This window comes from Rhipicephalus sanguineus, chromosome 2 (assembly GCF_013339695.2).
Source record: "Rhipicephalus sanguineus isolate Rsan-2018 chromosome 2, BIME_Rsan_1.4, whole genome shotgun sequence".
Classification (NCBI taxonomy): domain Eukaryota; kingdom Metazoa; phylum Arthropoda; class Arachnida; order Ixodida; family Ixodidae; genus Rhipicephalus; species Rhipicephalus sanguineus.
The window spans coordinates 55612362-55684450 of record NC_051177.1 but is presented as its reverse complement, the minus strand read 5'-3'; the positions used below and the strand labels follow the sequence as shown (position 1 = coordinate 55684450).

The window sequence follows — 72089 nt, the reverse complement described above, 5'->3', positions numbered from 1 at the left end:
GGCTGATTTTTGCCGTCGCCGGCCGCCGTCGTTCACCGTATATATATATATATATATATATATATATATAAGCCACAAAGAAAAATAATTCAGAAAAGCTTTCCGACGCGCGGAATCGAACGGGTGACCTCTCGCTTTCCAGCGAGCGGCGTTAAGGCCCGAACACACGTACGCGCTGCAACGCGTACGTGTGTTCGGGCCTTTAGACGGTTATGCCACGAACAGTACCGCCTTTCAGCCTGCTATTTCCTTCAGCATGCTTTCTTCTTCGCCACATAGATGGCGCGATGTGCGCGCGTTGCGGGCTTTAAAGATCATCGCCCCGCTCCTGCGAACGCCGTTGGTCTTCGCCCTACAGGGCGTGCCCGCCTTCGTGCGCTTATCTCGAGGAAAGAAGGGGGTGGCCGGGGGGGGGGGGGTGGAGCGGGCGGTTGTATTGGATGTATGTCTTGTGCTTTCCCCGCGATGTCCGCGCTGAAGCTACAGAGCGTACGAAGGTCACTTCGCAGCGGCCGCGTTTAGCGCGCTGTTCAAACAGAAATAAGTAACAACTGTGACAATTCGCGCTCGTCCTGTGTGTACCTGTTCGTTCGTTTCGTGCGCCCTGCTTTATGTTTGAGCAGTGCGCTTCAAGTGTCGAGCTGTGACACATGATAGATCGCGCTCGTCCTGTGTGCGTTCTTTTCGTGCGTCCTTTGGGCTCGAGCGACGCGCTGGCAATTTCGAGCTGCTTTCCGCTCTTCGCGTTACATTGCTATCGCATTCATTGCTTCGCCGTTGCGGCGAAACTGTGACTTTAAAAAGGGGCGATCGGAGATCTGTTCGTTCCGCTTGTTTGTTCTCCTGGGGAAGAACAAGCGCGCTGATTGGCTGAAGCGGGAGATGCCACTCAAGGCCGGGGGGTGTCGCCATTTCTTCTTTTTGCTTGATCTTTTCTTTTTTGGTGACGTCATATCGCGGCCTAACGAGTGGGGTGATCGGAGATCTCTGTTCTGCGCCGTTCGTTCTGTACCCATTCTGGCGGCGTACGCGATTGGCCGAAGCCACGTCCCTGAGGGGCGTAGCCATTTTTCTTTTTGCTTGATTTGTTATTTTTTTGTGACGTCATACCGCGTCATAACGAGCATGTCGTCTGCTACAAACGAACGGAGCGCGAGACTGTTCGCACGCGTTCTCTCGAGCGAACAAACGGCTTCGCACGGCATGATGCGGCGGTTGCGGCTGCCGCAACAGCTGATTTTGAGAAAATGGCGCTTGCGACGTGTGCTTTTCTTGCGGTTGGAGGTGCGAGATGCGTTTGAAGACATGATCGAGTGCGGCGTCGCTTTCTGTTATCGAAACGAACAGTGCGAACAAAATGAACGGGCCTGCCACTGGGCTGTGGTCTTACGCGCAGGGACTTCTTAGTTCAAAAGCGCTACCAGCTACTGCCACGTGTCGTCCCGGTCCTCCCTCGTGAACGACGGCCCCAGTGGGCACGACGGCGTAGGTATCTGTGGGCGCTTTTTTTATAAAAGCCAGTAGAAGCTACTTTTGACGATTCGACACCCGGGAGCCAAGCCAGACATTCCGGTGGGACGACATCTTGAAAAATTGCGCCAACCGCTACTTTTCTCTTTTTTTTTTCGCGTGCGCGACTTCACATAGCGAGCACGTTAGAAAAACTAACACCAATAAATATCAGCGCTCAAACCTATTGCTGTTTCAGAAACTCTTTGAGTTTGAAAACAAAAACAATATCTTTTCGTATAACAACTGTATTTATTAGAAGACGAGAAACACTTCGTTTTGAGATATACGGTTCCCTTGCCGAGGACAAACGATGCGCGTCTACTTCCGGAAAGCTCGCCGCTCACCGCTTGACGATTGGCTGTCCTCTTCCTCTCGGCGGAAGAGCGCTGCGGACCGCCCACTTTTGTGACGTAACACCGCCAGAACGAACGCGGAACGAACAGAGATCTCCGATCCCGCCCTTTTTTTCCTTCCACATCACGAGTGGGTACAGAAAAGGGCCACTTTGTCGTGCACGTCGCACGGGCAGTTTTCATATTGAAAGAAAATTAGGAGCGTTGTGTGATAGAAAACACGCTCACGCTTTTCCGAGATTTGCTTACCACTCGCGGTACATGGTGTATATAAATTGCTCGCCGTTATCTCGCCAGTGCATACATGGCGTGTTGTGGAGTTGTCTAACGCAGCGCGCTGGGGAGCGAGGGATTGCTGGTTCGAATCCGCGCTCGGGAACTTCAGAATATTTTTCTTCTGCTTTATTTTTCTTTGTGCCTTTTTTATATATATGCATACATACACATATCCGGGGCATGACGGCGACGGCGGCGGCAAAAATCAGCCGAGAGTGTTCATATAATTGCTTTCGCAATAATATCGCAATAAAATGAAAGGAAGACCTGTTTTAAACTCATTTACTGCGTCATCAGCAGCCTTTCGCAGTAGACACCGTAATCCTCTCAAGACCTGCTTTGCTGTTGCGTTAGATGGCGCGGCAGTTACCGCGCCTATAACTCAACAGTATGCTGCCGCACCGAAGTGATTTGGAGTGCCAGTGTTGGCTGGAAAAGCTTCGTTTTAACAGCGAAGTTGTTTAAGCTATCATTGACTTGTGCTTCGTCGTACGAAATTCCACAGTTTGGTATGCGCCACAGGAATTGGACAGGCCCCACTACCGAGTACAGCAAGTGCGAGCGTTAAACGAAAACTCTACTCAGCGAAGTGGAGCACGTGGAACACGTGAAAGAGAGAGAGAGAGAAAAAAGTAGATAAAAAGAAAGAAAAAATAGAGCGAAATGAAGGAAGAAAGACATAAAAAAAAAGAAAGACAGAGCAAGACATAGAATGAGAGAGAAAGGTATAGAAATAAACAGACACGAAAAAGAGATAGAAAAAACAAAGAGCAAGGCAGAAACAGAAAGAAAGAGAGAAATGAAGAGAAACAAACAAAGAGAGAAAGAGAAAGAAATAAATAAAAAAATACAAAGAAAAAGATGTAAAAAAAGATGCAAGAAAGAGAGAAATAGAAAGAAAAAAAGAAAGAAAGAAAAATAAAGAGAAACAAGGAAGGAAATCCAGCTGCGCTCTCCCTTCAGGCTTGGCACCACCCCTAGTGCGAAGCTGCCATGATTTTTTTTCTCTCTTCCATGGTGAAAGTGAGCCTGAGATTGAAGTGTTGGCCTGGTGACATGCAGCGTAAAAGAAAGGACGCTGTATAGAGACTACGGGAACCGCTGATCAGTGGGAACGGGCACCTTCCACTGCGAGAGGACAGCTCAGGATACATTTTTCTTTCTTGAATGGCTTGAAAAAGGAAGAAACATATTTTTTCTCATGGTCCTTTCTTTTTTTTATCTTTTACGTCAGCTGAAACACCGAGGAAACATTGGTGCATCTTGAGAATGACACGATGGCTTGCACTGTGAATTGTACGAAAGGAGGTCCCGAACTTCGGCTTGCCTCATAATAGGATCAGGGCTTTGGCACGTAAAACCCTGCAATTCTGTTTAATCTTAGACAAATAAAAAAAAAGGGGGTGGGGACGGGCTGTTGCTGGCAAAGTGTGCGTTGGTTTTCACGCAGACTTAAAGTGTGCGCGGCGAAAGAGAACGAACGCAGACGTACGTACGCAAACGCATTGCTTACACGTACTTCTTCACTCTCAGATTCTGCATTCGCGCACTTGCACTGTTTGTCTATAGTTCGTAGATGGGAGCACCCTCACGTGGTATGCAACTAAATACGCAAAGGACACGCAAGTCGACGATGCAAGCTCGCGTGTTTACCCTCATCGTGTATGCTGACAGAGCGTGTCTTTCTGCAAGCAGCTGAATTTCCGCGGCCCTTAGACTTCAGTACCCGTTTCCTCCGACGTAAAAGGGGGAGAAAGAAAGGAGCTGAGTTGGTCAAACGAGCAAACCGTGTCTTGCGGTGCTGACCACCTTTCACTTTTTTTTCCCGTTATGATTGTTTAGCATTGCGCTCGGACCCTGCCGAGTATGCGTTTATCTTTCCCGTTCCTTCAAATGAAACAAAAGATTGGTGGAACCGAGTTTCATATGATTCAGTATGGCTGATTTTCAACGCGAGATGCATTCCGGAAGTCGCTTTGAAAAGCGAGCTTTCAACATCACTTGATTTGTAAATAATACAAGTAAAAGTACAGTCTCTCTCTCTCTTTTTTTTTTTGACGAATTGAGAGTAAACATAGGACGTCGTCGTATGGAGGAGACAAGTTATTCTTCACGAATTTGAAAAGAAAAAGAAAAGAAGCCTCACAGGGTCCTTTATGCATTCACCTAAGACGACTCGAAGGCAAAAACCATCTTTCTTTTTTTTTTCTTCTCAGTCAATGTATTGATCCTGCCGAAAGCTTTCTACACCTAGCGGGGTTTTGCACTGCCTCCATGATCGGCCCACCTTTGAGCGAGCTGCGAAGTCATATAATGATAATCTTTTGCATCACTCGATCGTGTTGTCCCCGACGCTGCGAGACGCCCATGGTCAAATTTTACGTTTGATGGGGCATCTAAGGCTTTCGATTTAATAAATATTTTTAGTCTTGAGCTGCGCGTCTCTCATAATCATATCCTGGTTTTGGGACGTTAAACCCCAGATATTATTATTAGTCTTGAGCTGAGGCTCGCTTCTCCGCGTGCCATAAGTTTAAGGGACACTAAAGAGACAAACAATTTCTTCTCGTTTTCCTAAATCGCCCTTTCACCATATCTCTCGTGAAGCGTCACCCTTCGTTCTCTCTCCTTCCTTCCCCATTCCCTTATCCCCAGTGCAGGGTAGCAAACAGGACGTGCGCCTGGTTAACCTCCCTGCCTTTCATTTTCCTCTTCTCTCTCTTTCTCTTGTAGCGAGACGGCGCTTGGTAAGCAAGAAAGCGCGCTAAAAAGAAAACGCATGTGGCGACGCCACATTGAGGTTCTCGCAACAACTCACTGTGATGTCATAGGTTTTGACGGCCTCTGCTAGGACAGTTCTCAGTCGGTACAAACGAGCTACCCTGTCTTCTCAGGGAGCGAGAGGGAGGCTTAACGTACCAAGTTTCAGGAAATTTTGATGAGCCGATGCGACCTTTATATATATATATATATATATATATATATATATATATATATATATATATATATATATATATATATATATATATATATATATATATATATATATATATATATATTCACTTTAGTGTCCCTTGAAGTGTTGTAACGCGTACATTCATACAGACACAAAGTGTTAAAAAATCCACTCGCAAGTCTGCGGTTATAGGAAAGTACTTGATTCGAAGTCGGTTTTGATTAATATATTACATAGACATTTACTTGAACGGCGAGTTTTTAAACCACGTGCAAGGATATTCCGTCTGCGCAGGGAACGGAAACTTATTACGTTGCTTTGATTGGCTTTGTTTGTTTCTTCCCGTTTATTATTAAGGCGAAAGCCTTAGATGCCTCATCAAACGCAAAAAATGACCGTCGGCGATGCAACACGAGCGATGCCAGAAATAAAGTTATTACGTCACCAATGACGTCATCATGACGTCACAGTTCGAAAAGTTGTGATGTCGCTTTGCCGTCACACGATGTCATCCCCACATGGCGTTGTCACTTGGTCAAAGGTGGGCCGGTCACGGAGGCAGTGCAAAACCTCGTTAGGTGCAGAATGCTTTTGGATGGGGGCAGGGGGGGGGGGGCGGGGAGGATCATACATCGACCCTGTGAGTTTTTTTTAACACGCTCGGAAATCTATCTTTCAGTTGCTTCACGACTTCGTTTTTTCCGTTCGGCGGAAAATGTAAGCGCGTAAGAGCATTTCAGCTTCCCCATAACAGACAGCTAAATGAGCGAGACGGGTCGGTGATGGAGAATACGAATTTTAGAGCCTTTAAATGTCTAAATTAGCGCGCCAGCGTACATTCGGCGCATGGAAAGGGTATTTAACGTCAACACGTAACGAGCGGGCTCTGATTTACGACTCCACGCATGTATGTGACTATCCTATCGCTAACTCCAAAGCCACGCGCTTGTTTTCTTCGTTCGGCAGGCGGGGAGAGTTTTCGCGCGAAGTTGCGATCAAAACTGTGGCAGGTACTGTACATATAAAGTATACATAAACGCCCGATAGTGTAGAAGCTGTGGTCATTCCTTATCTTTAATACCTGCGAACATTAAACTTGCGCGCGGCGCAGCCGAACCGAGCCGAATAGCTGGAAGTCCAAAAGCCGGTCAGGGCGTTGGGTGAAAGAGAAGCATGTGGGGATGCTGGGGAAGGAAATGTTAAAAAACAACGCAAACACACTGAAAGTGACGAAGAAAGGGCTAGCGAAGTGGAGTATACTAGCGGTGCCGGTCAGGGGCGGATTAACCGGAAATGTTCCGCACATTTTCTATTGATCTTTCCTTTTCTTTCCCGTTTTCCCCGCACCATTTTCTGAAACGAGCGGCCGAGGTTGGATGGAGAAGTGAGAAGCGGCGGCGGCGAGCGGCGCAGGTTTTCGGCGTCTTCGGGAAAGGGAGCGCTGGGGAAAGGGACGAAAGTCAGGGAAGAAAGGGAGAGTGGGGAAGAGAAGGGGAGAGAGAGAGAGAGAGTAGGGAAAGCGGGAGGGAGGAGAAGGATGCCCGAAGTGAGGCTCGCCGGCTGCCGCTCTGGGGCGTCCCAACAGTGTTGGCTCCTCGAGCGGAGCGTCAAAGTCGAGCGCAACCGTCGACGCGCCACTTTAAGATGGACTTTGAGCCGCCTTGACAGTAGCAAGAGGACGCCGCTGCCACGCTTACCCATTCGAGTGCTGCACCGTCGCGCGTTTGTTATATTGTTTGCTCTTTCGTTACATTTTGGTGCCCTTCGTATACTCATAGTTCTTTATTTTTTGTTTCGTGAAGCCAAGGTGCGTCTTTTGGTTAACGTGTCAGCGCATCGACAGTGCCCGCACGTGCTTTTGTAAAGACACGGTAAGCAGTGTGGAAAGTGAACCCCAAACTGTTGATCGAGAAACTGTGAGGTGTAACTTATTCACGGCTGAAATTTGGCTCCTGTGTGGAACTCTCTCCAGTGCACCCTTCTAACAAAAGCTGCGGGAGTCTGCAAAGTGGTAAGTGGGTGTATCACGATTCCCCGAGTCAAACGTCCTTTCTTGGTCTCGAGTTTTCTCTTCCTTTACGCGATTTATGCGACGTCTCTCGTGCAATCTTTTCTTCCATTGTACGGAGTGATATTGCTGCGATACTTCGAGTGAAAGCTAAGTAATGGTCGCGGCGAAGCTAACGTGCTTACGCCGACGTTATTAAATGTTGCGCCGGTAAAATATCGCTGGATGTTGCGTCACAGAGAAATACGAATACAGGCGCTAGTGTGTTCAGCAACTGCGCCTTCAGCGAGTAAATTAATGCGCGGTATCCAGTGACATCATTGAAAGGTTCTGTGAATTGTAGCGCCGTGCGACGGGGTAATGATTTGCCTGTGGACAAATTTGACATGACGAATGGTGTGGACGAAAATGCGCTAACATTACCAGGACAAAGAAGACCGTTTCAACACGGAGATACAAGCGGCTCATGCTGCATTGCACATCGCTACTGCTCCATGATGACACAAGCCCTCATTACGACTCTAGAAGATTGCACGTTGAAATACATTAAACGCGTTCTTTGTTCTTGTACGTGTCACTTACGTGGTCCTGTCAGTTAGTATGAACACACTGCTAAGAAGTCAGTGACTTATGTTAAATAATGTTACTGATCACAATGTTCTCGCAGTATCTCGACGTAAGTTGACTACAGAAACTGAAATATAGGTATTTCTCTTTTGGAATGCCTTTCGCTTACTACTGACCATAGGAAAAACACGATAGTTAGCTCATCAAACATCTTTGCGTACTATCTATCTATCTATCTATCTATCTATCTATCTATCTATCTATCTATCTATCTATCTATCTATCTATCTATCTATCTATCTATCTATCTATCTATCTATCTATCTATCTATCTATCTATCTATCTATCTATCTATCTATCTATCTATCTATCTATCTATCTATCTATCTATCTATCTATCTATCTATCTATCTATCTATCTATCTATCTATCTATCTATCTATCTATCTATCTATCTATCTATCTATCTATCTATCTATCTATCTATCTATCTATCTATCTATCTATTTACGTCTGGCCGCTCTCCTGGTCGCCTCCATAACTTTTAATATACCAAAATTTGCATGGGAGGGTAAGATGATTTGACGAATATGACTGTCTGATCATGACATGAATAACGTGAGAATCCTGTCGCGTACGTCGTTAAACCCTTTCCTACAGAAACGTGTGGCACATACCCGTTTACCAAGGGCGGCGGTGTACGGGTATGCGCCACAGGTGATTGACAGTTTAAATCTACCCAGGAACGGCGAGAACAGACATTGGTAATTCAAATGCGAGAACATTAAGGAAAGCCGACATCGGCAGAGTTGGAAAGAATAAAAATTAGGGTCCCAGCAAGAATCAAATTCAAGCATTCTGCGTCGCACTCAGGTATTCTACCACAGAGCCACGCCTGGTCTAGAAAGTGATTGATAAAAACACCCTCTGCAGGCGTAATGTCGGTGCAACGTGAATTGTAGTTGTGGCGCTGGCTATCTAATTTTATAACAAAGCAATAAACACTACATATGTACTGCTATGATACACTACATATGTACTCCTTTTATAGCAGTCTAGTAAACAATACATTTGTGTTACTATGATTCAGCAAGCTATATTCAAGCGTTTCTCGACCCCGGAGGAATAGGCTAACGAATGTTACGTATGATATCCACATCGTCACACCATAAAGTGCACTTCGTTTCGATAATACCGACGTATGTGCTCTAACGTGAGTGCTGACGTTACGTCGCACCACAAGTTACCCTTTAAACGCCAGCGTTTTCGACGTACCTGGTAAGCCAACGATGTGCACATAGCTACTACACTTACAAAAACACGTCGATTCACCTCGTAACCCTTGGCTCAAAGCCAAGAAATGCAGCATAGACAATTACTCGCTGACTGCTTCGCACGAAACCGATTCCCTCAAGGCGTGGGATCTGCCGAACTTTATTATTTTTCTTTTCTAACTGCATCTAGTCTGCTAACATTGAAGTGCAACGTGAAACGTGTGCTATTTTTGTAAGGATCCGAAATCTGATTGCTAGATCTGCTATCAGTAAGATATGCAAAAAAGCACCATACGTGCGAACTATTAAACCGTATACATTATGCGGAACGGCTCTAAAAGGTTGCAATGCGATACAAGAGCAATCATTTATAACTCTGTACGTCAAAAACAAAAGTATATAAGAAAATAAGCGATTAACCGGGTGCTAAAATATGGGGGGCATCGCACTCAGTAAAGTGTCGTTGTCTAGCGTATAATGACCCCGTAGGGGGCGCGCAGGTAGTCTCCTCTTCCCCTTGCCCTCAGGCCTTCTTCCGTTTCTCTTTTAATCTACGCGATGGGTTTAATGCCCTGCTTGCTGCATTATTGTGATGCCGTCGACGAGATGCAGAATTTCACTCTCCTACCTTATCGCTTTACAAGGCTTAATTAACGTAGATTTACCCGCCGGTGGATTTACATATCATAAAACTGTAGCGCAGTGATTAATGATTTCCTCTTCCTACTTCCCGTACATTATGCCTCGTCAGTTGCAGAGTTTATACGTTCATTACAAAATTGCGCTTTGACGTTCGGCTCCCTTGCACGCTTCGGTGCCATGCCGCGCTGCACGCTTCGCAGGCAACGTGATTGAAAAAAATAATAATAATAAAAGGTGGAAGGGAGGGTTACAAACGAGCTGAGGGCGAAATTCCGTGAAGCGTGCTGCGAAGAGGGGAACACGTGCGATCGTAGACAAGAGCAAGCCCCTAATTTTAATGAGGAGTATGTAAGACACATGATTCACAGGACAAGGAGCTTTACTGGCGATGTACGTTGCAGGAAACACACGCACAGGCCTGTACAATTTTTTTATTGACATGGTATAAGGAGATGGCGCACAAATAAGGCACTGGCTACTCCTTAGCGCTTAGAGGGGTCGAACGTGAAACATAAAAGGGCGCAAAAATTACATACAAAACAGCGTTCTTCTCGTAACACCAGAACATAACAAATACACAGCACATACAATATACAATTTCAATAACACCATGAAACTTTGATATGACGCCTCGAAAATACAAAAAAATAATGTCCCCTAATATGAACATCTGAAGTCAGCAGGTGGCACATAAATGATGTAAATTAATTTTCACGTACAGACATAACAGTCAAGACAACTCAGTCAGCACTCACATATATAGATATATATACACTGCGATGTAGAAACAAAACAAACATTAAATGCGTTAATAATGTACAAGAATGCCACTATCTTCAAAGAAAATTGTGAATGCTGACAGTGAGGTCCGGAAAGTCCAAGGCTGCGTCACTGCATATTTTACAGCGAAAGCTGTTATGAGATCATTTCACCGGCCGTTTTTGGCGCCGTAGTTGTCCGCCGCCGCCGGTGTCCGTAACCAGTATCGCTCGAAATAAGAAAAAAAAAAACGAAATAAGAAAAAAATTCCAGGATGGAACGAGGTTCGAACCTGGGTCCTCTGCGTGGGAGCCCAGTATTCAACCTCTGAGCCATGCCGGTGCTTGCAACTACTTTGCAAAAAAATCCTATACAGGCTTCATGTCGGGAAGGAACCACATTAGCATATGCAATATAGCGTGGTAGAAGAGTAAAATAAGCACCAAGCGTCGCACAACGCGAATTCTGTAACCAGGCGTCACACAATGCGAATTGCGCAACGAGTAGTTTGTTGAATGCTTCCAACCCATTACAAAGGGCTCTGCCATAATTATTCATCGTCATCAGGCACAGCATCAACAAAGTGCGCATAATGCCTTACATGCGTTTAGCAGGTACCAACACTCTCCGTAGAATGACGAAAAATGGCACAGTGCCTGCTGCCCTACTTCTAAAAAATTACAATGATTTATAGCGTAGTGGGTTCCTCGCAAGTGCACTTGTATTGGTTGCCAAGGGAGCCCATAAGCGCATGATCCATTTCCTCGTGGTCTCAGTAAAATTACAATGATTTATAGCGTAGTGGGTTCCTCGCAAGTGCACTTGTATTGGTTGTAGAGGGTTGCCAGAATGAAGAAAAATTGCATTCGCTGCTTCCCTACTTCACAAAAATTATAATGATTTATAGCGTAGTGGGTTCCTGGCAAGTGCACTTGTACTGGTTGCCAAGGGAGCCCATCAGGGTCCCTTGATCCATTTCCTCAGGCTCTAATTAAATTATTTCCTTCTCTCTCTCGCTCTCCGTTTCTCCGGTTAACGTATGTTATAAAGCGTGGTGGGACAGTTAAATAATGACCGGGCGTCACACAATATGAATTACATAACTAGTGGTTCGTTTAAAGCTTCCAACCCATTACAAAGGGCTCAGCCATAATTCTTCTTCGTCATCAACCACCGCAATAACAAAGTGCACATAATGCCTCACAGATGGTACCTCGCTTCTCCGCAGAATAACGAATAATGTCGTGGTGGGTGCTTCCAAACTTCCCAAAAATTGTGATTTGTGTCGTAGTGGGTACGTTGCTAATGTACTTGTATTAGTAGCCACAAGAGAGTTTATAACGGACTCTAGAAATGCCGCTCTTCCAGCTTTCGCTGTGTCTGTGCTGCGCTTTCCGCGCAGGCCTGGCGTTTTTTAGCTTTTACGTCTTCTTTTTGACGTCCAAAATCTTTCCTCTTTTGTGAAAGCCCACCTTCTGCGGTATGTTGTATGATTTATCAAAACAGCAGCGTAAGTGTAAGAGCCAAAGACGAACACATTGCGCTGCTGTTTTGGCTAGTTTGACGCAGCATTAGGCAAACTAGCCTAAGGCTATGGGTCCACTCAGTGTTTGCAAGCCGCGTGTGTAAAAAAATGAAAGACATAAAATTTATATCGAATTCAAATCAATCATGGGCAACCAACTAACCCACCAGTACCTCTTAAACAAGTTCTAAGATAAACTTTTCGCTGTTCTAAAGGTGGCTATTCTGCTAAACAATCTAAGTTCTATTTGCTATCGAGTACTGAGAATTAGCGCAAATACAGACGGAATCAAAGACGGGTATTCCTACCACAAATACACATGTCGGGATATCAGTGTCACGGGGTTCCTTTCGGATCAAGGTATGAGAGAAGTTTTGAGGTTTAAATGTGCAAAGTCTCCTCGCAACTGCGTGACATTCATCTTTGAGACGAGCAACTAATCAAATTTCCGGACGTTCGCGACTAATTGGCAGGAAAAAATGAGGCCTCTGCCTGCGCTCTCAAACGTGAATGGATGTTGAAAGGCTCGCCATTTCAGGTGAAGCTCCCGACATCGCAAGACTGGGAGGATCACCGTCTGTTGCGGGCACATGTTCGGACTAATTAGGCGCTGGTCAGTAATGACATATGCGGGGCCGGCTTCACTTTGTCCAAGGACAGAGGTGGGCAGCCTTAATGCTTCCACATTAGCAGCTAGCTGCTCAATATTCGCCCCGTTGTCCAGTGAGACGAGTGCTGCGAAAGTTTTCCGGGACCGATTCGGTGCTCGGACGTAAACGTAATTGATTTCGCCGGTTGTTACACGCTGGCTTAGAGGCTAAGCATGATTAATGAGCGAATTTCTCAGATCCCAGTGATTAGGATTTTGTGAATTTGTACGCGGTACCTCGGCACATGATAGTAAGCAATGTATGAAAACCAAGAAACTTAATAATACTTTAACTAGAAGCTAGAAGCTAGAAGCCTACTAGAACTAGAAGCTAGAAGCCATTGAAAACGCTGCGCCCGTTTCAATAACAATTCATGACGTCGAACAGAACGCAGAGCTCTCTCTCCACATGCGAACATGGCGCCTTTTCTTCAATGAGACTGCGCAAAAAAGTCTTCCACAGTACCGGCTGATAACAAAATTGGATAGATAAGACAGATCTTTGCAAGGACAACTAGGATTCTTTGACAAACTTCACGTTATGATCGCCACAATATGCAGAAGAATCGGCAAAAACAGCCCAAGAAGCAAGTGGCCATATTAACGACGACGAATGAAATATAGATTGACACAGTTTCGTTCTGAGCTCAGTTGGGTGGACACGTACAGCCAGAGTCCTCTAAGAGTCATTTTATAGATTCCCTCGTATAGCTTAACTCGGACGCTTTTAAGAAGCTTAATTGTTGCGGTAGCTTCGGAGAATATCTTTCGATCACATGCAGTACTGAGTTCATACGATCAACGAAGACTGGGCTCATCTATCACTTTTCGCATCTTCTCTGATATCTTGGCATCTAAAGCAATCGGCCAGAGGTTATTCATCACCGACGGTGCCTTATAAAAATGCAAAACTCGTGTCTCCGTCCGCTTGCTGCAACGGAATTAGCCTCGTACGCCTGAAACAGCGACGCAATGCCATGGCGCTGCCAATAAATTATACTTTCCTGTCACGAATAAATTTATTCCCTATTATTATTCTTTACTCTTATGCGGACTTTTTTTTAAGGGCGGGGGTTGGAAGCTCGCTCTTTGCCAAGTGGTCACGTGTGCCAAGTTTGCAACCTTTTGTTTTTGTTCTTGGGGCTATGATTACGTGATGACTGCGTGGAGACGCTCTCGCTGCATTACGTCATGACTCATGAATGGTACGTCACGAGCGGCCCGTCCCGGGCGATACGTCACTGGTATTGTAACTATAGAGCGACGAGTTTGCTCCCTCGCAACGAGGGTTTGGCGTTATGGTATTGCTGCGTATAGGAGCACAATAAGGAACCCCACGTAGTCAAAACTATTCAGGAGTTCCACACTACGGCCCGGCTCATAATCACATCGCGGTTTTGGTATGTCAAACTTCAAATATTGTAGCGACAACCGTGAGTGGCCTAGAGACTAGAAAGACGTCTTCTACGTTTTTCACTGGTTCCAGCAGAGACATTCGATAATATAACAAGTGACCAGGTTTGTAAATTTTGTCACTACAGTTACTACTGTACTGTTACTTTCTTTGAACACGTTTGTTGCGAGCGCTGCTGCATTTTGTCTGTTTCAGCGCCTGTAGAACATCTACTCTCGTCACTTCTATACGTGACATAACTCTGTTCTCAGTGGTGGTGTAACGCGTAGTCACGTTGTTGGCCCTTGAACGAAATATGCGCACTGGCGAACCTTGCCTGCAGTCGCACGTGAAAACTGCTGTCGACGGCTCCAGTCATATCTCAATAAAAAGTGTTGCCACACACTCCTGGACCTTGGAAGCCGGCAAACGAGCACCGAAAGCTCGAGGAAGAGAAGCAGTGACTAAATTGACACGCCACAGAAAAGCGCTTAGAAAACATCGCAGCAGTCGCCGTGAGCTCCCCGTTTCAGTTATGTTCCCCAAACACGCTTGTCGTACCGACTTCTCACCACCAGTTCAATTCACATCCACCGAAAGACGACGTTCTCAACCAGCAATCTACAAGGACACACTCTGCTAAATGACTTCGTCCTATGGTACGAACCCAAGCGCAGATTTGTGGCATGCGTTGCTCAAGGAACATGGATTAAAATCACGAAAGGCCGATAACGATTAAACTTTCTGTCCAGCAACTTGTCGTTGGAAAATGAGAAACAGCGCGAGCCACAGGACAGCAGGACGGGATGGACTAAGCGCTTAGTCCGTCTCTGTCCTTTTGACCTGTTGTTCGCGCTGGTTCTCGTTTTGTATGTGCATGTACCATCCAGCCCAAACAAGCACTTTAGCGCAGTGTATAAGTTCACAACTTGTCGTTAGTTTGTACACCGCGCAAGTGGTCATACGGAGACAACCTTAAGTAAGGAAAAAAATGTATTCTGGAGATTATGGCAATTTCGTTGGTGAATTGTTGCTTAAGTATTTCTCTCCGAATTTCACGTTGCTATGATTGACATTGATGTGTTCTCTTCCTCTTCGTGCAGTGTGGGAGGACGTTTGGCAACCGAGAATTCGGTCAACCCCATTGGTCAAACGTGGGGCAACCTGCCGGCTTAATGAGGCGTAATGAGCGCGCCTTAATGGAGACATAAGAAAGACGAAGACCGCGTACACAAGAGTTCACTCTGTGCCTGGTTCGCATCTTTCGTGTGACATCGTTACATGAGCTCATCTCATTATGCTAAGTCAGCTATAGGCAAACCAACTGCTCTGGCGTGTTGACAACATTGGAAAAACACGTTTTCCAATGTGACTATGAGCCTTGTAAGCTTTAAATTATTACATGACGTAACAATACTTGGTATATGATTTACTAAGCAAGAATGTCTTGATAAATTGTCAATTTTAAGCATGTGCCCAGCTGTGGCGAACGAGGGAAGGACTATTAGTAGCAAAAAGAGGCAATGTTTGATTGTACAGTGATTTCGCTAGCGCAATTACCACGTCTCGGAGTGCGCATATTTACGAATATATGACAGATACACTCAACTTAAAAGGAAGCAGCTGGAGTAATAGAGAAACGAGTGTTTTTTGTTTTCAACTGACCAGATAATGCGAAAGTGTTTACAGGAAATGTACATAAGGAAGTTGAAGACCAAATACACGAAGGAGGTCACTAAGTATTGAGAAGATTTACTGTGGTAGTTATTGTTAGAGTGACCTCGTCTTGTGCAGTTAAGCTGAGCTCTTGGGGGCCACGGAAATATTTTCGTGTTGTCGAGGCTCAAGCGAAAGGTCGCAGCGAAGCACAAGTGCGTTATTGGAATGTTGAGGTACCTACGGTATGTGTCGAGCGCCGCTCAAAGTTGCCGTCTTCGTCAAGGTTGCCAAAAAGACAGTGTCTTCTAGCACAACGATTACTGATGTATTAAGCACCATTTCCATTTCTTAATTATATCTGCAACCCTTTGATTCGCACGATTGTGATTACAATGTCCCGGACACAGTGCAATGCGACGGACGCGGCGCCAGTGCCTATAAATACGCTCATTTGTAATACACGTCGCTTTTCGAAACACACAAAGAGAGAACTCTTACTTCGTTGCCGATACTAAGAAGCAGCAGTTCAATGCCATACATCATTTGCCGCATGCCGAAGAAGGTCGTAATTGTGATTACTTCTAAGCACAGCTGTGTGTACATTGTTCGGTATATGCTAGGACTTTGATACGTGGAATGAATGAGCCCCATTTGCCTCTGGCAACGAACTCCATGTTTCTTCTCGAGGTATATATAGGAGGGACGGTTCTTTCACTGGCCGCGTGCGGTTCAATAACATCGACGAAACGGAGCGCTTGGATAGAAATCTTTTGTGCCCGTTCTAAGCGGCCACCTGGTTTCTTTTTCTTGGCTCGCTATTGCGATGGAACAAGGAAATACTCTCTGGCCTCGTAATGGGGGCCCGGATACAAGCTGGCACGAACGTTCTGCGAGAGACGCTCGAGTCCCCGACTCTGTCCTGTTGTGGTGCGAAGGAGCAACGCGAAAAAAAAAAAAACATACACAGGCGATACGTTTCGCGTACAGAGCGAAAGCTGCGCCCTACTGAGAATAGAGATTGCCTCCGGCGATGCATTAAATGAGATGTCAAGAAGCGCACTGCGTTGCGGGACTTGGGGGCCAGAAAAGAAAGGTTTTGGTAAATATTGAGCCGCTGACAGTTAAATAGGGGCGTCTTTCGGCACAAGCAAGTTCGTAGTGAGGAGAGCTAGGGAGGAGCATCTTCGAGTGCGGAGGGGCGCACCGCGGAGATTTTCAGTTTGCGACAGCAGTCAGGGCGTGTGCTGATGGTACAGCTAGACGGTGTGGCTTCGAGTAAACAAAATTGGAAGATAAAACCGATTCAAAAGGACGGCCAGGTATATTAGACCGTAGGAGCAGTGAGGCATTGTTGTACGCACATTTGCATAATTAGTTGGCTCAAAGTGCTGTGGGACACCACGCCTTCGGAAAACACGAGTCTTTTGTTCTTTTAACGCACTGCTGCGGCCGAGGGCAAGGTCGAGGTGTGCGTGTGACGTCGGTTCAAATCTCATGGTAACACCGACAACTTTTGCGGGCGGCGTTTATTCCAGACGGGGGGGGGGGGGGGGGGGGGGGGGCATTGGTGTAAAGTGTTGGGGGTAGCAGAATTTTCGAGCCTGAGTACTTACGCAGGAATAGAATCCGCGAAGCACTACTGCCACACGTTGTCCTAAGTGTTAGCGAAGTCTGAAACACGTGAAATAATATTAAGAAAAAAAAGTCACAGTTTCGCCGCAACGGCGAAGCAATGAATGCGATAGCAATAAATTGGAATGTAACGCGAAGAACGGAAAGCAGCTCGAAATTGTCAGCGCGTCGCTCGAGCCCAAAGGACGCACGAAAAGAACGCACACAGGACGAGCGCGAACTATCATGCGTCACAGCTCGACACTTGAAGCGCACTGCTCAAACATAAAGCAGGACGCACGAAACGAACGAACAGGTACACACAAGACGAACGCGAACTAATTGTCACAGTTGTTACTTATTTCTGTTTGAACAGAGCACTCCTTTCGCAAACGCGGCCGCTGCAGCGAGCGCAGTAACCTTCGTGCCCCCCGCTCCACCCTAGAGGCCACCCCTTCTTTCCTAGAGATAAGCGAACGAAGGCGACCACGCCCTGTAGGGCGAACAGCAACGGCGTTCGCAGGAGCGGGGCGACGATGTTTAAAGCGCGCCACGCTCGCACGTCGCGCTATCTATGTGTTCACTAAGAAAGCATGCTGAAGTAGGTGGTGTATATAAATAGCTCGCCGTTAGCAGGCTGTAAGACGTTGCTGTTCGTGACCTTACGTCTAACGCCGCGCGCTGGCAAGCGAGAGGTCGCACGTTCGAGTCCGCGCGTCGGAAAGTTTTTCTGAATTACTTTTCTTTGTGGCTTTTATATATATATATATATATATATATATATATATATATATATATATATATATATATATATATATATATATATATATATATATATATATATATATATATATATACGGTGAATGACGGCGGCCACCGACGGCAAAAGTCAGCCGAGACTGTCCACATAATTGCTATCGCAATAAAAGTGGGCACTTGACGGTGAACACGTAATAGTTAAATAGGACACCGAATGGTTAAAGAGTCATTCGTGCTGTTCGGATGCGACACCCGTGTTACACGAAGGCACAATGTTCACTGGATGTACAATGTATATGACGGTGTGTATACATTGCGCAAAAGATACACATTGCACTGTAATTAAAGTTAACACTTGATACATTTTCGCATTGCTTCGTGCTTATTATAATTAACATTTTATTTTTTATCTTAATGCAATTTATTTGTTCTAGCGGGGCCAAAATTGAACTTTGGACGATTCGACCCTCTGTAGAGCGTGTTAAAGCACTCCGTTTAAAATATGTTCACTTCTTTTTTTCGATATTTTGTTGTACATATCGAAAGGACCTTCATCAGGGTGGGGCGAGGCTTGAGTTTCAATACGATATAAGGCAATTAGAGCGGAGGGTGGGGGGAGAGGCTAGGCCTCCTCTCCCCCCCCCCCTCACCTTGAGAATGATTCCCGGCTACGGGCCTGAATTACGTACATCTATATGTTCACGTATACACGAGCACAAGAGAAATACAATATTTTTCAATCGCGGACTAAAACTACTTAAACCATTCTTCCGAATACTGCAGAAAACTTTGGGAATTTCGTTACGAAAGAGCGCCGACTGCTCTTCTTCTCTCTACCTGTACAAACGAGGCAGTGTCACGAAAAAAGACAACAGGTTTGACTCTATAACCTGTTTAAGAACCGATGACGTCACGATAAGCAGGTAAAAGACAAAAAAGATGTTTATGCCTCGTACAAACGAACGTGTGTCCTTGTATGCAACTGGAGGCGACGCTTAAGACGTCGAAACAGGGCAAGAAAATATTAGCCAGGCCGCGTCGTGATGAGCGTTTGTGGCAGGAGTGCGTTTTGCTTTTTCGATCACGGGGAACGGAGGCGCGAGGCTCTCCTAATCGGGGGCCGTGTACCAATTCACGCGAATATATTGGCACAGCCCGCCCTTTCGTACCCTGTCCTATTTGACGCCGTTTTTTCAATCTCGATCGCGATCAATTCACCCTCGAGCTGAGGGAGATTGAACTCCCGTCCTGAAAACAGAAAAAATAAAACTCCAAATTGAAAATAAAAAGAAAATCAGGCATCGGTTGGACAATCTTCGTCGCTTGGGAATCGGCCCCTGTCGTTTCGAAATAAACATTTCGCTCTCTTTCTTTATGTCAAGGTGAATTTCTTCATCATCCAGAGTTTTCCATCCTCTTTTCATCCTAACAAGTCATCGCTTAGACGCAGACAGGACCGTTTTTTTCTTCCATCTCACGCTTTGAAGCTCTTGTTCCTCTGTGCGAGTGGCTCTACGCTTTTGTAAAGGCATGCTTTGTGATCTAGGCTAACATTAGCGTCACCGACGGAAACACCGATGCTGCTAGGTAAATGCAGACGCCCCCATTTTCCCCTAGTTAACAGACAGATCTAAAATGTAACATAGAGAATGGTTCCTCATCACAGGCGGAGCGAGCCAACCCTCCCACGCATATTTTTCAGTTTGTATCTGTATATAACATACACCACGCACATATACAAACAGAGAGAGAGAGAGAGAGAGAGAGAGAGAGAGAGAGCTCTTTAATGACGAACAGAGATTTCTGCAGGCGTATATAAACGCGCCTACATACTACGTATAGGGGAAAAGAATGAGGACAGGAAGGCCCTATAGGAGGAGTAGGGAAGAAAAAGAAAAGAAAAAAAAGACAAATATTATAATCGTGGTATGTGCTTGCGAGAACGTAATAGTTGGGATGTCTTCTTCTTCTCAGCAACGTCAAACTTTAAAAATTTATTCAGGTTCCTCGAGGACATTAATTTTATTTGATAATCTGTTAAGCGACATACGCAGATATTATAAAGGGGTTATATGGTGCCACAAAATATAGCACATAGCGTGACACGAATTAATATTATTATTTAATATAGATGCACAAACACACGAGGACCGAGAGGAAAGGGGGAGAGAGCAGGATGACAGTTGCCACCTGGAGGGGTACAACACCTGCCTACTATTTCGGGAGGAAGGGAAGATAGGAGGAGAGAAAGAGGAAAGAAGATGGACAGTAAAGAAATGACACAATACAGGCAGTTATTACGCCAAGACAGCGTTTTTATACTTAACTTCTCTTTTACTGTGTCACTATTCTTCACTATTTCGTCAGAGAAAGTGGCGGTATTTCCGTTTAACGCAAACGGTTACCTGCTTCGCAGTTACGGGCTTCAATACAACGGCTACGCCGCCAGATCGTTGTTTCCTTAGATTTATTTCCCTTAATTTTCCTCATTGGCTTCTTCCCGTGCCTCAGGAATCCCAAACGTTGCATCTTTTGCAGCTGCGTCCTATTATTGTTGCCGACGTTAAAGGACGCTAGCGCATCCAGGCCAATCAACATGGAGGCGGCGTTCGCCGAAGCACGAAATCGAGTCCCTAAACCTCTTATCGGCAAAGCACTGCCGCACGCAAGTCTGGCGAATGAAGATGCGTCATGCGAACGACAGGAAGTGGATGATCATTTCGCTTCACGGCCATTTGTACACCGGCACATTCTTTTTTTCTGTTTTCTTTTTCGCAGCACGATGCGCTGATCGCGCACCTGTGCCTAAAAAAAAAAAAAAGGTCTGTTCGTTAAGACGAAGCATTAGCTCGGTGTTGCTCGGGGCCAACTCCGTTGTCGCCTCTTCGAGTACGCGTAGAACGATGGAATGCTTTTACGAGACAATCACTAGGGTCGATACGAATGAAATTTGCTTCATTTGACAGAAAAGTTTAAATTACAGAGACTCTAGGATGCAGAACTTTTGTTCAAGGCCTGGAAGGTTTCTGAAATAATGCCATAATAGGTAACTTGAGAAAAGAACTGAATCGAGAAGTTTACAAATTAGCAGCTCTGCGTCGAATACGGCCGTTTTGTAAACTGTATCAGTGAAAGCCTGCAAAGAGGACGAAATTGATTAATGGATTTACAGTCTACGTTTAGAAGAGTCTTGCAACAGTATTTCCCTGAAGTTAGGGGCAAACATTGGAGGATGAGTATAACGCATCAATTTTGATCACTTTAGGGGTATCAATATATGAAATTTACACTATAGCGACACTATTTTATTCACGGAATTAGTTGTAAACCTAATATTATCCGGCGCTGGTAATATACTCGTTAATACGGTCGGCTTCTCAAGGACCATAGACATTTTTTAACATTAGTTAATGTGCTACTGCGTATATATTTTGTCTCGACTACTGCTTTACTTAATGATTTGTAAGTCCTGCTTTACATGACTAGTAGGTCTTTACCGCAATTTTAGCCCGGAAAATGGTTTTTAGGCTGACCCATACACTACTTTTGAAACTGCAATTTAGGTCTCGCAGAATGCTTCGCAGCAAAAGCTAAAGAAGTCTCGCATAGTTGCTTACACGTAGTCGAGACAACGCTAGGGTTTGCTGCTCACGCGTGCGTAGAAGTATCTGAGAATATATAAAAAAACAAAAAACAAATGAACGACCCTGTAGGCACTTTACTCCAGGATTTTTTTTTTCTTTTTAGGGTTGTCCCAAAGCCATTACAGGGTTGCCTGAAACACTGAAGCAGTTTCGAAGCAGAGAAAAGACGGCTCTAGGAATTTTTTTCTTCGGAGTGTCTTCCGGAGTTAGCTGGCCCCGTTTATTTCGGGGTTGCTCCAAGGCCTGGGGTGGTCTGAGATCCATACCGCTGCAGGGCTCCCGACGCCGCCCGGCAGTGTTTGCATCTCATAGGCTGTTTGCGCAGAGCGACGGGTGAAATCTTTCGCTGCGAGCCAAGGCTCTTCATTCTCAACGAAATTCCACGGGTCACACTAAATGTTAAAGGGCCCCAAGACAACATCTAAAACTGCAAGGAACGAGCGCGTTATTCTATCCTCATGTGGACACTTCGTGACGTCAGCAGGCTGACTCACGTGACGTAATTAGGGTATACGCTCTCGATTGTTCCATATACGAGGGATATCAGTTGTGATGCTCCTCTCGTCATGCTTTATCATGTATTCGCACACCCCGTTCTGACTCGTCTCACATGACTATCGTGCGCGGTCAACTTAGTTCACGTCCTTTAGTGCGTTTTCGATTGCGCAAGCGTAGATAACACCATGTAGCCGAAAATTGTGAAATCCCGGCTGGCTCAACGCTTAGTGCTGACATTGTCCACGTGTTTTGTGAAGAAATAAGTGGCGAGGACGTGATGGCGCCTGTAGGAAGGGTAGCGAAGGCGAGGAAGAAACCACCCTCTCGTCTTTGAACTCGGAGTGGTTTAGGGGTTCTTCAGTGAACTTGAAGTTGAACCTGATCTTTTATCTTTCGCAATGGAGAGGCAACAACAGATTGCCCATCGCTCGCGACTGCGCTAGCTCGCTTTGGTCAGTTATACATAATTATCAAAACGAGCCATTTCAGAACTAGGATCCCACAAGATATCGCACTAAAGGCTGACGAACGCATTGATACAAATCTTAAGGGCAAAAGACCCGCACGAACAACTTATACTTTCACCTTTTTGGCTCTCGCTGCTCGTTCAAGAATAAACTGGCGAGACGGGGCAGAATTCACAAAGCTTTTTATCCGTATGAATGAATGAATGAATGAATGAATGAATGAATGAATGAATGAATGAATGAAGTATTGTCTTGTGTAACAATACTTACTGCTTTATAAGACCAGTACTTTTACGTGGTCAGACCAGTACTCTTATGAACCAGTACGTCAGCACCGGTAGACTGTACCGCATATACCCGAGAAATAGAGTCCGATATAAATGCAACATAGCGTGCACCGATGTACCCTACGTTTTCCCTCCGAGGAACTTGAAAAGACGTGAGATGGCTCTCAGGCGCTTCTTAAAAGCAACACACGTACAATCGAAAATGTTCAGGGTCAGGCACTCAGAGTTTGTCTCGGACTGCCACGGTGCGCATCAACAGTGGAGACCATTGCCATCGCAAAGGATCACCCTGCTAGCATTCACATAACCTTGGAGGTGCTCAGGGCACACATCAGACATCTTGCTCGCGCCCCTGCCCACCACCTAGCCTCACTTCCAGTAGACCGGCTCGGTGCCCCTTTTTGCAAGAGGATTTCGACTTTCCGAGAGTGCCTTACAACAGGCTACACACCTCCTGAAAGAGTCATGACACCCCCTTGGTGCCTGGAACAGCCTAAACTTCGTTTGGCAGTGCCGGGGATTCGGAAGAAGGCGGAGCTCTCGTCGCCAGCTTTAAAGCAACTGTCTCTGCTGATGCTACACGAAGAATACGCAAACCACGTTAAGCTTTACACGGATGGCTCTACAAATGCTAGGGGATCTGCAGGAGCTGTTATCTTCCCTGCGAAAGCCGAAACCTATAATTTTAGAGCCTCTCATAGGACTACGTCAACTGCTGTGGAGCTTGCGGCACTTCGCAGTGCACTTCGAAGGATTCAACTAGAGTCGCCACTGAAATGGGGCATATTTACAGACTCGAAGTCAGCCCTGCAGTGTCTGTCGTCAGCTTTACGTCGTGGTGCACAAGACCAACGAGTATTGGAAATAAGACAAACCTATCAGCAATTAAGAGACAAAGGGCATGACATAACTTTTCAGTGGCTTCCAGGCCACTGTGGCATCGACGGCAACGAACATGCCGATAATTCTGCAAATAATGCTCATGAAGGTGGCGTGCAGGAAGACATTCCATTATCACGAACCGATGCAGCATCAAAGATTCTCTCTCTCGCGCGTGATCTAAGGCATTCAATGTGGAATACGTCCGGTTTTCTGCATACCCGCCTTCACCGTCTGGATCCATCACTTCAACTTCAAATTCCGTCCGGGCTATCCCGATCCGAAACAACAGTCCTCTGCCGCCTGTGGCTTGGAGTGTCTTTCACGAACAGCTTTGCTTACCGAATCGGAATGGCAGACAGTGCTGCATGTGCTCACTGTGACAGCGAGGAAACCATTGCGCACGTCCTGTGTCATTGCCCTCACTGCAGCTCCAAAAGACAACAGCTCTCAGCAACGCTAGCACGCCTCGATGACCAGCCGCTTTCTGAACAATCAATTTAGGAGTGCCGGAACGTTCTAGCTTCCAACCAGAAAGCGACGAAGGCGCTGCTGAAGTTTCTCCGCTCAACCGACCTCGCTAAACGACTATGATGCTCCCGTGCTTGAGTGTGTGTGCGTTTTTTTTACTCCTTTTTCCTTCCTTACCTTTATATCCCCCTTACCCCTTCCCCAGTGCAGGGTAGCAAACCGAAAAACTTCTGGTTAGCCTCCCCACCTTTCACTTAACCTTTCTGTCTCTCTCCCTCTCTATGAACCAGTACTTACGAACCAGTACTTACAAACCAGTACTTACGAACCTGTACTTACTAAAACTGCTTACGCGATAAGCAGTTTTTGTAAACTCTCTCCCTTGTCTGTTTTTATACTTGACGTTTTAAAGTGTAAACTGCAAGAAAAAGAATAGAGGAAACTGAAAGAGCGAAGCCTGTAGTATAAGCGCGATACATATAAGGTAAAAAAACAACTAAGGCAATGCTTTGTAGTTGTACATATCAAGCAGTGCTTCTAAGCAGGGCTCCTATTGGTAAGTCCCGGGCACCGACTCGACTTCCTAGAGGCCCCGGAAAAGTGTGGTTGGCAAAAGCAAACAAGCGATGGCGAAAGTGAGGAGGAGGAGGTTGAATCGCTGCTATACGGCGTACTTTGCGCGCAGATCGAACTGTACCGACGTCCCGCTGGCAGAGCGGCTTCGTTCGCCGCGGCCTCATCCGTGAGCTCGAAGGAGAGAAAAAAGAAAAAGAAAATGAAAGCGTAAAAAGACGACAGAGAGGCAAGGCAGCCTTGGATCTTTGCAACAATGGCGTCCCATTAGACTAGCAAACACCGAGTAAACATGAACGCTGCAGCGAGCACCGACCAGGTGAGCCTGCGGGAAGGCTTTCGGACCGAAGAGTTCGTTTTTTGTTGTCGGGATACGAAACGTAAGGACGTATACATAGGGCAAAGGGGTCACAGTGGGTTTCCATAGACGTAACAAGTAGGGGTGCGCGGGGTAACTAGTGTTCTATAGATTCGGACCCAAGGCACCGGACATTCTTCCTCGCTATAGTGACACGATTCGTGGCTTACTTGGTTGGTCGAAAACATTAGGCCTAAGCGACGGAATGTGTCCAATGTTTTGGATAGACAGACAGTTCTTTCATAGTGTTGTGCCTGGGGCGAGACGTGAAAGAGCTTGAGGAGTGTGCAATATGAATAGGAAAAAATAATAAACTCTCCAGCCACTTATAGTTCAAAGTTAAAATTTAAACATCTATAACTGACCCTACGTTTCGGGACCGATTCGGTCCCTAGCTTCGGAGCCGGCCGAACAGTCACCCCTGAGGAAGGGACCGAATCGGTCTCGAAACGTCGGGTCAGTTATAGTTGTTTAAATTTTAACTTTAGCACTGTGGACTATAAGTGGCTGGAGAGCTTATTATTTTTTCATATGAATTTTCACCCAGCCAGGTAGATCTCTGTCGAATATGTTCACATTTAAATATGAATAGATATCACTCGATTACTACGACCACTCGCTGTCAAAATGCCGGTGGGATGAAGAACGGTGGAAGCGGAGAGCGAAATTTTTGTCCAACTTCTGTCTCTCCCTCTCCTGCCCCACCCTTATATCCCTTTTTTTTTCTCGCTTTCTCTCTCTTCTTAGTTGAAACTTTGCAACAAAATTTATCACCGCTGCCGCATCATACTTGTCAAATTTTAGACGTACGATCTTCTGAGAAGTTGAACAAATGTTGTTTACCGCACACAGCCCTAGAGTGCTTCTGCTCCGTTGCCTCACCAGCTATGAAATATTGTCGCCTTGCACAGCAAGGAAACGCTACTCTAAGGAAAGCATGGCTTTAGACTCCAGCAGGGGAAAACAATGAAATAAAGGGACATGACAAGACTTACTCCTGAAAGCGATTACCGCGTCCTTAATGCCGGCAGTGCCTAACGATTCAGACGAATGATCCCACGTACAATAACGATATTAGCGCGCCCGTGAGGATAGAGAAGTTACCTCGCGCATGCTTCGTCGTAGGCGGCGTAGTCAAGGAGAAAAACGCATTGCGTCTACGATCGCTCGTCGTAAGTGCTGAGGCGGCGAAAGCGGTAGAGCTCATTGCCGACTCACGCCCTCGAAGTTCGCATGCATTGCACGCCAGAGGAAGTAGTATGTATGTGGCTAACGCGCATAGTCAAGCTCGTTTCAGGAGTGCATGTCTATAGGCCGGAACGACAGCGTCACAGTTAAAAAAAACAACAACAAAAAAACTACCGTTGTCTTCAAGAAGTCTTACTTGTACCGAACTTCAGCGACCTCCAGTGTTCTAGTGGGAACGTTTTACTTCAGAAAAATAAACTGGTCTTGCACACTTGATGTGCGGAATGTTAGCGCAAACCAAACGACATATGAAGACATAGAAGAAAACAAAGACAAGCGCTACTTTCAACTCTTCGACAGCCTTAAGGGTTTAACATATATACTGTCTCGTCACGCTTGGGCAGAAAGAATACACACACGCTATACCATTAGATGAGGAATTTTCATCTGGGATGGGAACTCGAGAATTCATTGACGGCTCGCCTATATAAAATGTTTATCTCCTTTTCGATGAAGTTCTGCGTCAGTCTAGAAGAGGTGTTTATTGCTCTTGTCCAGAATTTTAGTCCCCGCGAATCGAGTCTTCTTTCTGCGCGTGCGTGTCAAGATGGATGTATGTGCGTGAAACTCTTGCCGCTACAAAATAGTTAAAGGTGTAGCGCTCGTTTTCGCGTTTGCTCCTCTGTCTGCATGTGGTTTTGCTAGCGCTAATTTCCCAACACACGGTTCTACTGCAATGTCGGGTTCGTTTTGGTTCCTAGACTGCGCGTTGGTAAAATGCCATTGAGAATAAACAGAAGCAGCTTTACGTGCTGCACTGGAAGAGCTTAGCTTATAAGCCGTCACCTGAATGTGCGAGAAGGCTTCTTCATACCGAGGATGTCGTTGTAAACACCTACGCCACATCTCCCTTTCTCACTCTATCTCCTTTCACTACGCCGCATTATGCGCCCGTGACACGCTTTGCATTCCTTCGCAGTGCCGTCCAGTCAACGGGTTGTCAGAGGCGCTCATATTGGGCTCCGGGTGGAGCTATTAATCTAGTTTTTTTCGAGGTGCCCGCCCATCTTGCATCACTTTTCTTTTTCTTGCATCGCAGGCTCTGTGAACAAGCCCAGAGGGTCATACGTTCTAGTAGGCTATTGCGCGTATGTTTTCTTCCTTTACCCTCAATAACCTCTCCTTTCCCCGACTTTCTTTTTTTATTTTTCTCCCAGTGAAGAGTAAACCAGCCTGCTTGAGTTCGCTTGTAAATAAATATTTTCTCGCTGTTGTGCTTACTTCAAGGTCTCCTCAGTTGACGTGAAAATATTTTTATAAAGGCACTGAAGCCTCGCAGGAATTCTTCTCACACGGGGAAGGCAAATGGACCATGGACATTCTAATGTAAAATACGTAAAAGAGAAGGAGAGGAATAGGTTATCTTCCGCTGTGCCGATGAACACTACATTATTAATCGAGTCGCTAAGGGCCATCTTGAACTGTTACTTTGAACGACCATATTGCCTTACACGCCAACAATTTCACTTTTTTTTTTAATATTGTACGGGCCTGCTTACCACTGGCCAATGGACAGTATTAACCCAAAGATACCCGAGTTTTAGCCAAGACGCTGTAGTGGAAGCCGACGGATTAATTTTAACTTTGCGTGGTGCAACAGTCTTGTTATGCCCTGCTCCGACTTGAACGCGGCAGATGCTGCGGGAAAAAGAAACCGCAGCGTCGTGCTCTGCATGAGACGACTAAGGCGGATAAGCTTTGATTCACGATCGAGAGATTTCAACAGGGGTGCGAGAAATCAATACTGGACTGACAGTTTTTCGAAAGGCTCTGGCGAGCGTTTTCATGACAACGACTGCCCTATCGAGCAGTGTGATCGAAACAATGACTTGCAAACATTGCTGGGATCGCCAATCGTAAATACTCGATGCAGTGTCGTTCGCAGCGTCCTACTGTACGGTGCGTGAGGCATGCCATTAAACATTCATATTCCTATTCGCCGTGTTAAGCTCGACGGTTCAGCCATCACCTGCCTGTTTCGGTAGCTTTAAAAGAGGGATACTTATGGCGCAGATGGACTGAGAGGTGTGTATAGCACAACTGTGCCGTGTGCATGGCGCATGAACAAAGTTCGGTCCCGCCTGATAACTCTCCCCTGAAGCTTCGCAGGGCGGCCACGTGTATACCATAGGCGCTTGGCTGTTGCACGAACTTTAATGAAAACGGCCGCTCGCGCGAGCCGCGTCGAAGTGGGGCGTCCTTTTAATTCGGGAAGTCAGGCGCGTCGATCCTCGTGGAGTATGACCAGTGAGAGGTGCGTAGCTATATACACTGCCCGGCCTGATGAGCAAAAGCGCCGACCGCCACTCCGCTAAATTACTCCGCGTGGCTGGGATTAGTGGGATGCCGCGTGGCGAGCGCCACATTTGTTGAGACTGATAGCGCTCTGTTATGGCTGTAGATTACAGAAACAAAGAAAAGGAATGGAAAAAGAAAGGAACGAACATTTGGAGAAAGAACATAACAAAGTAGTGAATGAGAGTCAGTCGCCTCGGGGAGCGTATACTTGCCTCAGTGGACCAATAAAAAAAAAAAAAAAACGGAGATAGAGAAAGAAGGCGTGGACTAGCAGTTTCACGACGTTGATCACGAAGTTGGACGCACGTGAGTTATTGGACGCGATCAGATGCTATACGGGGCAGACACTGTTTATACCTGTCCTTGCTTCTTTACGCTTCGAATCGTACCGCTTTGTGCGGTGAACGATCAGCTGCACCGGGTGGTTTCATTATACGATACATCGTTTGACGCCTATCGATACCGATGGTGACTGCTTGGTGTACGCTATAGCTGTTTAGTGGGGTCACCTGATTAATCATGCATGCTTTAGATCGCTTCGTGTTGTCTTTTTCTGTAATCCGGGTGTTTCTGCGGTCACTTTTCGGAGTCATGAATCATCAACTGGCCTACACCCACACTCTTCTAAGTTATTTTTGTTTTCGTGTTTATTTACGCTTAGCGTTCCCCTTAACCGATGACTATTCAGTATACAGCTGGCTGTGACTTGGTCTGTGTACGCCTTTATCTTCGTATAAGCACAGGATAATGTCCGTTCCCTCTTTGTAATAAAGCACGACGCCTGGGTACGTTAATGTACGCAGCGAGACCGAGGTGTTACAGTCTTTATCAAAAGAACGTGCGCCATTTAGTATGCGAACGACCGGTATAAGGTCGTCCGGTCCTTATGCACGTGAGTGCATAGAGCGCACAAGGCCTTCTTAAGACTGCGCAGGGCCTCCGCATCCGACGGCCTTCTTAAGTAAACTGAAATGTGGTACGCGCATGGCGCAGAATTGACAGTAATGGCATTGCAGTAATAAAATGACAGTAATGAAATTCCTCCCTGCGCACGCCATTAATCTTGATTTCTGATTTACTTGACACGACGTCAGATGTGATAAGGCGTGACACGACTAAGAAATTCTGCAGTGCCATCTTACGGCATTTTTGCACTAACCTGTTATTAAAAAAATAGCTGCAAAACGCCTTTAGCGTTGTTTAGGGTTTATCGATGTATTACAATCTTGGGGCTTTTCCTAAATATTCTGTTTATCGCTCCTTCGTTGTAAGCGATGCTGTGGCAAGCGGTTGCGTGACAGATGCACTCGTATTGTAGCCGATCTCATGACAAAGAAGAGCTGGGTGTGAAAGGCAAACAATCCAGTCACTCGACTTAATCGGACGTCGCGGTATTACGAGAGCAGTGGTATGGCTAAGAGTGTTACACAATGTCGAAGTGCTAAGGGTCACGTGGGTAGACAAGAGTACGACGTGTACACGTACAGTCTTTGTATTTTGTCATACCAAGAGTTCAAAGACCCACAATTCTGGCTAATAGCTAGAAAAAGAAACATGAATTGTGACAGATGGACGAATTCCCTGTCGAAATTCGTGCTTATTAGAAGGTGGTGTCGTGTTTGTTACGGCAACGAGACGAGGGTGGCCGGCATGCCTCCCACGTGTAGTCGGGGACGATGAAAAAATGCTGGAGAGATGTCGTGCGGAAGTCAGCAGATGATGCCTACGCTCTCCAAAAATTGTTGCTGAGAGACACCGAAACATGTCTCCGTCGTAACATCATAAAAAAAATGGTCTGAGGTTTTAGCATGGCAAATTTACACCACATACGTATTGCGATAGCAATTATATGGACACTCTCGGCTGATTTTTGCCGTCGCCTTCGCCGTCATGCCCCGGATATATATATATATATATATATATATATATATATATATATATATATATATATATATATATATATAAAGGCACAAAGGAACATAAAGCAGAAGAGAAAAATTCTGAAGTACCCGACCGCAGATTCGAACCAGCAACCCCTTGCTCCCCAGCGCGCTGCGTTACACAACAAAACCACATGCCATGTATGCGCCGGGGAATTAACGGCGAGCTATTTATATACACCATGTATCGCTGGTGGTAAGTAAATCTCGGAGGAGCGTGATTGGATTGGATTGGAAAAACTTTACTAACAAAGTCCGGAGGCGTGTGCCTTAGCACACGGCGGACCGCTCCCACGACGGGACAGTTAGGCCGAGGCCTACCGCCGCATCGTGGGCCCTCTGGACAGCCCAAAGTTGTGAGTGAATGTCCGGACTCTTCATAGCGGAGCCCCACTTGCTGGCCGATGCTGTGTCAGTGTCACGTAACGAGGGGCACTCCCAGAACATGTGGTGTAAGGTGGATAAACCGCCACATTTCGCACATGAATTAGTTAAGTAATAATCAGGATAAAGCTTGTGCAGAAAGGCAGTGTGTTCTATCACGCAAAGCTCCTAATTGTCTTTCAATTTGAAAACTGCCCTTGAGACGCGCACGACAATGTGGCCCTTTTCTGTACCCACTCGTGATGTGGAAGGAAAAAAAAACAAAGAACACCGGGCACACCTTGCATCAGGCGCCCCCGTGTGACAGGAGACGCAGGGGGTCACCCCACGCGCCGCAGTTCAAAAGAAGAGATAACTAAGAGCGTCTGATTCTCCATTGTCGACAGTTGCAGCGCGTTGCTCAAGCACAAAGACGTAACAACTGTGACAGTTGTTAGTTCACGCTTGCCCTGCGCGTATACCTATGAGTTCTTTTAGGGCGTCCTTCTTTGTGCTTCAGCGGCGCACTGCAAGTATCGAGCTGCTTCTGGTTCTTCGTGTGACATTTCAATTTCTTGCTATCGCATTCATTGCTTCGCCCATGCGGCGAAATTGTGACTTTTTTTTTGGTTTGACATTGCATTCTTAGGTGCGTATAACATGTTAGGAAGTTGTTTGTCAGTAAAGTACATTAAGGAGAATAGTTATTACGCGAAATCAGCCTTCAATACTGAGAACAGCACCGCTTTGCTCACTAACTGAGGTAGAATTGACAAAACAAAACAGGCACTCGCCTTGTATTTGAACAAGGCGAATGCCTGTTTTGTTTTGTCAACGAATCCCCCTCTCCTGATGAGTTTTCGTCTATATCAGGAAAAATCACGGTGCAAGGAAAGAAGAAACGGCAGGCAAAACCTGAATTTAGGACGACGACAAGCAAATGCATCTTTCGCTCGCCCATTCATTTTACGAAGACCGAATAGTGCGTGCCCGAAGGGCACGCCCTTTACAGACTTGCTCTTCCATCGTTAAGCTCGCTCTGTTAACGTATTCATCGAGATCGGTTCAGTAAACAGGACCCATGTGGCTTGAGGCAACACGTCGCATGATACGGAGCAGTTTGTCATCGACAGCAGATGCAACCTTGTAAGAGGACTGAAAGAAAAAGCAAAGAAGTAAAATGTTATGAGGCTCTCGCCGTTAAAACCTGCAGCCACGAACGAGAAGAAGCATGTGCTTCTGGAGGACGACGGTGCAGTCTGGGACGCCATTAAAATGTCGCGGTCGCACTCTGAGATGCACCAAGGTTGATCCCTTCCCCAGTGCCTGAGCTGTTGCGGCGGCTTCGTTCAAAAAGAAGCTTAGGACACGCCCCTTGGCGTGTTGCGCACCGCAGTGACCTGCCGCACGAGAATGCGCGGCAATTAATAAAAGACTGGGTCACCTTATGCACTCTTCGACTGAGACGAAAAAAAAATTAAAAAGAAACGAAAGGCTTCTATGTTGAAAATCGATTGAAACATTCGCCTGTCCTTGGGACACATTATTCTACACGGGGCTCGAAAGAAAACCGCCGAACGGGGACAGAAAGGGGGATCAAATAAGTGGAAACTCGTGTCTCGCACCTATCATCGATCTTGTATTCGACATTGTGAAGTGGTTGGATCACATTGTACCGGCTCCAGACCCACTTTTTAAAAATTTATTCGTTGTACATACTCACACCTTCCTCCTCCCATTTTTTGGCCCTAATGCATGCACCCGCTTTCCTGCCAACGTTTCTCAAAGGGTTTCGCTCGCAGTAATAGTTTTGCGGCAGCGACGATATTGTGAAGAAAGATCGAGACAGTCGAAACGGGACATTCAGTAAAGAACTGTTCGAAATGGGAAACCGTGACGACGCGATAGCTTGAAAGAATATGCCCCGGGCGTGTATGGATACGTTTAGGAGGAAAAATATCTCCGTGAATTTTTCTTTGTTTTTATAAAGTCTTTTCTCTCTCTCTTGTCTGAAAAAGTTAACTTTCGTTGGTTACACTAGTTTATGGGGAGCTTAGTTTTTGGAGATTAGTTATGGAGTTTGCGGATCATTATGGAATTATGGAGTTATTACGGATTAGTTTTGGAGTTTTGAAGATCAGTTTTTGGAATCAGCGAGTTCTTTGAATGGTCTCGTGCTTATGCGTAATATACACATAACCTTGTATTTAAGCGTATGTCACTTTTAGTTTCCTGATAACCTCCTGCCTCCCCCTTTCCTTCTTAATGCTATTTTCATATTATATATGTTTTCTTTTTTCTTCTGTGTGAAGTCCTTTACTATTCGGGAATGAGCTTTCATGAGATAGCCGTGTGTAATGTAACCTAACTGACCACACCTTTACTATCAATTAACAAGAGTCGCAAGAACTTAAACGTCACTGAAGCATTTACGAATAATATTGCCCGGGTTTAGGATCATTGCACCGGAAACGATCTAGTATGTTAGTGTTATTAGCTTTAATTGATCATAATTGTGGCACGTAAAATTCCGTAATTTAAATTTTCAAATGTGATACATCATGATTGAAAATGAGGAACTTTCGGGCGCAAGATAAATGAATTTTTTTAAAGACAGAGTTAGGTCCCGACACACTCGCATGATGTATGCTCAAGCCCCCGTCGTATACACACGTTCCACTTGCGGCATCTGCAAGTAATACCGCAAAATTTCTCAGCAGCGCACTTTGATTTTCAGGATAGCATTCCGTTTGATTTCAATACGCATGTGTATACTGCCCGCACTGCGCAGGCTATTCGTCTGCTAGACGTTGTTTCTCTTGTGGCCGCAGCAACGCCACAGCAAATTTTCTTGAGTGAACGGCACTTCAATCCTCGCGACGTGATGGCGGCGCATCACAAGTGCAAACAACCTGCTGCGTTCGACAAGTTTTGTTCGTCGGGCTGCATCGAAACGGCTCTCTGCCAAAGCCACCTAGAAAATCTTTTTTCTAGGTGGTGTTGACTCTGCGCGGCCCCATAGCGAACACGAATGGGGGACCGTTTCTCGGCGAGGCTTATACAGTTGCACCGAGACTTCCCAGAAAAACGCAGATTGAGAGGCGTCTAGCGCGGAGAGGGAGGAAAAAGGTAAACTTTCTACGCCGAATCCGGGGAGCGGGGGAAAGCCTCTGCGAAACACGATAGCGCCATTTCGTCTCGGCCTTCGTTGAAGCGAAGAAATTCGAGGGGGCTCGCGTGGACCGCTGTCCAGAAGAAGCTCCCGTCCGACGGAAGCCAGGCGAGAGGACCGGCGGTTGTGGACACTCTCGACGTCACGCCCGTCCCGGTGACGACACTCACTGGGTGCCGCACTGCCCAATTGGGTTATGTTGGCCGAGCGCGCATCGCCTTAACGCTCGCATGCACAACTTCCTGCGGTGGCGGGCCCGTATTTGCGCTTCGGTCCAGGGCTGCCCGGCGCGCGCAGCAGCAAACTTGGCAATCGGGAACGCAGGGGAAAATGTTGGTGCAGAAAGGAACTACGCGCCTCGCACGTCGAACCCCTGCTGGGTGCCAACGCCAACCTATATGCGGGGCAAAAGAAGGTGGGCAGGCAGGCACGCACAGACATGCTAACGCGAGTGCAGAGATTTTAACCCTTTCGCGTCTGCCCGATACACTAACTGGCCCATTAGCGGGCCACCATCGTAGGCGGCGGGATTTGCTCTTAGGCCTAATGGCAATGCGGTAGATGTGGGTATATAGCTACGTATACGCGTACATGGAGATGGTTCTTTCTACGTTACGAGGGAATATTGCCCGATATTAAGGTAAAAGGCGAGGTTTAGGTCGGGCTCTCGGTCGCCGAGAAAGGTGAGCGAGAGCACCAGACTTGCGATTAAATGCGAGGCTGTTAACCAGGCTTACATCCCAGGTGGCCACGCTGCATTTGGAAATGGGAAGAAGAGCACCGGGTTCTAAATAAGAGTAAACTGCACCCTAGCGAGTGAGTGCGTGACGTTGCGTGACGTTGTGCTCACGAGACAAGCTATGCGCAACTTTGCATGCTTTGAATGAATGAACAGAGGGTGTGATGAACACAGAAGAGCACGCCTACACAAATCAGCGCTAAATATGCTCTCGCCGTAGTATCGTACTTCACTGCACAATGAAAACACAGAAGAAAGAGATCAAAGGCACAAGGTACAGGTCTTGCGCACTGAAATCACACGCTCCTATAGTGAGCCCGCCTGTGTATCTCATAAGAACATGCGCCTGGAATTCGTATAAAACTGTAAATGTTTGCTTTCAAGACTTTAGGATAGTGTACGTTAGTTGTACGCTGTACGCTGACGTATGGGAAAGCAAATTCGGAACGCTGTTCGCAAGAAGTCTATTCCATGTCAATGTAGCATCGACGTGCAAGTGCCGTTTTGACCTGAAAGGATATATTGCCCTTAAGCTTACTGGAGGCAACAAACAGACCTCCGGCACCCACATTACGAGCAAGCTCCTCCTTAATGAAAAAGCCGAAATTTCAACTCCGTCTCTGTGCAAACAAGAAGATTGCCGATTGTTCGGCAAACACTTGACTATCCGCGTGTTGTTTACGAATTGTTTCGTATATACAGCTGTACGTCGACTTTAGGTTTCGTGGGTTGATTTTCCACAAGAAGGATCCCCGGAGTGCCCGTTCTTAAATAATTGTTTTGCCTTTGGGTAGCTTGAAAATTTTTAAGAGAGGATGCGTCGGGGCAGTCAACTATCGAAAGATAAAGAAACAAAAACAACTTGTTCTCGCGTGTTGCTAATTGCTTTACTTTTCTGTCTCCTATTTCACTGGTAGCGAGTTGCTGACGAATCGTTCCTTCTTCGATATTATGGCCTCCGCTCTGCCGCCTTCTGTTCGTGGATATGATTCTATTTCTTTCTGTGTGTGATACCACCTTTGATTCCATTCCCGTCCCATTCATTCAAATCTTTCGGCGCGTTCTTGAAAGATTCTATTTCACGCTCGGCTTGTGCTCTGAGAGGAGGCACTGCAGAACGTGAAAAGGTATTAAAATACTGATCGGAATTTCCGGCCGGAAAATGGAGCTCGTGAAATCGAAGTAGCAATCTAAGTAGCGCGTATTGGGAAGCGCGTTGCATAGTGGGTAAACCATACAAAATGCTCGCGGAGGACGGAAAAATGATTTGGCAAGAATATACATAAAATTTTTTTGAAAAAGAGAAGCACCCATATTCACTATTTGTTATACGGAAATGTGCAGCGCGGAACATAGTGCCCAAGAAGATGGCAGAAAGAAACGAACAGCGGAGGCGGCGCGGCATACCTGTCGAATACAATTCACCCCAAAGGCACGGTAGGCGCGTTCTTTCTTCAACGAGTAGATATCACCTTTGCGAAGCTTCTGTGGGTCTCTTGCGATATTTTTAGCTTCGCTGTTTAAAGAATTCGCCAGAAGCCTCTGTAGATGCTACAAACACGCTTTCCTAAAGAAAAAGAATTTCAGTGTGCCGCAAAATTTAGCACAACCCAGAAAAGTGTTTGCCAGTTTTTCATTCTTTACAAAGCGTACTTACTAGGGGAGGAGGAATTGGGTTCGGTTTGCGTCTAACCATAAATCAGGTCAAACGGGGTGGTGCAAAAAATAGGGACATTTAGACTGTATAGCGTTACAATGGTGGGATTGCTTCCGAGCAGCTGCTTGTTCATAGGTGGTACGTTGACGGCATGGATGACGGTGCTTTGAAAGCACTTTAGTAATTTGTTGAACTTAATAAACCGAATGTATACACCAACGAAAACACTGCGCGCGATGTGTATTGTGTTGCCCTGCCCGCGGTATACAAGGAGTTGTGAGAAAGATGTGACGATCGAACGCGAACGCACAATATGGGCCGAAACGCGTTTGAGAAATTGTAATTACTGCGTCTATAAGGGAGCGTCCGGTTTGAGATGGACGGGGTTGCGTGGAAATGCCTGACAGAACCAGGCGTTTGTCCTGTCGTGAACATAATTAGGCCGATGATGATTGATGATGATGACTACTTTCGCTGCGGCTGACGCTCTTAACCTGTATGAGTGGGCTGTCGCAAACACTGCGCACGATGTGTATTGGGTTGCCCTGCCCGCGGTATACCGCGGGCAGGGTAACCCAATACACATCGCGCGCAGTGTTTGCGACAACCCCGCGGGCAGGGCAACCCAATATACATCGCGCGCAGTGTTTGCGACAGCCCACTCATACAGGTTAAGAGCGTCAGCCGCAGCGAAAGTAGTCATCATCATCAATCATCATCGGCCTAATTATGTTCACGACAGGACAAACGCCTGGTTCTGTCAGGCATTTCCACGCAACCCCGTCCATCTCAAACCGGACGCTCCCTTATAGACGCAGTAATTACAATTTCTCAAACGCGTTTCGGCCCATATTGTGCGTTCGCGTTCGATCGTCACATCTTTCTCACAACTTATTCCGCGCTTTTTAACCGTTGCTTACCAGAAGATTCAGCGGAACAGAACGCTACAAATATTGCTGGCGCGCAAATCGAAGGAACCAGAAGTAGCTTGTAGCCAACTACAGACCAATACTTATCCGAACCATAGAGCATTTCCCCACTGCTATACAAACTCTACTCCAACGAATGTGTTCATTTGTCAATTGTGAGTAGAAAGCTGATCTTTTTCGCATATTATAGGCTTGCCGTAAGGATATCCTTTAGGGGATTCCAATATCAAATGCAGCAGTGAGAGGCCGCGTTGCTCAGCTCCGACCCATACCTTCAGGTATGGATCACGCAGCGAACTGAGGGGACCCCCAAGGTACAAGGTCTCTTGGCCGCGTAGCGACACTATGCGCCAACCTTGACTTTTCATTTATTAAAAAAGAATCTTTCACTAAATCACTCGTTGGCGGCATTTGTGTCGCCCGGGAGTGGCTGATTAAATGCACTATAGCCCGAGGTCGGTTACAACACATCCACGCTCTTTGTCCATCCCTGACACGCTTTCAGGCGCCATACATCACCACATTTGAAATATTTGAAAATACGCGTGACAACACGCAATTAAGCGAGACAGAGGTATAGAAACTGGAACAGTTTCAAAAGAGCACAATTTAGACGCACTCCGTGTGTCCACCAATTGTATTTTATTCGGGGCTGTGCTTCAACGGTGAACATAGCCTCTGTAAAGTATACCTACTAGGCGTTGTTTTGACCCCTTTGATGTATAATTAAGGAGGACTCGAGAAATTCCATCTTCCTCAAGATGGCAGCATAGTCTCTGCAAGGTGGGTTTCTAAAGCATGGCCATCGGTGGAACGGCTACGTATGTGCAAATTCCGCGCAGTATTGCGCTCTAAAACGGCCTTTTCTACAGCATGCGCAGACGCTTTTCGGTGGTGAACGCGACGTATAATGAGTCTTCCCTTGAGCCGATGAATAGCAAGAGCTGTAGTTGCCGAGGGCGATGAGAGCGCTCAAGAATGCGCAGCCCGTTGACCCTGTGACGAGCCCTGCATGACTTACCAACGTGTTTTTTTTTTTAATATTCGCGGCAAAAGACACCGGCGGGTCCTTTTTATAGGGTCTCCTAATTGGCGGCGTACTTTCCTTCGGCGTCCTCAGCTTTTCGATCGTCATGGTGCATGCAGCTGGAAGAACGGAGCGGGGGTGTACCGCGCTTCATTTATAGTGCCGGGAGCTTCGCTTTGAAGACAATGTTCTTTGTTTTTCTTTGGCGTGGTAGGACTTGAACTTTTTGTTTCGTTTTCTACCGAGATAGACAGCGCTTACAGGCAAGCTGAACTCGCCTCTGGATTAGGTCAAGCTTGGAGAGTTGCGAAACGTGCTTGCTGGTGATAGCTGGAAAGGAGGGCAGATAAGAAAAACTCATGCGGCGAGATGTTGGAACATAATAATAAATAATTTGTTTTGCGAGCCAAAACCACGATATCATTATGAGGCACGTCGTAGTGGAGGGCTCCGGAAATTTAGACCATCTGGTGTTCTTTAACGTCCACTGACATCGCACAGTACACGGGCCTCTACCATTTCGCCTCCATCGCAATGCGATCGCCGTGGAGGGGATTGAACACGTGAATTTCGGGTCAGCGGCCGAGGAGCGTAATCACTATACCACCGCGGAGGACTGAGATGTCAGAAAATCCGAGAGAAGGAAGAAAACATACGAGACTCATCATCGCCACACAGCAGTGTTAACGAAAGAAAATTGTCCGTAGATTTTTAATGACATGCCCTGTCACGTGTGAGATTCTACATAGACACGTGTAACACTGTATAGATAAGAGAGAGAGAGAGAAGGAGTGTAGGAAAGGCAGGGAGGTTAAGTAGACTAAGTTACATAGATAAGTAAATGTCCTAGATGAACTAGAAAGCTCATAAATACAGTACAGTGACATGTACTAGCAGTATACAATAAAAAAAAACATTGTGTCCTTTACGATCGGCTTTAATGGCGAGAGATGTGGAGACCCGTTTATTTAATAAAAGTGCACGTGAGTTAGCCGAGTGATAATGCTATAAAGTATAATTCCTCGACGGGCTCGTTGGTTCAGACTGCTGAGTGAGGCACTCTAATGAACGAAATATACACTCAATATATATACCTATACTTAGACTACGTCGTGCTCCTTCATTCGCGTATCCTCTTCTTCTCCGGATCTCAACTCCACGCGAACTTTCCTTTGTATCTTCTTTTGTGGCGTCATTTATCGAGCCTTTCGCACGTATTAATCAGTAACTACAGCGCTAATGTGTTGCGAATGAATAGTGAAAGCCCCATGAAGAAGTCTTGTGCGAGAAATCAATCAGCTACATCTAAAAACGCTGTAACAGTAAAGTGATGCACGACAGAAGCCTCCTAATGCCACGAAAGATCAAAACCGAAGTGCAAAGACGTGCGTAGTGATTCTCAAAAAAAAAAGAAAGAAAATATTTTTTTCGTTGACGCGATTCATCTTCTCGTCGAGACATAGATCTGCAAGAAATTATATTTGTGGCTCCGCGCTGGAAGGACCTCCGCGTGCCATTTTGTCGCACCCTTGAGGCCACTTAAGCGAATTGCTCTTGCAGTAGGAAGGGATTCATTGCGTCTCCCGCAGCAAAGCGATTGCTTATACTCGCGAGACGATTGCTTATGCCATAGGTTGCGCCGGCAAATGCACTCGCATAAGTTGAAAAACGTTTGTACCAAAACAATTACCATAGACCGTTATGGAAAGGGGTTGAGGGAACGACATGTACCGAAATTTACACCGTAATGAGTCAGTCAGTAAAGGCAACTAAACCAATACATTCCCGCTTGACGTTTTCAGAAAAGAAGTGGGTACAAATAGAAAAAGCACCTTACTTTCTTTTCAAAACAGAGATGTGGTTCCTAAAAATGTGAAGCGTCGGTAGGAAGAAAGTCTCGTTACGCAAAGTGCACTCGTCAAGGAACGTATCGCCATTTTCTTTCGAGTTTCTGGCGTTTATAGCCTTGGCTGGAACATATGAGTGACGAAGGAACATACTGTAACGACTGAGTGCACGTTAAACTGACGTGAGAGCGAGGTTGAAACGCGATTAAGTTACAAGGCCGAGCCTGTCTTCGTACAGCGACAGCTTCAGGCGTCGACAGCGCCAATTAGAGTGGTTCTCAAAGCGGTATAGGAGCCGAGCACTTCGGGACAGGATCTGTTCGTTCGTAATTGAGAGAACAAGCAATGCTAATTGGAAGAAACCCTGTAATTGTTTCGGGCATCCTCGAGCGAAGGCAAATAGGGTGAAAGAACAGAAGAACGCGGAATGGTGGCTTTTACGAGTTGTATCCTTGCCGCTTGTGAGTTGCAACTAAGCTTTACAATCTTTTACAAATATCTCCCACTTCCGCTTTCTTTCTTTCTTTCTTTCTTTCTTTCTTTCTTTCTTTCTTTCTTTCTTTCTTTCTTTCTTTCTTTCTTTCTTTCTTTCTTTCTTTCTTTCTTTCTTTCTTTCTTTCTTTCTTTCTTTCTTTCTTTCTTTCTTTCTTTCTTTGGATTCTTGTAAAGCTCGTGACTATCATTATGTAAAGGGAGAAATGTCAATGAGAGCCTACGAAAGAAGCATGCAACGGACCAAATAAGAAAATTTTATGATGTCGAGGGGCATCAGTTCAACTATTTCAACAGTGCTGAGTTCAACAGGGACTATGGTTCAACTATAGTCTCCTGCAAGCGAGCTTTCCATTGCTATGTTATTTGTTTCAGCTTTCTATATGTTCATTTCTTTTTTTGTTCATTTTTGTGTTTTTTTCGCAACCACTTTATTGTGTGTGTGTGTGTGTGTGTGCGCTGCAGAACTTATATAAGTGGAGTAGCCGAGGGCATATAAACCTCGACGCCGGCAAAAATACATGTTTTTCTAATAAAGAGTCTCTCTCTCTCTCTCTCTCAACCTCTTCACAGCAAGCCAGTTAGAACAGAACGGAACAGATTGATACGACAAAGACGTTGTGGCGAAGGAGGGAAATGTTGTTGGCGGCTGGCGGATCTAGCCACGCAAAATGTGCAGATTGTTACCCCGCCCTGGCGCCTCCTTTCAGAATAACTTGGGAGACCTGGGCGTATTTCAAAAGCGCAGCGCTGTTTGCATACGTGACGTGAACATGCCACCCGCAGTGGTAGCTTCGCGGCTATGCTGTGGGCTGCTAAACTCGAGGTCGCGGTTTAGATTCCCGGCCACGGAGGCCGCATTTCGATGCTGGCGAAATGAAAAAAAAAAAAAAAAAAGACACCCGTGTACTCAGATTTAGGCGCAGCTAAAGAACTACAGGTGGTAAAAATTTGTTTGGAGTCCACCAATGCGGCGTGCTTCGCAATAATATGGCAGTTTTGACAGCTAAAATTCCAGAATTTCGGTTTCACCAAGATGCCGCATTTTTAGTAAAGTTGCGAGTCCTCGCAGGTATATATGTGTCAAGATTTCTACTGATGCGCAATTTTGTTGTGCTGCCAAAGTAGAAATCTCAAGTAAATCGATCGCAGAATTGTACGGTGCTTAGTCGACCCAAAAGCATCGACTAAGCCCCTTTTCAACACGCGACCTTCTCCCTTGTCCTGCACGCAATAGTGTCACGGTACGCGAGGTGCTTAAGGTTCACTTCTTTCTCTATATGCCCGAAGTAACTTTGTGCTCGAGAATTTTCTTTTGAATTAGTTGACATTCCGAAGCTTACAACGCTCAGATAAGTCAATTTCTGCGCTTTGTCTCCTTTATATTACGTCATTACGCTGAAACTATGAAGAAGAATCGTTGCTATCTCCAAGAAAGGGGAAGGTAAGGGGGAGGTGGGGGGAAGAAAGCAACAACGCGACTCGCTCAAAAAATAAACTATTGTCAGTGATGTTCCAGCTGTTCTCTGAAACTTCTTATCCGCTTCTGCTTGTGTACCGACCGAAAGGAACGACACGCAATATCGTGGCAAATGTTCAGAAGCACAAAACTACTTTGGAGACCAATATAAACATCGTAGAAATAACATTTTAAAAAATGCGAACACAGACATATGGTGCTCAATGTACTGCAAGGGCTAAGCACCGGCTAAGCACATTTACACGTCGGTAATCATGTAAGCAACAGTGCCGGGATTCAAAATAGGAACAAATTTTCTGAGAATTATAAAAAGAGAATGAAAAAGAAGCAAACAAGGGAGGAATAACCACGGTTTAGCCGGCTTGCTATTCTAACCAAGAAGAATGAAAATGACATTTCAGCGCATTCGCATGTGTAGAAATACGCACGCTTAGAGGCAGCCGCACGACATGGCATCTTTTTTTCAAGGGTTGATTTTTATTAAGTAAATTTGAGGTTCCTTGCCTCTGCAGCCTGTTCTATTTGTAACACGCGAAATTAGATTTCAGAAACATCAGAACTATTCTCATAGATTTTCAATAAAGGGCGCCCGAACTCATGGTTCCCGTTGTTTTTGCTGTGCCGGTTGTTGGATGTCTAACTGCCACAGTTTCTGACATGCACATAACTTTAGATTAAAAAAGACACTGACTAAACTAACAAGAGCAAGGCATGGAAACACTTCTACGCAACAACGCGCATTCCTCTGGGGAAAGTTGGCATGCATTACATATGCAAAAAAAAAAAACGCTTTTCATATAACGTATGGCTATGACTATGAAATGATTATGAATCGATTATCAATAAATAAACTCGCTGGTTCGCAATGAATAGGTCGCGGTGTGCTTTTAGAAGAGCTCAGTCTTCCTGTGGCTTTATGCGTACAAATTATCGATCTGTTTTCTTAGCAAATTTTATTATGTGCTAGTAAGCTCAGTTGACCAGGCTTTTATAGCATACCTGCATTTGACTGAAACTATTGGACTAAGTTTTTTGTTATGTCTGGTTCTTTTGTTCCTTTCAGGTGGCGATCCAGTCTTGATGCCGACTTGCTTGGCAAGTCTGTTTTGGCATGCTGCACTGGGCACCACAGCTGGTCCCGCTCTTCTTCACAACAACTTTGCTGCCTTCGGTGATGAGCTTCACAATGTGAGGTTCCTCTTATACAAGTAGTCAGCAAGGTCACTTTCTGTGGGTATTTGACAGTTAAACTCCTTCTACCAAAATAGCAGAGAGACAAAGACATTGAAGAGCCAGAAAGAGAGAGAAAGAGCGTGTGAGACAGCCTTTTTTTTCTGTACTCGCGCGTATGGTCGAATAGTTCCTTTTTGTATACATTACGAAGTAGTGTTAAGGCGCTGCTTTCAGAGAAGATGGGTAAATGGCAAAGCATGCTGCCGTGTCCATAACAGTTGCTGTTGGGAAGAGAACGTAGTCTACCACCTGATGTAGCGAACAATGATCTGGGAGTTTATTACAGACAGTAGGACTACATGCTGTGGATGTCCCCGGCTAAGTGGCGCGTGGGACGAGGTCTCGTAGCTTCTTATATACCACTCTATAGGTGGCGTAGTCAGCGGCCATGGTTGCTCGATGACGCTTTCGGATTACTCTAAGAGTGGCCAGACATGAAAGCTACTGGAAGCATAAAAACCGCACTGAGCTTGTATTTGCCGCGCACTTTCGGGGACCTTTTTTATTGAAATAAAAAAAGTAAATGAAGGAGTTGATGGCGACGGCTGCCACTTTCTACTTGGTTGTTAGGATATAAGAAAAATCAAGAAAGATAACGAATGCGTATGCATATGTACAGTCCTGCATTTGTTGGGTTTAAAAGTTTGGGCCCTTGAGTGAGAAACTCCGAAAACGAAAGCTGAGCTTCACCAGACGACATTGACGGGAAAATAGCATAGCGCATTTTATGCTTTCTCTGTGCTTTCTTTTTATGCTTTCTCTTTTATGCTTTCTGGTGGTCCGAAACAAAATCACCGTGAAAGTCGCGAGATTTGAGTACAGTCTTTGAAGACAATTATTCACAAAGGTTCTTAAGAATGGACGACGACAAGACGAAAATGAAACACTTACAGCACGGGCACCAACTACGAACTGGTACCAACCGCTGAAGTTACAAATGACCTCTAACTGAACAAAGAGGCCAATTAAGGTGTACCAATACAAAATAATCAATGCTTACAAGGGTTTGTATGCTGTGTTGTTGTATACATGTGCTTTCTTCTGGCTCTTATGTCTTTGCCCAGTCGTCGTTTCTTGGATGCATGTATGTCTATTTTTTTCGAGGCATTTACTGTTACTTTAGCTGCAAGTTTTGCTGAAGCTGTGTTTTGCTTGGTGGGAGGTTAGGGTAGGGGTTGCTGGACTTATGTGCTCGGGTGAAACCAAGACTGATGAGAGATGGGTGTCTTTTTTCGTCTTAGGGCTTACAACATCGGCAGGTCCAATAAACAAAACAACAAGAATGTGTCGTTACTGCTGGACAGCCTCTTGCAAGGTTACAACCACCATGTTAGACCTGGAAGAGTCGGTGAGCTTTTCATTGCAATACTGATTTATTGATTGAGTAAAACTTTATTGCTCAAGACTGGTACCGAATCGCAAGGGCAATATTTTACATATGTGAAGTGTCTGAAAATGCAACACCTGATCACTTGTGTTCTAATGATAGGAGATTGAGAGCAATGAGAGTGAAGCTAGCAACATGGATGCGACGAATTTTCACAGGATACTTACCGATGGAGTCTGCAGATGCTGCACGAATACGGTTTTGGTACTTGCACTGAAATAAGTGTAGAACTAGATTATCTAACCTTCGCTGATAACCCGACCGTTCTTGTGTTGCTCAAACCTTTCTTTATCGATATGATAAGAAGGAAAATTATGACACGGTGGGAAACATGCAGTGTAGCAAGAATGTCTAGTACGCATGCTTTCGAAGAGGAGCGAGACCGTAGCAGTAAATGCGCAGACGATGATGCAACGGAACAGTCGAACCAACACAATATTACGACGAAACACTCAAAGCAACAGTTTGAACAAGACTTTAGTTACTACGACATACAGATGTAGCGAACATTCATAATTTTGGTAATGCATCGGCTGCCACTGCCATATTTCACCAAATATTTCATCGTAGTTTATTACATAACTAATCCATCAATCCTTCACGGTAAGTGTCATCGCGCATTGATCGCAGCTATGAAGTTGCGACCCCTTTCTGTAAGATCTCTGCTTCCTGCCACTCATTCTTTTCAATGATTTCTGAAGAGTGGGAACTTTCCAAACAGTACCTTAACTAACAGTAACAAATAGTTACAGCTTTCACGTTACCGTTTGTCTGTTAGTACATAGTGCTTTTGTTTTTACCTCCGCCGTCTTATTTCTGGATTTGCACTTCTTTTTTTAGTGTTTGTGTTTTTTCATTGTTTGATGTATTTCTGGTTTGAATGTTTAGATGTTATTTTTTCCTTTAGTGTGCTGTACTATAACCACTTTCTGTAAAATGCTTCAGCCCTGAGGGTGCAATGAAATTAAACGTCTACTCTACTTGTACTTGCCTCATCCTCGGGCTAGTGTACAGCGACCGCAAATATTACGGCAAAGAGCCATCGCTTCACCTTTAGATTACTTTTATGGGAGCAGCATCGCTAACGTTTCTAGCCTTCCGTCCCCATAGGAGCTACTTCGCGTCCTGTATGCCATTGCTTCTTTGACCACTAAGATTTGTTTTCTTCTGACTGTAAAGAAAGCAACCTTTATGTCAGGCTTTTAGGACAGTTCATCGCTCCAAATGCGTAACTCCCTCCGCATTTGACCAAAGCTCACACGCCTTACATTTCTCCTCCCGCTTTAGCCTCACACCAAGAATGCTTACAGGCTGCGCGGTGTCTCTCGGGGCAGTTACTCGGAACTGGCGCGGTGGGAGGCCTTCCAGGGCGGTTACTGGAAAGGCAACAGTGGTATAAACGACCCGGGAAGTATAAGGAAGGGCATAGAGGAGCCTGCGGGAGCGGTCATATTTCTCTACTTGACAAATACCGTACGCGTCCGGACGTCCCCGGCGGCGTTGGTCATTTCGATGAGAAAAGCATTTCACACACACACACACACACACAACAACAAAAAAAAAAAGCGTACCTGGAAAAGAGTTGAGCCGTAAATTATTGCCCCGCAACAGTGGTGTGATAGTCTGGGCTAGTGTGCCAGTGCTGATAGCTACGCCAGGACGTTTGTTGGGGATAGAAAAAAATATATAAAAAAGACTCAAGTATTAAAAGCGAAAGGAGGCGACCACTTGGATGATTCTTCAGTATTCTCAGCAATAGTGTGAGTGGAAAAAAAAAATGTTGCATAAGGAAATAAAGCGGGAAGGGGGGGGGGGGAGGGCATCCCGGTGACAAGACGGCTAGCATTAAAGTGCCATTAAAGAAACACTGTTGGTTGAAAAATGCTTTCCTCGTGTCGATAGTTGAAACTTTTTAGCCCGACCATTTCTGGATCGGCGTTCCTGAGACAGGGGGATCTATACTTAGGCGAAATCGCGTTAAACGCGGTGGGCATCCAAAATCAGGGTTTCCCTATTTATTCAACACATTATTGGCGTCATCTCCAGAGGGTCGGGGAAAAAAGAGGAAGCCGATCTTGGGAACAGCTGCCGCCGAATAAACGTCGTCAGATCGAAGCCTCGAAAGGAGCCCATCCTGCCGATTATGGAACGCCTTCCGTAACGTCCATTCTCGCCTTCATTCTGCACGATTCTTGCGTCGTTGCGTAAGCGACGCGTTGGCGCTGGATATCTCTCAAATCGTATGCGGTCCGGAATATTGTAGTCGCAAGTGCAAACAATTTCTTGGCTGCACGTGTAGAAGAAACGTTTCAGAAGAACGAGATTTCTTGTAGTCGGGCATTTTGCGTACACGAAGAGAGGGTTGCAACCCGTTGTCGAATAATTTACCTTACTTTCGCTGTCTGCTTTTGTCTCAGCTGAGGTCTGTTATACAACGAGGAATTTCTGTATTGCTAATGACATTTCCAGAACGGCACCGTTTTAAACTGGAGTTCTTACGGTTTGGCATAAAACATCGCAATGCTGAATGTTATACCGGTGTCACACGGGAACCTATTATCGCTACTGAAAATGCACAGTGTCTTCCTTTAAACGAACGTACGCCCACAGGTACACACACACGCATCCGCACTTACGTACTATAGAGAAAGGAAATGCGCAAGAAAGTGCCGCCAATACGAACGAACAATATAGTGGTTGTCGGTAGGCAATACGCGAAAAAAATGACGCGTAAGATGGTTTTAAATAAGGGTTGAGATATTCAGTGTTACTTGTTTTGGAATGCTTGTTTCGCGTGCGCATTGTCGCTTCTTAACGAGACAAATGTAATGTCATGCTTTCATGGAACATTGCATGTATGTATAACTTGATCTATGATGGCTTTAAAGAATTGCGTTCCACGTGTTGCAAAGTTATCCCTGACGAACGTAAGTCTCCTTATGGGTGATTCCACGAGAGATCGAACATGCCTGTCCGGTCGCATTTTTTGTTTTGCCTGGGTTTTTTATATGTTGTGCGGGCACATTCAAAGTGCACGGAACTGAAAATTTTATTTCCAAGAAACGCTCCCAGCGCACCAAAAAAATATTTGAAGGTGGCGGCGCGTGCCTCCTGTTTTTGCTCACTGCAGTGTTTTCGGATTTCACGGCCGAATTTAGCGCGAACTATAAATGATGTGTCGAAAATTTCTTTTGCTGGATTTAATACGCATTACTGTGAATTACATCCATGCTTTTTTTATGCCGTCCTCAAAAAGAAGAAAATGTGAAAAAATGGCAAACACGGCCGAAATCAAAAAAGGGTCCTAAGTTTGAGGTGCCTTGGCGCCTTTACTATTTCAAACAGAAACTTGAAAACAGTGTCAACTATAGAAAAGAGCTTTTGCAACATTTGTGCAGAAGATCATTTTCCTAGGCGCAGCGCAAAAAAAGAAAAAAATAGTTAAAGAAGCGAGTTTTTTCAAAAAAGTACATTTTCAAAAAATAAAATAAAAAAAACTCCGGTCTCAATTTTGACGGCAATTTTTTATCGAAGAGCGCTTACGTCAATGAACACACGGTTTTAATATCATATGTCCTCATTTGCTTTGTTTACGCGATATAACTGGCCAAAGTGACCCTTGCTGTGAGTGCTCACTTCAGTGCGACTGATGGTTGTTAATAGCTTGCATTGTGCGTAAATCACAGTTTTAATTATTCTGCTGCAGCAAAACCTTGCTCTGGTGGCTTATCGTCACGAAAAATGTGTTCTCAGATTTTATTTGGTTCTACCGTGTGCGAAAGTGGGCTGCTGCCGCCCTCTAAAGGGTGATTCCACGAGAGATCGAACATGCCTGTCCGGTCGATATTTTTGTTTTGCCTGGGTTTTTTATATGTTATGTGGGCACATTCAAAGTGCACGGAACCCAAAATTTTATTTCCAAGAAATGCTCCCAGCGTGCCAAAAAAGTATTTGAAGGTGGCGGCGCAGACCTCCTGTTTTTGTTCACTGCAATGTTTTGGGATTTCACGGCTGAATTTAACGCGAACTATAAACGATGTGTCGAAAATTTTCTTGTTGGTTTTAATACGCATTACAGTGAATTACATCCATGATTTTTTCCAAGTATTTCAACGAGCCTTTGCAACATTTATGCGGAAGATCGTTTTCCTACAGGCAGCGCGATATAAGGAGAAAATAGTTAAAGAAGCGAGTTTTTTTTTCAATAAAGTACATTTTCAAAAAATAAAACTCAGGCCTCAATTTTGACATTTTTTTGTCGAAGAGCGCTTACGTCAGTGAAAACACCGTGTTAATATGTATGTCCTCATTTGCTTTGTTCACGAGATTTAACGGGCCAAAATTACCCTTGCTGTGTGTGCTCACTTCAGTGCGATCGATAGTTGTCATCAGCTTGCATTGCACTTAAATCTAGTTTTAATTATTTTCCTGTAGTAAAACCTTGCTCTGGTGTCTTGTCGTCAAGAAAAATGCATTCTCAAACTTTAACTGTGTCTAGCGGATGTGGGGGTGGGCTGCTGCCGCTCTCTAAAGGCCGAACGCGTACGCAATTTGCAGCTTACAACGTCAACTTACCCGAAAGTATTCGTTAATCAGAAGCACACGAGACACCACGAACACATGGTTTAGGTCACTTTGTCAAAACTCTCCTTGCACACAGGATAAAGCATTTGTATGCAGCGAAGGCCAGCTTAATCTGTAACTAAATGCCACAATCAGCAGGCGCGCTGTTATGCAGTTGTTTTCTCACTGCCAGCTTGCTTCCCTTCCATTACGTGCATTGTACGCTCTAACCATCTTCCCCATTCGACGCACACTGTGCCTAGACAACATTTGTAAAAAAGTTAGCTCAATGATTTCCGAGCCGTTTATTTCACTTCCCGCTATCACATGTTTTCGGCGTCGCAGATAACGTCTTCCTGTATCATCTCGACCGTTACCTCAGCGTTTCAGCAGCCAGGAAACGTGCGGTGCGGCATGATTAAGCCGTGAGTGGCCGAAGCTGCCCAATTTATGATGTTTTGTTGCCACTTTACTAAAGTGCTTTCCCACGTCGAGGACAGCAAAGGTCATTGGTGGCACCAGGCGGACATTACCCTTAGTTTTGACAATGAGTGCGGCCTACAAATTAAATATTACAGCCCAAAGCGCTTAGACACCCTTAGTCATAAAATGTTAAACCGTAAGCAGTTCTGGAAAGGCATTCATGACAGCTGCGCAGATGTGAGATAATTTATGCGGCGCCGTTCAGTATAAACGTTTCGGCTTGCTCTAGCTGTTCACTACACGCGATGCGCGCGGCCCATGGCTACGTCCGATTGTTCTGTGCCGGTTATTTACGCGTTCACAAAAAGAAGATTGCTGAGGAAAACGTTTTCGTTGCGCAAATTTTTTTTCTTCGCTCTTTTTGTTGTTGCCTACCGCCAGAAGCTACTGTCAGGCTGAGGATCTTCGCGACACCTGCGAGGTCTGCTTGCATTGCTTTAGGCTACTCAAGGAAAACCTGTCTACATCTAACCGCGATGAGGTAGACCAGGCATTCCTTCAGGAAGAAGAAGCGATTGATATCTTGTACAGGCACGCCCATCTTTCCTCTGATGATTGTAGGCGAGGTTGTAGGTTGCAAACTGTTTACACGTGAGCCATTTAGAGGGCGGCAGCAGCCCACTTTTGCACACGCTAGACACAAATAAAATCTGAGAACACATTTTTCTTGACGAAAAGCCACCAGAGCAAGGTTTTTCTGCAGCAGAACAAATAAAACTGCGATTTACGCACAATGCAAGCTATTAACAACCATCAGTCACACTGAAGTGAGCACTCACAGCAAGGGTCATTTTGGCCAGTTATATCTCGTAAACAAAGCAAATGAGGACATATGATATTAAAACCGTGTGTTCATTGACATAAGCGCTCTTCGATAAAAAATTGCCGTCAAAATTGAGACCGGAGTTTTTTTTATTTTATTTTTTGAAAATGTACTTTTTTGAAAAAACTCGCTTCTTTAACAATTTTTTTCTTTTTTTGCGCTGCCCGTAGGAAAATGATCTTCTGCACAAATGTTGCAAAAGCTCTTTTCTATAGTTGACACTGTTTTCAAGTTTCTGTTTGAAATAGTAAAGTGCCAAGGCGCCTCAAACTTAGGACCCTTTTTTGATTTCGGCCGTGTTTGCCATTTTTTCACATTTTCTTCTTTTTGAGGACGGCATAAAAAAAGCATGGATGTAATTCACAGTAATGCGTGTTAAAACCAGCAAAAGAAATTTTCGACACATCACTCATAGTTCGCGCTAAATTCGGCCGCGAAATCCGAAAACACTGCAGTGAGCAAAAACAGGAGGCACGCGCCGCCACCTTCAAATATTTTTTTGGCGCGCTGGGAGCGTTTCTTGGAAATAAAATTTTCAGTTCCGTGCACTTTGAATGTGCCCACACAACATATAAAAAACCCAGGCAAAACAAAAATGCGACCGGACAGGCATGTTCGATCTCTCGTGGAATCACCCTTATGACGTCTTTGGCTCCAGGGTCGCTTCTTGTTCCACCATTGATAGTCACTTCCATCTCCAGGTGAACTTCTGTTTTGTTAGAGTTAAGAAATGTGGGGTTCAGCGATTCACGCTTAAAAAGCCAAAATTTAGGGCATTCTGAGTGATGTAGTCACAGCACCTTACGCTTACTTCATTGTGTGTTTTGCTGATTTTCTTTTTTAGACACGCCAACGGACGTGTATATTGATATCGAAGTGCGAAGCATGGGACCAGTGTCTGAAGTTGATATGGTGAGATGCACTCAGTAGTGATTGTTTCATGCTCGATTACAAAAAATAATAAAGAAAATACAATCGTAATTGTTTTCGAATGCTGCTTAAGAAGGCTTGAGAGTAACAGGCAAAACACAATATAATTGTTGGGGTTTAACTTCCCAAAACCACGATATGATTATGAGGGACGCCGTAGTGGAGGACTCCAGAAATTTCGACCACCTGGGGTTCTATAACATGCACCTAAATCTAAGTACACGGGCCTGAAGAATTTTATCCTCCACTGAAAATGCGGCCACTGCGGCCGGGATTTGATCACGCGACCTTCGGGTCAGCAGTCGAGCACCATAACCACTAGACCGCAATGGCGGGTGACAAAACACAACGTATCATTCAACCTTCACAAGGGCATCATGACAAAAGCTTCAAACAAAATAAAGTAAGTCTTTAAGAATGTGAACGAAGCTTCGTTGAGGCTTGTTTCGAAACTGTAAAAAGAGTCTTTAGACAGAAGAGTAACATGGTACCCGTGAAGTTTATATGAAGTCACAGCAGCAAGAAATCAGCTGTGCGCAGCGTTTTGTGCTGTTGACCAGTATTCAAAACTAGCACATGGGCATTCCGTTCACCCTCTTGCGTTGGGAGTTCGAGCTCACCTTTGAAGCAGTTGTGTATACCTCTGCACATGGTCCCAAAGCTTCCTTTAATGATTTGATTGTTTTACTCCGGCTTCCTTTCAGACGTACTCGATGGATTGTTATTTTCGGCAAAGTTGGATGGACCGCCGACTGGCTTTTCGCGGGTCCATGCCGTCTATGACCCTGTCCATATCCATGCTGCAGAAAATATGGCGACCAGATACGTCGTTCTTGAATGGCAAGCACTCCTACCTGCACACCATCACTCAGCCCAACAAATTTGTCCGACTAGCCCAGGACGGCACTGTGCTATACTCATCAAGGTACATGCAGATAGATAGATAGATAGATAGATAGATAGATAGATAGATAGATAGATAGATAGATAGATAGATAGATAGATAGATAGATAGATAGATAGATAGATAGATAGATAGATAGATAGATAGATAGATAGATAGATAGATAGATAGATAGATAGATAGATAGATAGATAGATCGTTCAACGATGGTTGAGAAAGCTGGGAAAGCTTTCTCTTAGGGGTGCGCGAATAGTGAAATTTAGAGCCGAATCGAATACGAATCGAATAGTGATCATACATATAGAATATTATTCGAATAGTTATGAATAGTAAGGATGCCATTTTCAAGACAGGCCAAGAATTCTGCAAGTTCTTATTTAAAAAAAAGTATTCACAAACTTTAACAAAGTAACATTACCGTTTCATTTAACTAACAGAAGATACCACAATTATATAAACTGAGGTAAGCTCGTATACTGTAGCGACTAGAGCCTTCAAGGTATTTTTTAACTGTAGGGTACACGCAGCAGTTACTTTAATATTCGAGGTGGTACTTTGGCACTAGCTTTTAAGTCACGCTAAGACCTAAAATTTAAATAATTGTTCATGAATGAACATCACGGATCTCATGATAATGATAGTTGATTGAGGACACATTTGCTTCGGCGACATTAGAGTTTAGAGCAAAAATTCCTTCATCCGGGAATGAGTAAAACCTTCGATACTCCAGCAAAAGCTTGACCGGCATGAATCTTGGTAGTTCATCAAATAAAGCAGCAAAAGCTAACCTTCACTCTTCCAACTTGTTTTTCATTTGGGCTTCTCTCGTCGGAGCTGATTATTCGAAAATTATTCGAAAAATATTCGGTAGTTCGAATATGCGCTATTCGATTCGAGTACCGAATTGAATCGAACGCTCTTCTATTCGTTATTCTAAATTTTCGAATATTCGCACACGGCGACTTTCTCCACTCTTAAATGTGAGTGATGCTTCCCGTACTTAGTGGGAGCAGCACTCTTCGGCTCAATATCTACATAAAGCGGTGGTAAAGTTTGAATATGAGTACTTTTAGGCGGAATGTACAGAGGCGCTAGTGCACTGATATGCAAGGCGCCTGAATGGTTAAACACTTACAAAGTCACTATGTTTCAAGAGTGAGCTTTCCGAAGCTTTTTACTAAGTTCGCGTTCCTAGCGGCAGTTCCTCTCGAATTATGAATTGCAGGGCAAGAACAAGCATTGAGAAACTTATCGAAGGATGCCAAATCACTAAGAGTGAAGGAACGATGGAAAGAGTGGTTTTTTCAAGCTGGCTCTAACGACATACAAAGCTCAAACGCCTAATGCTTAGGTTTCAAGAAAGACGCTTTGACATTTGTAAAGTGGGCGTTTTCCATAGCCTCCCTTTTCTGCCACTAAGTAAACACATAAGGGTAAAAGTGGTGAATAAGTGTTCGCGCCGGCACATGTGTCTTGCTTGCAGGGACATGCATCTTTTAAGAACGTCTCTAAAAACGGGTGCAAGTGAGCGCTCGGTTTCGAAAAGACAAAGCTTAATGACGCATTAACGCCTTTGTTATAGTTTCAGAACAGAAACATTGCTGCCTCTTGTCCTCATTGGCAGCCAAAGCCTGAAGACGAAGCTTCTGGATCTAGTCGTAAATCTTATACCACGACACGTGGTTACGCAAAGCTTTGAAGTCTGGAGTCAGCGTATACTCTGCCGGCGCGGCGAAATGGAATGAGTGGCAGTGATTTTCTGGCAGCCGTAAAGATTCCTCGTATCTTCATACAATCACGCATATTTTTTCCTTTCCAGATAGATGATCTGTCTTGGGCCGTAATGAACGGCACGTGGCGTTGATTGCAAATGTGTCGTGGAGACACGACTTTGAGCGCCGTTTCATCAAAACGCCGGAAACACACGAAGAAGGAGATGCAGAATATGACCTCCATCCCCTATTAAATTCTTGTTTTTTTGTGCCTGGCTTTCTCGCTCTTTTTAAATAATTGTTAAATTACTCATGCAAATTCTTCGAAGCCGTGTACGCGTGCCGCAAGATGACCTCTTTTGATTTAACCAGGTTTTTTTTTCTTTTTTGCTCGCCAGTACGCTCCCGTCTTGTAGGCACTTTGTGTAAGGCTGATGACGTGTATATAACTTAAGGAAGTGAAACATTCTAAATGTAGTGTTCCTGAATTATATCGTTTAAAGGCTGACTGTGAGTGCGAGCTGTCCTATGAACTTGGAGAAATTTCCCATGGACACTCAACGTTGCCCTCTTCGCATCGGAAGCTGTGAGTACACGAAATGCATTAATTGTGGGCCAATTTGTTATAATGTGTGTCCGCGACCGCGTTGTTACAGATTCACACTGCTGGTTTTAGCTCGTTATAAGTAAGGAGAAGCTGGAAAAACTAAATATAAAATCGAGTAGTCAATATTCTTCGAATGCATCCTTCGAATGATAACTTTCGTGAAATGTCAGCCTGTAAAAAAAAAAGGAGTGATCTTGCGAATGATGACGAAAGAAAAGAAGTATATCTTATACATTAAAATGATGCCGCAAGCAGACATTAATTTCTTGATTGTTTCTTAAAGGATTCCTAGCCAAGTAATCAGAATATCGCAACATTCCGCGAGAATTAAAACACGCCCCAAAATAGCTGCAAAAGTAGTTGGGATGTTCTTTACGTGCTCTTTTCGTTATTCATACGCTGTTTATTGTACACTTGCTTTTTTTTCAATAGCTGGGTATCCTGCAAAAGAGGTGATGTTTCGCTGGAATCCGAAGCGTCGTGTGGTGATTGCGTCGGATATGAAACTGAACCAATTCGACCTCGTCCGAACTCCAACTGATAATCAAAGCGACTTTTCCAGGAAAGGTAAGAAGTGGCTCATAGCGAGACCGGGGAAGTCGGGATGTTCGCAGAAAAAAAGAAGGAACTGGTCATCCGGTTACGATCTATTCATAGTTCTAAAACTTTAGTGTTAGTCCTAATGTATTTATATTTTTTAATAAAGGTATTCAAGGGTAGGTTGATTTCAGTGTGCTGCGCCGGCTGCTAGCTTCTGTTCTCTGACATGGCATTCTTCCTCGTAGTATTCTTATCGAATAAAAATAACTATTAAGAAAAGAACACATCGCCACTCACATTGCGAGTGCCACACCATAAATGTTCCTACAACAAGATTTTTCATGCAGCGCAAATAATCGTGCAACAGAAATGTTTACACAAAAGAAAAGTTCGCATAACAGAAATATTCACAGGCGGAAAATGCGCACAAATTCTAAAGGTGAACCGGAATACCCGCTATTTGTTGTCTGGTCTAGTGTCTCAGCGGAATTCTTGAACGCCCCGAGAATTACGCTGTTGCTCATGCTTCGATGAGTTGTAAGTTTTTTCTGATAGCAATGGCACCAAGCTTTTCCTGACGATAACGGCCGTCTATTTTTTGAGTTCCTATAAGTGGTTACGCGCAACGAATTACCTGCGCAAGAAAAAAAAAGTATGACATCGCAGAAAACATAACCACTGGGGGTGCGCTGTGGCGGCCGCATTTCGGTGAGGGCGAAATGCAAAGAACACCCGATTTTGCATAGAGTACACGTTAATAATAATTATTTGGGTTTAACGTCCCAAAACAAAGATATGATTGAGAGACACCGTAGTGGAGGGCTCCGGGAATTTCGACCACCTGGGGTTCTCTAACGTGCACCTGAATCTAAGTACGCTGGCCTCAAGCATTTTCGCCTCCATCGAAAATGCGGCCGCCGCGGCCGGGATTCGATCCCGCGACCTGCGGGTCAGCAGTTGAGCACCACAACCACTTGGCTTAGAGTACACGTCCAAGTGCATGTTAAAGAACCCCAGGTGGCCGAAATTAAAACGGGGTCCCTCACTTCGGCGTGCCTCTTAATGGCATCTTGGTTTCGGCACGTAAAGCCTTGGCAATTATTGTTAATTAACACAACCACTGGGTCATTATGAGCTGGATCACGCGTTTGTAGCGCTTTTTATTTTGCGCAGTAAAGTTTTATATTTCGTGCACAATATATTCTCTTGAGAGCAGAGCTGAGTTCATATCGACACGCGCCTTCGCGAAGGCCCAACAAGACTTGCGCCTTGTCACAGCAGTCGTAACAGTCGTAACAGTCGCAACAGTCGTAACAGGCAAAAACACATAAACCACGTGTCCGTTTCTATCACCCGCTGAAGCTTGACTAAATGTAGACTAAACTGCTACTGTCCATTTTGGCAAAAAGAAGAAATGCACGACTGCTTTTCAGGTGTCACGCCGATACCAGCGCGTGCGGACAATGGCTGGCTTTGAAGCAACAGTCGTGTATTCTTTTTGCTTCCTCTGACAGAAGCCTTCAGCTGTCGTTCCGTGCTCTCAATAGGACACCATAAGGAAGCTGTCAGAAAAAAAAAGTGTTGACATCTGGTCTCGAGAAATTAAAAATAAGAACACTGTACTTTTTTAACTGTCGACTGTTACAAAAGTAAAAAAAGCAAGGAAAAAGAAAAAAAAAATGCCATTGTCTGACTTCAGCACACGTCAGATATTCGAAAAAGAAAACTGAAGCCTAACGTCGGCTGTCAGCTTCTCGTCTTTGTGAAATACCTTGTCCTCGCGAATAGAACCACGTGATAAAGACGCTGAACGTATTTATTTATTTATTTATTTATTTATTTATTTATTTATTTATTTATTTATTTATTCGCATACTTCAGCCCAGGGTTAAAGGGATAGAGGCTTAGTGTTTGGGAAAAAAAGAATAGGGAAAGGCCAATCGCCCAGTGTGGGTATGAGCAATGAGTAGAGGCACATCACCATCATCATCAGCTAAGCTCCTGCACGTCGCTGTGCAATACGAATTTTAGTTAAGTCGCCTTTCCCCGCGACTTGCTGGTTTTCGCAGAAGGACCGTTCGCCATGCTCTTGGTGAGCTTCCAGCTGAAGCGTCACATGGGTTACTTCCTGATCGAGGTGTACGCACCCTGTACCTTGCTGGTGGTGCTCTCCTGGGTGTCCTTCTGGATCAACCGAGAGGCCACAGCCGATAGGATTGCTCTTGGTAAACTTTGCAAAAAGTTTTTATTGTGATAGCATTTATATGGACAGTCTCGGCTCATTTTTGCCGTCGCCGTCGTCATGCACCTTATATATATATATATATATATATATATATATATATATATATATATATATATAGAAAAGCCACGAAGAAATGTAATTCAGAAATACTTTCCGACGCGCGGAATCGAACGGCCGACCTCTCGCTCCGAAACGCGCGGAGTTAGACGGCTAAGCCACGGAGAGCAGCGTCTTTCAGTGTGCTAACGGCGAGCTGTTTATATACACCATTTACTTCAGCGTGCTTTCTTACTCACCAGCGAGATGGCGCGATGTGCGCGCCGGGCGCTGGGCGTGCTTTAAAGGTCGTCGCTCCGCTCTTGCGGACGCCAAGGCTCTTCGTCCTACAGGGCATGGTCGCCTTCGTGCGCGTATCTCAAGGAAAGAAGGGGGCGGGGGTGGAGCGGGGGGTTGTATGTCTTGTGCTTTCTCCGCGATGTCCGCTCTGAAGTCACAGAGCGTACGAATGTCACTTCGCTCGCTGCAGCGGCCACGTTTGCGAAAGGAGCGCGCTGTTCAAACAGAAATAAGTAACAACTGCGACATTTAGTTCGCGCTCGTCCTGTGTGTACCTGTTCGTTCGTTTCGTGCGTCCTGCTTTATGTTTCAGCAGTGCGCTTCAAGTATCGAGCTGTGACGCATGATAGTTCGCGCTCGTCCTGTGTGTGTTCTTTTCGTGCGTCCTTTGGGCTCGAGCGAATCGCTGGCAATTTCGAGCTGCTTTCCGTTCTTCGCGTTACATTCCAATTTGTTGCTATCGCAATCATTGCTTCGCCGTTGCGGCGAAGCTGTGACTTTTTTTTTTTCAAATTAGTCACACGTTGCCTGACGAGGTGACGAATTTGTCACACGAAAATGCATGATGAGGTTTTGTGCCTTCATCATGCACTTTATTTCTCAACTCAAGGATTCGAGTTGGTTGGTAATCCATACTCAATAATCCTGTGCACAATATCATTTACACAAGAGTCCGTGTTTGTTGCCGTTTCTTGTCTAGAAGATTTGGCGCTTAGTATTATAGAGCGTTTATTTCTCGTCAATAGATGGACACATTAAAGTGTATTCGTGACACTAGAAGACAGTTATCGAGGCCAGAAGTGAACTTCGGGTTTATTTAGAGTGACTACATTCGATTTCGATTTGCATAATCTATTAGCTTACTTTGAAAAATGTCTGTTGAAACATTTCTTGCATGTCGTCAACAGAAGACATCGCAGCTGAAGGCGACGAAGGCAATGCTGAGGTTTTTAAGAGAGACGAACTTGGATAAGCGGCTGTGACCGAAATGTCGAGTACCACGCAAGAGTGACCGACTGTGACTGACTGTGTGTGTGCTGTGTCATGTGCTATCTTTCTCTCTCACTTTCCTCTCTATCTTTAAATCTCCCCCACCCTGGTTCCATGTGTAGGGTAGTAAAACAGGTTTTTCTAAACTGATTAACCTCACTGCCTTTCCTTTTCTAATATTTCTTCTCTCTTGACAATTACCTTCGCTGTTTTTGTGCAGACAGTCTGTACAAACTCAGTGATGAAAAATAACTACGTCTCTGAGGTTCTACGCTTCGCATAACATCTAAGTTCCGAACTTTCTCCCCCTTGAAAAGGAAGATGTGAAAGGACGACTTGAAATTACAGCTTCTATGCTATGAGCAAAATGAATCAATACAAACAACGAAGTGATGAAGAAATCTTACGAAACGCCTGCGCTGTGGTTCGCTATTAAGCTTACGTGCCTGGATCTCTTGACAGATGAAATCGAAATTTGTTAACGACGCTTTTTAACAACTACGGAAGAAAAATGCCGTGGGGCTTTTGTACGAAACTGAGCACAGTTATTTAGGATGGAGGAACGACTGCCTAAAATATTTAAAACAGAACAACATGCGCAAGCTAAGCGTAACTAGTATTCCTGCAAAGATTAAGCCACTTTGGCTGACTAGCCTGAAATAGAGAACGTCCCGTTGAAGCGTTTCGACAGGTATTTAAAAAAAGAAAAAAAAAGCGATCGGGAAAGGAAATACACGCAGCTCAAAGAAATGCTTCATAACGTGCCAAAATTCTATTCATTTGCATTGGAAGCAAAGCACAGATAAATTAAACATAGAACAAATTCATGAGAGTGATTCACAACTCACCTAGTGGGAAATTCCTTGTTGTTAAAGGAATTTAATTAACGTTTTCAAAGAAATATCGTGATGTGTTGCGTGGTGCGCCGTCTACGTTGTTATCCTGAAACGGAAGGAATTTTTAGCTGCGGTAGCTGACAGCTTGAAATTGCTTGTTTCGCAAATCTTGTTACAACGACGCTTGATTACCCGTGATTCTTTTATAACTTATTTTACGCTTGTACTTCGTAACAGGTGTGACCACTATACTCACGATGACGTTCCTCGCACTGGAAAGCCGGAACGATTTGCCAAAAGTTCCTTACTGCACTGCCCTGGACTACTATGTGGCCATTGGCTTTGGTTTTGTCTTCGCCACCATTGTCGAATTCGCTATCGTCCATTATTTCACCAAGGTAAGAGTGCGTGGCAGAAATACTCATTGAGTATGCCGAAACTATGTCAAAAGTAATAGTAGTAGTAAAAAAACTTCATGTGTTTTTTGCTTGTTAAGTCCCAGAGGACAATTTATAGTGAAAAAATTTGCAGTGGCTTAGCTCGGCTATGCCAGGATATACGTAGCGTTAGCAAAGGTTCAGCTGATTATTCTGAGCTTTCCAGATTTCCGCAGCACGTTTAGCGTTCCTCTGTTCATTCTTCTTACGCTGAAGCGCTAATTGCCAGGCAACTACTTCGGGATCCGATGACATAAGCTTCTCGGCTCTTCTGCGCTGTTGAGCAGCATTTGCGCTCTCCTTCTCCATGGCGTTACCCACCTGCAAACGCTAGCAAACGCCAGTCAGAGGCGCTATCTAGCGGCACCAGCGCACTGTCAGACGGCGACTGCACAGCGAAGGCGAATACACCATCTCCCGCTAAAGGAGACCATGAGTAGATGCGAAGCCGGAGCACTTGCACGATCGCGTTCTGTTGGCGTTCGTTGGGCATGCTACCGAGCTCGCGCCGTGGAACGCGAAGAGCGACGTTACGCGCGTCGTATCTTCCATCTAGCCTGGCCGTTAATTCTCACAGGGCGAGCGGGGAACGCGGTCGACAGGCGGGCGAGAGGGGGGCAGCGTAGGAGAGGAGAGAGAAGGGGAGGGGACGCGCATGCGCTCGAGCTCATCGCGGCGTTGCGCAGGAGAGAATTTCGGCATGTCTAGCCCGCGTTTCAGAGGAAGAGTGGAAAGGGGGAGGGGAGAGGGGTATGGGAGAGAGGGAGAGGGAAAGTGGAAAGAGGGAAAATTGAGAGGGGAAGGGGAGAGGGAAAGTGGAGAGGGTGAGTGGAGAGGAGGTGTGTGGAGAGGGTATGCGCATGCGCAGTAAGGGTGGTCACGCCGCACACCACCACCGGATCGAGCTCCGCCTTCAGATACTTCGCATCTAATAGCTGCGCGCCGCCATGGCTACGACGTCACCCCTCTCGAATGCGCAGAGCAGCAGCGGCGAGTCGCGCGCGCATGCGCAGCACGGCTCATGATGACCCCCCCGAAACCTGCTCTGGCTAGGCAAGTGTAGCTAACGCTACAAAACGGCTGTCACGTCTGAGATGTAGTCCTAGCTTTTGATTTCTCACTGTCATTCTATTGCTTCACAATTTTGACGCGTGTGCAGTTCCAGAGCGTCTAGCTAAAATTTTTTATCGTGAGCTTTATAGAGACACGCTCCCGTCTTTAACAGCCGATGAATTTGTGCGATAAAGACAGTGAGAAACGGGAAAAACTCACAGGGTACCTAATGAATTCGCCTAAGACGACTTGAAGGCGAGAGCAGGGGCGTAGCCACGTTAGGGCACACCGGGCCCTTGCCCCCCCCCCCCCGAAATTTTTTTTTGCCATAGCATACAGAGCAGAAAATGACACTCGACCACATCTGCCTGCTCGTCCCCACTACAGATCAAGGAGGTGCCCTCCCCGAAAAATATTTCTGCCTACGCCCCTGGGCGAGAGCCATCCGGTGTGGCTCTTGTACAGTGCACTTTATATCACGCGAACGAGGCTTTTAGATGCGAGACATTTTAAGCTCGGGACAGTGTCCGTTCTGCGGCGTCCGCACCCATACTGCGCATGCGCCAACTCGCGTGAGCGCGAGGAGGTGACGTGAGTGGTGCCTCCGCTTCGTTTCTCCTCTCCCGTTTCTCTCTTTCCGCCACAGCTGTGCACCCGTATATAATGCGACGCGCGCCCGCTCCCGTTGCACTCTCCTTCGCAACGGCGCTATGGACGCTCGCGAAGCTGAACGTAAACAGCAACGCCGGCAAGCGTTGCACTCTTCTTTGCAACGGCGTTATGGACGCTCGCGAAGCTGAACGTATACGGCCACGCCGGCAAGCGAATCTCGAAGCTGCGAGGCTGCGAAAGCGAGCGTTCGCTGTGCTTCCGTCATTCTCTCTCAGTGCAACGGTGTGTGAAACGCCGTGAACAACGTCAACGTCGGCGCTAGTTGCAGCGGTAGCGCCACCGCCGTGGAGCAGAGGAAGGCTCGAGAAGCCGAACGTAAACGTCAGCGTCGGCAATCGGTAATTCAAACGCCTCGACAATCACAGAAGTCACATAAGAGAAACGGAAACTCGATGCGTACCCCCCGCGATGCTTTCGCACCCCACCATGGTTGCCCGTAGGGGGAGAAGATGCGTAATTTTTCGTTTTAATTTTTTTAGTCGTGTGAACGCCTCAACGACGAAATGAACATGCAGTCCGCGTGGATCGAGGTGTGCGGATGGTCCCGAGTCTTTTTGCGCGACATGCCAGCTTTTCGCTAAGGTCACGTTTGCGTGAGACATATAAGGCTTTCACCTCAATAACTAAATGGCGCAGCCACACACTACCAAATGAATTAACTGCTTCCAGTGGTGCCACCCTGTAGCAATGTTCGAGAAGACAGGACGGCTCTTTAAAGAAAACAGCAGAAGTGTATGGAGAGTGCTCCTACGTGACGGTGTGTTGAAAAAAAGTACATTTTAGATGCGAAGTATCTTAAGGCCGAGCTCAATCCGTTGGTGGTGGTGTGCGGCGTGACCACCCTTACTGCGCATGCGCATGCCCTCTCCACACACCTCCTCTCCACTCACCCTCTCCACTTTCCCTCTCCCCTTCCCCTCTCCATTTTCCCTCTTTCCACTTTCCCTCTCCCTCTCTCCCATACCCCTCTCCCCTCCCCCTTTCCACTCTTCCTCTGAAACGCGGGCTAGACATGCCGAAATTCTCTCCTGCGCAACGCCGCGATGAGCTCGAGCGCATGCGCGTCCCCTCCCCTTCTCTCTCCTCTCCTACGCTGCCCCCCTCTCGCCCGCCTGTCGACCGCGTTCCCCGCTCGCCCTGTGAGAATTAACGGCCAGGCTAGATGGAAGATACGACGCGCGTAGCGTCCCTCTTCGCGTTCCACGACGCGAGGTCGGTAGCATGCCCAACGAACGCCAACGGAACGCGATCGTGCAAGTGCTCCGGCTTCGCATCGCCTCATGGTCCCCTTTAGCGGGAGATGGTGTAATTTTATTGAATACGGAAACCACTTGATATTTACTGTCTATAAGCCCTTCGCGTTCTGTTTTAAATTAGTTCCCGGATAGTTACTGCATCGGAACACACACGTTGTAGCTGCGGTCACGAAACAAAACAAGCCAGATGTAAATTGATAGGCTACCTAAGTTCACAAACACTTACAGACGATAACTGTTCATCGCAGATTAACAAGAGGTCTTATAACGATAAGTTTTATCCGTATACTAGGAGTTTTGGCTGACTTGCCATTACTCTTGAAAGTGCTCCTTGATGACGTCCCGCTTGTCAAAACGCGGAAATATCTCACAATCAAACGTGATTGCGTGAACGCTCACTGACGCGCTGTCGCAGGTTGGAAGCGGGGAGTTTTATTACTGCCCGGAGATGGAAGCCGAGCGACTGAGAGCATCATCGGAAGAAAGCTGTGGCGAAGAGAGCGGTAGCGACGAGCAGCAGCCCTTAGAATCGGTGACCTACCGGGAGGCTGGAGACCACTGCCAGAGGTTGCACTCTAAGAAGATGATCTCGTTACCTAGCAACGTAAGTGTAGTTGCGTCATGGGTTAGGTAAGAAATAGTGCCACAGTTGCGGAAAAATGAAAAGAAAGAAGATGGATCATGAATATCACTTACAATGTGGACTTTTATGCACGAAACTTTGTGATTCATGTACGGTTTGCATATGTCGTGTTATATATATAGTGTCATACTCTGTGCCATATTTTGTGACATCCCCCTTTTCTTCTTTTTTGTTGTGCTGCTAAGCGACCAGGAGTAGCCGATGTCGCCCTAATGGCGCCAACATGTCCTACTAATCGCGTCAATAAAATAAAACACCTGAAATTTTTTCATGAAATGTTGTTGCGGGTCATACACAAGTGGGCAGCGCGTTTTTTCCAACATTAGACCTTTATAAAGCGTTTGCTTCTTACTCAATAGTCACTTTACTATTTTGAAGCACACAGACTACTAAGGCGATGTAACAACGGCACACACGCCACAAAAAAGCTCCAGCTTGCTCCAGCTTTTTGTATGACATGTGTCCCATTTTGAAGTCGTTTCCTGCCTCGCTTGTGTAGTACAAAACAACATACTTATCCGTTGCAATGCCTAACCAACTTACCCCAATTGCAACGTTACTTTTTACAGCGATGTGTACACCGGCTAGAAAGGGCATTTATCCAACCATGACCCAAGAACGCTGAGGACATTCATAATCTAGAGGAGCCTCTATTCTTTTGTGACTTTGAAGGAAAGGGCAGCAGTAAACCATTACAGTATATATAAGGCACCGTACACTGACCAGAGGGAGCTGCGTTGCTCGCACTGGCCCGTCCCAAGTTCGCTGGCATTGGTCGTTAGGGGCACGCAGAAAACAGACGCGCGAACGCGTCCCCCGTGTATCCCGGCCGCAGTCCGCCCACTCATTCAGAGAGGGAGACGCGCACATCGCGTTCCATTTTGAGCAACCCCGTCTCATTATTGCGTTTTTTGTCCGCTAGGTTTTGCGTTCTGGCGTTGCAGTCGCACTGGAAAACTCGACTGTACGGTGCCTATAGGCGCGCCGCTGCATTAAAAACCGAAGCATTGTTGTACATGACGGTATCGCGAAATGGTCTGTTTTTCGGTATTGTTTTCTGTTTCTTTGTCTAAGTGCTAGTGCTTATTTCATCTGTAGGACATAATGTAACGTGGTCCGACGCCTTGCTGCAGATGAGTGCTTCTAGCTGAGACGCAGTGACATTTCGCTATGCGCCGATCGAGCGTGGTCGCGGTGTATAAGAGGACAGAGCCGGAACGCGTGGCCTTCCGGAATCTGTATGCGAGGCGACAGCTGTCCCACGCATGTTATGCAGTGCTTTCCTTGTGCGAGCTGTCTGTCCTTGCTTTGTCGTGGCAGAATGGACGCGACCACACAATGCACTGCCATTTGGTTTTCCTGACGCACGTTGATAAAAGGATAGGGCAAAGACGGACTATACGTCTCGACCATCTGCCGCTGTGTGTGCACTGATTCAGTGCCGATACCTTAATGCGCCATGGCTGTATCCCGGGCGACGCCGGGAGGCAACCATGGTTACTCACTCACTGAGTAACCACGGCTCAGTGGGCGAGATCGCAGTCACTGTGCTTGTACAGCCTGCAGAGCGCGAAGATTTGTCTTGCGAGTGTAGGTCAGTACAGGCAGACTATATTTCAAAAACCTGAGAAAGAGTGCTCTGTACAATTCCAACGTTAAAAAAAAAGAAGAAAGCGAGCAAGAAAGGGGCAGGCAGGGGAGTGAATGGCACCGCTTTATCCTTTTGTTTTTATATCTCGCCGCTTCAACTCGCCACCGGGGTGCACGACATGTGATCAACTATTCTATATGCCAAGGCACGGCCACCTGGATCGGGGCACACCGCCGCGCGCCCCGATCCAGGTGGCCGTGGCCAAGGTGTCGATCGTAGATACTTTAGCTCGTGTAAGGAGTATTCAGGCCGGCGGATTGTGCTGGTATTCATCTGCACGCGAGATCAGATGTCGAGAAATGAGTCAACGGCGTGAAGGAAGGTCTACTTGAAGCGCTATGAGGTGTTATTTTGAAAGGGCACAATGTAGCCATCCGCCGAAAGGTTGACAGATGCGTGCACGTCCACCAAGCTGGCCGAAACTGACGATCCACTGGAGCAGGTTTTCAGGACATATCGATGAAGCGACAGAAACCTGCGCTCGACAGGTGAGACACGCAGGAGCGCACGGTGTGTCAGCAGTCAGACAGGGTCGGGCAGTTTCTACGGCGTCAACACACGAGGGTTCGTCATCATCACCATTTGCGTGTGACAGATTGCCGAGTTTTGCTTCACAGTCTGCGACAAGGTGCCAGCAGTTCCGCAATTTGTTTCGTTTTTTTTTCTCCGTGCACATTCGGTAACTGCAATGGGCAAAATCTGCTCTCTTTGGGATAGGTTCAATTCGATGGCTGGCACTGAGAGACTGGAAGCCGCGCGTTTATGGCTACTCTATCACAGCTGTATTTCGTAACGCCCTTTGCGCGATTCTGCCTAAATTAGCCTCGGAATATATATCGCGAGCGCAACTTCCGTCAGCGTCTATCATTATTTCTTTAGGAATTATGCCCGTAAACATTAATGGCAAGGCTGGCAGTTGGACAAAAATGCATAAACGCATGCTTTCAAAAAATGTAATACAAGCTGGTATCATCACTATACTGATGGCGCGCGTTTACCTCAGCAGATAGATCTAACGCAGCGGGTAATTTGAATAAAGATATCGAGAACACTGACTAAACACAGTCTCGTGATGCCGCCAAAATGGACGCCGATATTTCTATTTGTCTACGCCAGTATCCCTACACTTATGTTTCGAAATTAACAGTCACCAAGAAAGCACTTCTGAATTTAGAGACACTCGTTCCGTTGAAATAGTGTCGTTTGTTTAGTGCTGTAGTGCTTTTTGTGTAGATTGTGTACCAGTCGGCGCACTGTGTATACCACATAATTCACCATACTCATCTTGAGTAGCATTTTAGGCGTGCCTCCAAGCAAGCATCTCCAACATTCATTAAGTGGCCCGTCCCTCCCTCCCTCCCTCCCTCCCTCCCTCCCTCCCTCCCTCCCTCCCTCCCTCCCTCCCTCCGTCGATGACATAACACTTCACTATATACGGTAACGGTAAAACGTGCACGTGATGCTAAAGCTTTGCAGCGCTTCTCGCTCATCGTTCCGCCCGTTAAGTAAACGGCGTCGTCTCGACACATTTTGCAGGCTATCTATTGCACCGACGCCGAGCGATCGGAAGCCACCGTGGCCTTCATCGGATCGCCCGGCTCTACGCCTCCCGGAGAGGACGCAGTGGCGGCAGGTTCGGTCAACGGCCATCTGGAAGCCCCCGCAGATCAGTCGGCGTGTCCCGCGCGGCACGGGACTGTGAGGCACGGCTTGAGACAAGGCAGCAGGAGAAGCGTGAGGCGGCGGGACTATCGTCGTCAGAAGAGGCCCTCGCTGATGGCGCGGCGCCGAATGTCCAGCCAGATCCAGGAACTTTGGATCAACAGCGTCAGCAAGGTCGACAGGGTCTCCAGGGTGGTCTTCCCGCTCGCGTTCATTGTGGTCAACACGGTGTACTGGCTCACCTATTTCCGGGAAGACGACGACAGCTGATGGCGTCGTGTACGCGTGCGCGTTGCCATGACCGGGCTTACACACTCGCACAGGTCGGACAGTGGGCGTCAACTAGCGTGTCCACTGATGCGCCTGATCATCGTGTACACTTTCTGCGCATTCTAGCTAGTTGTTTATCAGAAGGTAAGACGATAATTCGTGCGAAGTGTTACGCAGAGTAAGGTTATCCTTCATTTTCGCGGGGTCATAACACGGCTGTTTGAAAGCATTAGCATGCCGGGAAGAAAGGATTGACACTTTAAAAATAAGCATATGCACATCAAAAGCGCTAAAGGACACCCAAGATCACCGAAGACACTGTTGCGAAGTTACAGACAAAATCAGATCATATTACTGGCTTGCAAAAGTCCTCGCAGCGTGCCTAAGGGATAGCGTATGGAGATTGCCCGTGCCATACTGTTGGTACCGAGAGTCATCTGATGTGGTGGCCGATCGCGAACATTCATTAGCTCATATTAGGTAAGCCATAGATGCATCTCATGAGAGCTGTGCTTTGTACGAAATGAGAGTATTTACTATAGACTGCCCGGTTATAACGAGATTTGTGCCGGTTAGGTATTTTAACGACCTCAGAGTGTCACCTTTGATGTTGCAAAAACAGTATTCCGCAAAAACATGACGTAGTTTGGTCCAAGCGTGCAACGATACAATAAGTAATAGAGGTTATAAACAGCACGTTCCTCTCTTCAGCAATTCTAATTTCTGTTTGCCTCCTCGAAACGCCTCATTGTACACTGAGTCCCAACACCCGAAAGCGAACCCACAATCTGGGGTCATATTTCGTCACAATAGTTTCCATAATACCTTCATCTACGCCATTCGTTATCGCAGCTGGCGATAAGCCACGCCTTTGTTATTGCCGATTTCAGCCATTCGGCTGGACTGATTATACGAAGTGGCTGTAATTGGAGAAGATGAATCAGAATACGCATATACTCAGTCTGTAGAACTCTCACGCGCAATCAGGGGCGTAGCCAGGGGGGGGGGGGGATTGGGGGGTTCACACCCCTCCCGAAATTTTTCAGTTTTGCTTGCGTTTATATACACGCGCACATACAAACGCACGCACGAACATACATAAAGTATGGCTGGACCCCCCACCCCCCACCCCGAAAAAAAATTTCTGGCTACGCCCCTGCGCGCAATTACTTAAGAATAGTAGGAAGCGGACCTAGTTGGTTAAACGATCGTTATAATGGGACCAGCTCAATACGGGGCACCACGGTGTTAGGGCTTCACGCCACGTTCAGAACTTGATTAATTAAACGTGCATCTCATCGTTATTGTGTGACTTATTCGTCAGCACGTGAGTAGCGCACACTCTGACGTCTTTCACGATACCTGGCTTCAGTGATACGATATTTATGACGTTAGAAGGAATTCCCGCGAAACGAGTTTTGCTCGATAACATATGTATTATCGCTCGTGTTTCTAGCGTAGTAGAATCGTATTGCCGAGTCAGCGTTAAAGAGAACATGAGCAGAATCCGAAGTGTCGCATTCACTCCTTTACTCTTTTCTGAATCGCCTTGCACATTGCGCGCGAAAGTGTGTACTGTGAATGGCTAATATCATACGGCATGGCTAGATCACGTGATCACGGACGAAGACCAGCAGCCACGCACGTGTTTGTGTCGCTCGAGCACAAAGCGAAACGCGCGTACACGCCACTGGTCGAAAAGAGAGAACAATTTCTGTCAGCGTTATCAGATGATCGATGTGATTATCATTACACAGAGAGATGAACTAGAATTTTCTAGCCGTCCTCGCTTTCGTGGTCACGATACGAAAAGAAAGCTTAAAGGAAATGTATTTATCGTTTGTTATACATCATATAATAATTGTTGGGATTTAACGTCCAAAAACCACGATATGATTATGAGGGACGCCGTAGTGGAGACTTCCGGAAATTTCGACCACCTGGACTTCTTTAACACATGCCCCTAAATCTAAATACACGGGCCTCAAGCGTCTTCGCCTCCACCGAAAATGCGGCCGCCGAGGCCGGGATTACATCCCTCAACCATCGGGTCAGCAGTCGAGCGCCATAACTACTAGGCCACTGTGGCGGGTGTGGTCGCTCGCTATATGACAGTGATAAAGTTACAAATAATTTATATGCACCGTACGCAAAGGAGAGCAGTAACGTAGATAATAAGAACATTGACATTTATGCGCCGTTAGGTATTTTTTGTTCCTGCCATATTGAGTTTATCTTAGGAATAGCCATTGTAGTATGGCGAAAACGGTGTTGCGCAATTTTACCTTTGAGGCAAATGGGTAGCGGCCAATCAGACAGCTGGACAAGGTAGTACACAGCAATGGCGCTAGAAGACGGCATGCCCGTAAATGGTATTAAGTGACGCGAGCCCTAGGTCGCGTAGTCTCTGAGCGTATAATCAAATAACAACAACAAAACTACGCACATTCTCGGACATGCTTACGCCTCATTCCACAACTTGTGTGCGTGTTTGCATAATATTTCTTTGTCAAGAAGGATTAGATGGCGCAGGAAAGTAAGCTCACATTCAATGAGCCAGCTTTCGTGCACTTCTTGTCCTTTGTCTCCCATTTTTCTTCTTTTTCATCCATTTGTCTATACTGCCGAGACGAAGGGTAGTTAATCAGACGTGCCACTTGGTTGACTTCTCAGCCTGCTTCTCTCTCTCATTCCTTTCAGTGGGAAAGAAAAGTACTAAGTTCATGAAAACAAAGTAAAATCTCAGTGGTGTCAGACGGGTGCTACGGTATATGCGCAAAATGCAATAAGATAAACTTTGGCCTACGTCGCAATCGCTAATAATGACCCTTTCCCGTCAAATGAATAGCAAACAGGGTTTCTGAAGGTTATTTGCAACTCTAAGCTGATTTAACGCTTCGGTTTAAGGTTTCAAGGCGCTGGATCGTAATGACGGTGCGAGAAAATATTTAAGCGTATACATTGGGAAAGCATGCTCACTAACGAGCAGGAATGGCTTGCGTATACGTGTCGAAACATCTTCCGACCTTTCTGGTTTTCTAGCACCGTTAAAAGCCTGCAGTGGCTTTAAGCGGCGGACTTACTAACTGGCCAGACGGGATGTCGTTAAACCGTCAACCTAAAGGAAATCGAATTTGGAAGCCTTTAGAAGGATAAATTGCGTCGACATGTCCGTAACTAGAGACGCCCACACAGTTCCACCGCAGCTGAGCTTTGGATTTGAATCGATATTTGCGAGCAGTCTCAGGTGAGATCGGACAATTTAATCAAGTCGCGTACTCTCATTTATGGTCTGCGTAGTCGAATGAAGAGAGAGAGAGAGAGAGAGAAACAAAAAGTGAGGAAAGGGCCAGCGAGATTAACAGAACGCAATAGAGCGCAGAAACACCGGGCTCCTTCATTAGCAGCTAATACCTCTAGCGATGCATGCAAATCAGTTGAGAAGGAGAATGAAATAAGGAGACACATGGAAAGGTAAAAGAAGTGCGATAAAACTAAGAAAGAAAGAAAGAAAGAAAGAAAGAAAGAAAGAAAGAAAGAAAGAAAGAAAGAAAGAAAGAAAGAAAGAAAGCGTGATGATCTCCCCCTCGTGGTGGTCAGATTGTAGGCACATCTTTATCGCGGAAAATTGGTTTTTAATTGAAGCGTGTGGGTAGCGAAGGATATCGCTGTGTTCGCGCGCTAACCTGCATATGCCCACCTACAGCTCACGCAGATGAGCGCTTGCGTGCCCGTCGAATTTATGCTATTATTATAGCCGCAATGCTCTCTGGTCCATGCGAGCGACGATGCGGCGTCTATTTGGAAGCATTTCGCAGGGCTCGTAGTGATGTTAAGCGATCATTAACAGGACAGACCAGCGTAAGGCGTGATCTCTTTTCCGGGCAAATGAGATTCGACCTCGCGCTCATTGTCGCCGTAGGCGTGATCGTCAGAGAATGCCGTTTGTCCCGCGTTCTCTCCTACGACATATTCGTATTTGCGTAATCGTGTCGATCCGAGCGTAACTACCCAAAACGAACTTTACGGGGAAAAAATTTGCGGGAATGTTAAATGGCGACTTGCGTGGCTGGTTGTTAGAAGAAACGTGACCCTGCGTGCATTAATGAACGAAAAACAAATCTGGGACCGAATTCAAAAAGCATTTATTTCGTAATACCGCTTTACCATTGGTCAGCCAGCTTCGATAATGATATGCCCGGCTTCGAGATTGGCTGAATCTTTTCCCTAAGAGCGTAAGACGTTTACGTGGATACAGACTGTCACAGTGAGACACTTTTAACGCGGCGAAGAAAATTTTACTTACCACCCAGTGAGAAGGTTCATCACGTGCTCACACTGCAAAACAAACACTGTTGTTTTACTGTCGCTAAGTTTCACACGATTGTCCCCGCGTTTTGTGATATTATGTAACTAACAGACTGAAAGTTATGTGTGTGAAAACATTGAAATTCACTTAATCTATGCAATGGTAATTTGCAGGCCGGAATTGAAGACCTTTACAGGACTGCCCACTAATACGAAAACGTATTTATGAATTGTC

At 45.8% G+C, this 72089-nt stretch overlaps 1 protein-coding gene across 1 annotated transcript; it reads left to right on the top strand.

The window, feature by feature from the left end:
* Window positions 1-43381: 43381 nt before the first annotated feature.
* LOC119382985 (gamma-aminobutyric acid receptor alpha-like) lies at window positions 43382-68448 on the top strand. The gene is made up of 10 exons (XM_037650931.2): window positions 43382-43501; window positions 44788-44894; window positions 51647-51714; window positions 52437-52657; window positions 54852-54934; window positions 55388-55522; window positions 57565-57720; window positions 60140-60300; window positions 63736-63924; window positions 67151-68448. The coding sequence occupies exons 1-10, from the start codon at window positions 43425-43427 to the stop codon at window positions 67544-67546; spliced, it is 1593 nt and encodes a 530-aa protein (XP_037506859.2). The 5' UTR covers window positions 43382-43424; the 3' UTR covers window positions 67547-68448.
* The last annotated feature ends 3641 nt before the right edge of the window (window positions 68449-72089 follow it).

What these genes read in the sequence shown, in the direction of transcription:
- LOC119382985 (XM_037650931.2), top strand. Translation starts at nt 43,425, where the DNA reads ATGCTGCACTGGGCACCACAGCTGGTCCCGCTCTTCTTCACAACAACT. An exon ending in TCGGTGATGAGCTTCACAAT is followed by an intron (nt 43,502 to 44,787) that starts GTGAGGTTCCTC and finishes TTTTCGTCTTAG; the next exon opens with GGCTTACAACATCGGCAGGT. An exon ending in TGATCTCGTTACCTAGCAAC is followed by an intron (nt 63,925 to 67,150) that starts GTAAGTGTAGTT and finishes CACATTTTGCAG; the next exon opens with GCTATCTATTGCACCGACGC.